We start from the raw sequence: 69,554 nt of genomic DNA, 5'->3' as shown, positions 1-69,554 counted from the left end.
GCAACAAATGCAGAATAAACAAGGGATCACAAATAATCCACATAAACTTAATTGAAAAAGAAACGCATTTTTTTTCGGGTCAACGGTCAACGGTCGTCGGTCAACGGTCAACGGTCGTCAACGGTCAACGGTCGTCGGACTGGACAGACCGGTCGGACCGGTCGGGCCGGTCGGGCCGGAGGGGGCCCGGCTCGAGCGAACCGACGGCACGTGCCGCGCGCGTGCGCGGGCTGACGTCACGCAGACGTCAGCTGGCACGCGCCGCGCACGTGCTGGGTCTCCGCGATCGGGTCGGGTCGCGGTCGCAGTCGGGTCGCCGGCCGGTGGCCACCCCGGCGGCGTCGTCGTGCTGGCGTCATCGATGACGTCACCCTAGCGATTATTAACCGTTGGGTGACGTCATGATGACGTCAGCACGACGACATTCGCGGACCGGGCGCGTGCTGGTTATTTGGCGGCGTGCGCGCACGCGCCGGTTCGCTAACCGGCGCGTGTGCCGCACGCGCTGGGTGAGCCAGCGCTTTCGGGCGCGTGCGGCGTCGCTCGGCAGCGCACAACGTGTCTCCAGACTCGTCTCGACGTTGCCTTTCTCCCCATGTGTTAAGAAATTGATTTCAACTTACGAAAACTCAGAAAAATGGCCGAAGAACGCTCGGGTGTCGGGATTTCTCGCCCCGATCCGTACGGCCGAATTGCTTTTGTGAAAAATCAATCAAAAACATCAAAACAGATCGGGAAAATGTGAACTAGGGCTCTGATACCAATGTTGGGAATAACGGATCCCCGAAAACCGGATTCAATACTAAATCGAACCCCTAAATCAATGCGGAAGACGAAGCCCGGGATAAACACGTATCACCGATCGTAAAGCATACCACGGATTCGAGCGTACCTTGTTAACCACAGATTAGACACCGACGCCGATAAGAGGAAGAGATTTGGCCCTATTCGATCCGATTAAGCCTTGATGGGAAGAAAAACGCGCCGTATGCTTTTTGTTTTTCTTTGGAGAGGGAGAGCGCGCGGGAGAGGAGAAGACGTACATGAATTCTGATTTCCAACAGTTGTCTTCTCTCTCTCTCTCCTCCCTTTTATACCTTCCCCCATCCACGGGCCATATTCCCGTGGGCCGGGCCTTTTGGGCCCAGCATGGGCGGACGGGCCTTAAGCCCATCACCAATTAAAGCCTTCAACAGGTAATGAAGCAAGGACTGGACAGAAACTATAACGAGTTCGGCTAGTTAGCTAAGAGACATTTAGGGAAACATAAAACAGTGAATTGATTGCTGCTCCTATTCCATACGTCCTTCCATCTAGTCACTGCAAGCGAGTTCCAAATAGAAGGGACAAATGTTTGTTGAGTTGGAACCATGTAATGAAGGTAGGGACAAATTTAGAGCAACGCAAACAGTTGAGTTGACCTAACCATTCGAACCATTTCATTTATGAAACTTGATTTTCTTTTTGTAACATGCTAAGGGAATCTAGCCCCAACCGAATAAAAGTTTTTAAGTGCTCTTTCAAAGCTCTTGGTGACATGATTCCGACAGTGGATGTGGTTCCAAGTTCTTGACAAGGCAGGTTTGGACTATGTTACTCCACTAAAAGTACCTTCTAAGTAATTTTAAGAAAGTGTTATGGCCCTCCAAGGCCTACAAATAGAAGCTTCTTTAAGCTCTTTTTGGCACAGGGGTCTTGGAAATCTAAAAGAAATTGAGTAAATATGGACAATGCGAACAAACCTCACGAAATTGAGCAAAAAATAGGTTAGCTGAAAAACAAGAAATGTGAGCAAAGGCTCAATCTCTTCTGGGAACGTATGCCGCCGATCAATCCAAACCTTATACGAGATTATATGCTCTCTATATAGGGAGAAATAAGCTCCCGCAAATAGGAAGACGGCCATCCTCATGAACAAAAAGAGCTCCTTGGTAAGGCTGCCATGTTTGATGACCGAGCTCACTAGAAAAGAGGAGTCCGTCCACTCTTTCTAAATAATTAAAATAAGTGCCTTTTACATGCAAAATAGTCTGTTTTAATTTGTGGTGCTTTTTGTCTTTTCAAGAAGGGATACACTTTGATACCAACAGGAGATAGATTTCATGCAAAATAGTCTGTTTTAATTTGTGGTGATTTTTGTCTTTTCAAGAAGGGATACACTTTGATACCAACAGAAGATAGATTTCAATCTTTGCTAATTATATTTGTTTGGTTATGTTTGTTACTTTACGTGTATGGGAAAAATCTAGCGTAAAATGTTTACTGCTAATGCTAATATAATTGTTATATTACACTACATGAAGAAAAACCATCAGAATGTTTGGATATCAGGAATAAAACCATCAGAATGCGGATGGAAGCTCCCTTCATTCTTTTTTATATCATTTGGCCAATTGAAATGAGGCGAAATGAAAATAGAAATGGAGAATGAAAATTGTTGAAGACATTGTTGCCCCACATAATTGATCCTAATTTGGATATTAATTCTAATTGATGCTGATTAGTTCATTAATTGGGAATTATTCATTAATTGGGAATTAGAATATCATGTATTAGGGAATTGATTTTTTCTGTATATTCTTTTCCTTAATTAGTTGCTCCTATGTATTATAAGTAGGACACTAATTGTGCAATATTAAAGTGTGAAAGTAATATACAATTTCCCCTATTCCCAATCGCTTTCTACCATCCAATTCTCTGACAAAAATTACCGCATTCTTGCATTTCCATTACCATGAGGGGAGGTGGAAATGAGTTAGGATAAAAGGGAAGGAGTAGATAAAACATAGAAAGCACTCAAGTGGATTGTTATTTTTTAAAATTGGGTTTTAGTAAATTTTTCTGTCTACAAACTTTTTCAGGGTAAAGTACACTTTACCTTACCAACAAAAAAAAAGTGCACTTTACCTTACTTGCTACTACAGACAACTGGTCAAACAATAAAATACAAACCATGAAAAGTAAATTCCAATTTTGATGTGTCGCCAAGTATAATGAATTTTTATTTAATTTTTATTCCAACTTCTTATAAATTCATTTTGGATCCTTTTTTCTTATTCCAATTGTCTCATTTTCTATATACCAAATGGGGCCTAAAATTAACGTGATTCATTCAACAATTGATTCATTCAACAATTATATATATATATATATATATATATATCTTTGCTTATCTATACCTTCCCACTAGCTCTGATACCATAAAGGGGTTTGGATCGGAGTACTATATGAGAGAACAAGGAAGTATAGAGATTAACAGATCTATATGAAAGTAGAGAAATGTATCTAAAAGGAGAATGATGTATAAGAATCTGTATTTTCTAGGACTGGTTCAGGCTGATTTTGTTGATAAATTGGCCTGGAAATTCTTGATCTATTATCTAAACCACTAATTTCTGGTTCAGGAGGTGTCTCTTGATTACTTCTACTGGTGGAAGGAGGTAAAGGTGTTGTATCGTGTGTGAGAGTATCTCTATGTATACTAGGAGGAGGAGTGTTTCTGTGCGTACTAGGAGGAATGGTGATTATAGGAGGAAGATTAGGATTAAGATCTATGGACCTCGTATAAGAATTATGAAAAGAAGGACTAGATCTTGAATCGAAAGATCTTCTGGGAAATCTAATGGTCACTCTTCCTTCTGGATGTTGGATGACATTAGTCGGATCTGTATTTTGAACAACTTGTTGGGGAATTTGGTTTTCTAATTCTCATTGTTCTGGTAAAGTAACTTGGTTCCAATTAATAGACCTAGGAATTGTTGTATTAGCTCTAGAAATGTCAGTTTGGAAAAGAAGTGTTTCTCCCCGTGGACTATGTTTGAAAGCATTTTCTCCAAAAGCGGAGGACATGGCTTTGTAATGGATTCTATAGACAAGGGCTAAAGGAATAGATCCATCTGCCACTTTGTAATTATGAGTTTTAATCTGGAGTGTGAGGGCTCTAAGAATATTTTTATCTTTGAGAGAAACAGAGAAATTATGATAACAGTCAAAATGTATGGGCCCTTTACAGAGACTTGTCTCTACTGTACCTAGTATGGACTCATCATAGTTTAAGAGACGTGAATCTCGTAAAACTAAAAGAATAGAGGTATTAAGACCTTCTTTTGTAAGAGGTTTGACTCCTACTTGGACTAGTCCTATATGAATGTAATTGTATTTTTGTTTATGTTTTTGGATGGACTCTTTGTTTAAAAGATGTATTTTCTCATAAGAATTAGAAAGAGGAACATCTCTTTCTTCGGTGGATATGACATAGTCTGATTTTTTGAAAAAATTCAATTTTGATTGTTTGTATATTTCCTTAAGCTATATTTTAGGAATTTCCCAATTTTCTATAGATTTGTTGAAATCTTCTATCCTTACTTCTTCTATATGTATAGGACTTGGATCTGAGTCTATTTGTGATAGAGAACTAGAGGAAGATGTAGATCTTCTATGTAAACTCATACTTAAGATCGAAACTATTCCTTCTTCAGAACCGTTACAGAGCTAAACCAACGGTCTAACAGCCACTCAGGGACTTACGGCCTGGACCACTCTGTAGAAACAAGAAGGACGCCAACGAATGGCTCTCGATCTGAGAGTATGTTCTTACAAAGACTATCTATACCTTCCCACTGGCTCAGATACCATAAAGGGGTTTTTCTGGAGAAGCGTCTTCATATTCGGAATCAGAAGAGGATTCTATCTCATTAATCTGAAGACCATCTTCCTCAAGAAGTTCATCAGAAGAAGTATCATCATTTTCTATGAAGATGTTATTTAACTGATTAAGAGTATTGTCATCTAAGGAAAGTTCATTCAGTTTTTTATTAATCCTACAATATTTTGAAATATGACCTTTTCTACCACAAGAATAACATTTAATGTCTTTAAGATTTTTTCTATCGGAATGGGGTCTATTTTGATTATTCTGGTGTCTTTGTTTATTCCTACGAAAAGAAGGTTTGTTGTGATGTTTCTTCGTTTCTTTCTCAGGAGGACAAGTTCCCTTACATTTTGGTTTTGTTTTGTCATTATAAGAGGGGTCGTATTGAGCACAAAAATCTCCTAGACTCCTATTGGTAAGGGATTGTTCCTCCTTGAGTTGTCTTTGTAATTTGATTGTATTACACATTTGTGTTCCTTGTCTATAAACATAAGAGACTATTTCTCCATAAGAAATGAGATCATAAGGAATTTGACCGCTATAATCTTCTCTAATTTTATCTCTAACTTGGTCACCTATGACCTGTGGTAAACCGACTAGGAATTTTTCTTTCCAAAAGGGTTGATTGCAGTCAGGTCTAATAAGAACCCTTTGAAAGAAAAGCTCTTTGTATTCTATAAATCTTCCTAATGATTTGCAACGCATATTGGAAAGGAGATCTTGATTTCTATCCCTAATATGTGAAGAATCTCCTACAAAGTGTTGTGAAATGGAATAGATAAGGGTATTGACCGAATCTTGGATGAGATGTCCTTGATCATCATCCATGCGTTGACCAAAATCATCCATCTTATAAGCCATTAGAATTTGTGTTTTTTGTTCATCTGTCAGGTAGTTATCCCACCAACCTTTTAGTTGTCCAGTAAATCCGGCTACTAAAAGATTAGCAACAGCATGGTCAGAAACATCTTGCTGTGTTTTGTAAGCATTAAGCATTACCATGTTGTTAAGGATGTTCATAATATTGGTTTCCGCAACACCATCAATGTTCCATTCATAGATGGCGTCAGGAGAGTATTTATTCTGTATTTTTTGTGAAGATTCTTCTTGGGCAATGTCTGGTGGGGTTGCTCTACTATAATAAAGCTTACGAGGTTGTCTCCAATTGAGTCTATTAATGTCATTGACTGACTCATTGTCAGGATTACCAGAAGGTTTGGTTAGGGTATTAATAGTGGGTTGATCTGGAGTGTCTCTAATGATAAGATTCTGGAATTTATGGGTGTCTAGTATAGGATCAGGTTCTAACTTTGATTTTCCTAGGATTTTTTTCTTTTGTTCTATAGCTTTGGCAAATTCTGGGCTAAGACTCTTTGGAAATTCAAAAGCTTTAAAAATGGGTTTTTTGAGTGTGTCAACTTGAGGTGTAATAGGTTGAGTAGGATTCTGGATGGTGGATTCTATCCCATTCAACTGTTTTCCCATGGTCACTAAATGTTGATTAGTAAAAAAAATTTGTTCAATAACTTTGTGGGTGTAGATAGAGTCTCCTTTGTCTGGAAGTCTAAAAGGAGTGGTTGTAACCTCGCTATCTCCATGCTGTATTTTTATTCTTCTAAGGGGTGGATGATTGGATTCTATGGTTTCACCATTATCAAGTTTCCACTTATAATGATGATCTAAAACAAATATTTATTTTGGTTCGAGGAATTGTTCTTCTAACCAATCAAAGAAAAATATATGGACTTCATATTCATATATGTAGTCGTAATATTTTTGTTTGATGTCTTTTGCTTTATCAGCAAAGGTTTTGAAGAACCATTCTCTGATTTGTTTGTTGTTTTCAGAATTAAATTCTTTATTAAGAAAAGTTTTGTTTGGCTCAAAACGTTTTTCTAAAACATTAAGCTCGGCATCTATCATTTGCGAATAAGTAGGAAGTATTAGGCTTGGAAATAATATTCATAGAAGAGTGTAGTCTATCTAAGTATTTTTTTTTTGGCTTCAGGGTCAAGAATTTTGTCAGCAGTGCTGAGAAGGAATTCTTCTTCTTTTGTTAAGACGTTTACTTCAAGAGTGGGTTTTTCTGTATTGTTTTTATCAGCAAAGTGAGTGAACCTTGCCGAATCTGTTTCTACTAAGGTTTGCTCATAATAGGTAAGGGTTTTGTTTGTATTGTGAGGTTTGAAAAGCCAATTTTTTGGAAATATGTTTTTTGCAAATTTGATTGGATCTTCATCGAAGAATCCGTCTTCCACAGTCAATATTTTTTGAAAAGATGTTTTGGGGAAAAATTTTGATCTTTGAGAAGGAGGGGTTGCCTGAGGCCTAATAACCACCTCACTCGAAATTCTTTTGTATTCCGCTTGTTTTTGTGTAGCAAGCGGGGAAGGATTGTTACTTACCTCTATGGCACTGGATGGCTCTTTCTTTACATTTTGTAAAGACTAGGCAAGTAACAATATTGTTTCTTTTAGTAGTATGTTGGCTAACTGATTAAAGGCTTGCATGGGTTCAGATGATATGGGTTATGTTGTCAAAGGTGTTTGCCGTAAGAATGTCTGGTTGTTTTCTGCCATTTGGAGCCATGTCTTGACAGATGTTAAGCCTTTTGGCTTTGGTGGTGTATTGGAAGGTTCGGCAGTGGCTTTGCCTTTGCCTTTATCTTTGTCTTTTTTGGATCTTGGCATATTGGTATCCCCTGTAAAAATTCTCTTGTGAGAAAATCAGGTAATGAATTTGAAGAATCATTTATAAATTCAATGTCAAAATCAAATACTGAAAGTATGGCTTGCCATCTGGCAAAAATCTGTTTTGATGCAATGTTTAAAACGTCTTTTTGTAAAATGTCTTTGGCTGATTTGCAATCAATTCGTGAGAGAAATTTTTTATTTAATAAATCTCCTTGGAATTTTGATATAGATAAAACAATAGTAAGTATTTCTTTTTTAATTGTCGAATAATTTTGTTGAGTGGAATTCCAATGTTTTAATATAAACTGAACAACTTGTTCTTTGTTGTTTTTGACTTGTTTGAGAACGCCACCATATCCTAATTCTGAAGCATTTGTTTCAATTATTTTGAAAACAGAAGGGTCATCAAGGTGTAAGCATGGATATATATATATCGAGCTCAACTTCACAATATGTAGCGCTAAGCAAAGCCATGCTATATTTCTACATAAGTATGCTCTAGAAATTAATAGTAGCCTTATTGTATTAATAGTATAAATATTCCACTTAAAAGTGGTTGAAAACATATGTCGTGAAATTTGAGGAAGGGAAGCTAGTGGTAGCTAGGGTTTCAAGAATGCATACAAACCAGAAAGATGATAGACAAACACAAATCCAAGGGCGCACGATGGCAAGATCCCTCCTTATTCAGTCCACATCCGACGGCCACAATCTCTTTCCCCGGCGACCGCGCGTGCGCAACTCACACGTTCAAACCAACCTTCCCAACTGAACGGCTCGCAGCGAGAGCCATCATCATAGAGGGGTTGACCACGCTGTAGCCGCCATCCACCACCATGTTGAGCCCGCTCACGTAGTCCGCCTCGTCGCTGGCCAGGTACAGCGCCGCCCTCGCCACGCTCTCCGGCGCCAGCACCCGCCCCTTCAGGTTGCCTATCACCCTCATCCCGTCGTCCACCCTCGCCAACTCGTCCTCACTCAGCTTCCCCAGCCCTGACATCCCGGTCCTCGATACCGCGTGAGGCGACACGCAGTTCACCCTTATCCCGTGCTCCCCAAGCTCTGCCGCCAGCCCCCGGGCCAGCCCCACCACCGCTTGCTTCGACGCGGCGTACGTGTGCGTCGCCACCCCCGCAATCGCCGTGCAGTTGCTCCCCGTGAACAGGATGCAGCCCCGGCGCTGCGGTACCATGACCCGCGCCGCGTGCTTCGCCCCATGGAAAGCCCCATAGAGGTTGACGCGGAGGACGCGGTCGAGGTCGGTGAGGGACGTGTCGATGATGCCCCCGAAGTTGCGGTCGAGGACCCCCGCATTGTTGTACATGACGTCAAGCCAGCCATGCTTGGCCACGGTGGCGTCCACGAGGTCGCGCACGTCTGCCTCGATGGAAACGTCGCAGCGGGCATAGGATGCCCGCTGGCCCAGCTTCGCGGCCAGGGCCTGGCCCGGCTCGTCCTGGATGTCGGCGATTACGACCCACGCGCCGTGCTGGTGGAAGAGGCTCGCTGCGCTCGCACCTATCCCGCTCGCGCCGCCAGTGATGATCGCGACCTTGCCTTCTAACCTGGAAGGGAAACCACAGATTCTCGATCTCTATCACAGCACCAAAAACCCTAACTAGATATCGCTAAAATCTACGTTCCCATTCCATGCATGAAATGATCGAGACTATATAGCAAATGCCAGTAAACATGAAAGGACGAACAGCATGGATGGTCACGTTCCAGCAAATGCCACGTTAAATACCTTTTGCACGAATTTTCCACCATAGCCAAAAAGCTTCAGAAATATATGCGGCGACAGGACAATTAGAAGCAGGAAGATGGGAGCATGTATACATAGGGAGAATGCCAAGTGATATACGCCCACCTCAACTAAAGAAAAATAATATTTGCGAGACCAAACTTCATTTATCATCACTACTAGTATTAGGATGGGGCCACGCCTTTTTGTGTGTTATTTTTTTTTCGGATCAAAAGAAAAACTCTCTATCTCTACCTGGACATTGTATGATACGACATTATGTGTAAAAAAGATGCAAAACATACAGAATCATATAGCATTTTTAGAATGATGGATCCATCGTAAGACAAGTAATAATTCTTGATATGACTCGCTCGCACGACACAGCAAGTTTAAGCAGGCTAATGTTTGGGAAAACCCGTTTATGACGTGATTAAAAATATCATGTCTTATGAGCTTGATCCATTCAATTTGTCTAGAAATTTTTAAACATGTTTAATACATATTTGAGACTTAATTATCTTCAAAAGATTATGAAGAATAACACCCGGATCAAGAAGTATAAATGATAATATAAAACTTTTATAGGGATGCAAAAGTGATAAAACATAGAGAAAAAATAATTAGTCGACAATACAGTTTAGATCAATGGGTTGATAAATCACTTATGTTGTTTGGGAACACATTGAAAGTATTAAGATAGGTTATCATATATAAATGTGTTTTATGTGTGTATCATATTTGCGAGTTAACATATATTTGTAAATAAGTTAATGCATCGTATCGTGCCGACACCTGACATCATAATATGTCTATTCAATAACCGTATTAATTGTGTTATATCTTGTGACCTACTTTATTAGGATACTCGTGTCAAGATAGTTCGACGAGTTTATTTAACTACATCGTGCGTGAATCAAATACATTCATGCCATGCCCTTGTTTCACGTGACATGATTAACACGACTGGACACAAATTTTGCTTAGCTCATTCATCTCTCTTTCTCTCTCTCCTCCTAAAGGAAGAAGGGAAAAACATGAAAAGGGAAAATCATTTTCGAATTCAATTTCAATTTTAAAAAAGGGGACTAAAGTCGTCAATTGGAAAAGTCAAATCTTGAAGATCCAACCTTCCATAAATGGCGCCGACGTCAATCCGGGTGGTTATACGTACTCTAGTAAAATCTTCATTTATTTTTTATAGGTTTGAAGATTCTATGTATCGAAAATGGCCCCTACATTGCAAACGAGTCAAATCAAGATCTGACTTTTACAATAATAAATAATTAAAAAAGGCTCCGACATCTCGATTGCCTCATGAAATGACGGTGATTACTCAGGTCAACTCGTGAACAAAATGTCCCCCCACAGCAGAGAAGAACTGAACATGGATGGTATCGGGTTTGATTATTTCAAAAAAAAGAAGAAGATTGGGTGTTAATTTTCAACCCATTATGAAAGTAATAATTTAACGTAAATCATAAAAATTAAATAATAAATAATTATAAAATATTATAAATCTATTCATTCGAGAATTTGTAACTTACGATAAATCACGATTCTCATAATAACCCAAAAACTATTATGATGTAATCTTTTTATTTTTTATCCATCGATAATATTTAGGGTATCGAACATCCTACAAGTCATTTGGCAGTCATTTGGCATGCGGGTGATTTTGATTCAAAGCAGTTTGCACACGATCGGCGAGATTTGAAATGATGACCTTCAAATTTGATTCGAAAACCCTTAAATATTCTTGTCTAATCAACGGGATTAAGAGGATAAGCTTCCAATAAACTTACAAAGTGACTAGTTACAATATTCACTTACCAATTCTATCTATCGCCATAAACACATGATGTATGTTCACGTTGTCGATATAAGAAATATTTTGTATTTTGTTGACTCTTTTCTTCATAGGCCATTTTCATCACTCTCAAATGAGTAGTTATATTTCTAGAAATTTAGCAAATATCCAAATCAATGGTGAATAGTATGGTTAGTGGAAAAGATAAAAAGATATTACACAAACGAGTTAAAAATTCTCTTGCAAGTTCAACGACTTTTTGAGATGATATTGTGATTTCTTTTTACTAAATTTAATTAATGATATCATTTTTGGGATAGATGAGAGCCGCCATATAAAATATAGGTTCCGTGCTATATAATGATATCAATTTCCTGAAGTCGTATTAACAATCATGAAAAATGATACAAAATGGTGGTTATGGCACTTGTGCTTTACCTAGGTAGACGGTGATTAATTGCTCTACCTTTCTTTGGGAGGCAAAAGGGACAGAGTTTGGTTGAATAAAGGTAGGATGAGAATGACATCATTCATATGGCATTTTTGTCAAAATTTGTCTGGAGGCTAAAGGACAAGGGTTGGTATCCCGCATAAAAATAGGATGAGAATTGGAAGTAAGTAAGTCCTTAAAAAAATTCCATCTTGGTTCTCGTCCAAATCTAAAGATCACTGGAGTGTAAAATAATAAGAGGGTATTCCCCTCTCGTGGGGCAAGTAAAGATACAAAGGGAATTAGGAGTACAAGGCCCGCAAAAACATTATTCGTATGGCAATGTATCCAATGACCCAATTATTGTCCTGGATTTTCACAATTGGATTATGGATTATCATTTAAACTTGTGTTTTGGTAACTTATTTTCCTTCTATATACTATCATTTGAACAATAAAATACAAAATATGAAAAGTCAATTCCAATTCTGATGCGTTATCAAATGTGATAAATTTTTTTATTAATTTTCATTCCAACTTCTTATAATTTCATTCCAAATCCTTTTTTTTTCTTTTTCCTACTGTCCCATTTTCTATATACCAAATGGGGCCAAAATTAATGTAATTCATTCAACAGTCACATCTACCTAAAGGATACAACTCATTTACGTATCATCAAGCATATTCATGGTATATTTCGACAAAAGTATATCCCAGAGCTTAATAGTAGCCTTATTATATCTAAATATATAGATATTCCAAAAAAAATTGGTTGAAAACATATGTGGTGCAATTTGAGGAAGAGAAGCTAATAGTAGCTAGGGTTTCAAGAGTGCATACATAATAGAAAGATGATAGAAATAGGATTGTTTTTCTTTGTTTAAGTTTTGCTTTTGGGTGAAAGGGGAAAGTTGAAGAGAAAGAGAGTTCTTCTTTGTTTAAGTTTTTTCTTCTGGGTAAAAGGGGAAAGATGTGGAGAGAGAGAATGAAAAAGTAATAGAAGAAGCGCAATCGTAAGAGGGTTAACAGCGGGTGGGCTGAAAGTCAAAATGAATCGATTGTGGACTTTCACCTTACACACTCGAAAGCCATTCATCAAGGTTGGATTGACTTAAAAATTCCCTTTGATCGATCTGAAGCCACCAACCACTCCACCATCAGATTTAGCCCATTCAACTTGTTTAAGAAATACTTGAATATGTAATATTTTTTTATAATCCAGATATACAAGCGCAAAGATCCAATTATCTAGAGGGCTATGGAACATTTTGTAAGTCTCAAAAACTGGTTAAGTATATAAACCTTTGACTTATGTAGATGGCCATGGTTGAAGTAATTCCAATGTAGTTGGCGAGATTTAAGCAAATGTCTCCAGTTTCTATAGTGGGAATCCCCCTATGCCCAACTTTACTTTTGCTACATCTAAGGTTGCTCTTTTCAATAGGTCACAAACCACTAATTTCATAAGTTTGGTGTTTAGAGGAGAAGAGTGCATAGGATAAATCCTGTTAACAAGTAATACGAGACAACTACCCCTCTTCTCCATGAAATGTGGATGAGCAATTGCACGGAGTTAAAAGAAAATACAATTAAGATCTCACATAAAAATGAAAAATTTCAGCTTTACCATGGCCTTATGAGAAGTTTAGAATAAGACAAACAAACGATTGACACGCAATCATAAAATAGTATAGGGAAGATAAAGAAGAATCCGACTCCACCACCATATAAATGGTTATCGATTTTAAAGTTTAAGCTGTTATAGGAAAGAGGGTATCATCATGTATCCAATATTACGATGAGCTCGCTACACAGTAAGTGTAATTGGGATAAATTGAACATTGTGATAGGTCGAAGTGATGATGATTTAGAGAGCAAATTTTAAGGGGCCAATAAATACCGTCATTTAGAGTTTTACATCATTCATTTTGGGAGGTTAGTACATTCTTAGTAGAGCAACACACTTATTATGATTAATTTGCAAAATTGGTTAACTAAATGACATGACAAACTGTAAGAAAGTATTTTAAAAAGTGGGCCATTTTTAGCATGATGATCTGCCACGTCACTTTAGTACACTAATCTTTTAAGCTGATTTAGTAAACTTAATTAGCTCTTCTCTTTTTGGTATGCCAACATGCAAAGGAAAATCGATCTCCCTTTATATATTATCGAGTAATCTCGTGATTCAAAGGTTTTACATTATTAAGTGATCAAGGAAACATATATACATTGGATATATCAATTACACAGGTAGAAGATGTGATTTCTCTTTTACTAGCTACATATGCTTATAGGAAGATCTGGTCTACGATCAAAATTTTACAAAGGAGACGAGTAAAACATGCAATTTGTACATGTCCATGGATGAATGTCAAGATATAACTATGCACGATCACATAAATATACATGTCCACAAACACACATTGAAAAACATCAGTATGCGATACCTTTTAAATGGAGTTTCCGCCGGAGCCATGTCTCGATCGCGAGAGAGAGAGAGAGAAAGAGAGAGAGAGAGAGAGAGAGAGAGAGAGAGAGAGAGAGAGTATAAATATAAGGATGGCTTTTGGTGCTCCTCGAGGCCTCTTTTTATATAGAAGATGAAGGTGATTTAGCTTAATCTCTTACGAGTTGCTTAATTGCATGTGTAATAGTTTGACAGAGGGGATATTTGTCAGCAAGAAGTCCCGCTGAACAAGAAAGAAAAAAAGGAATCAAGGAAATCGTGCTCTGAAGGGAAAGGCTGCACTTGCGAAGTAGACGTAAAATGGCGCTTCTTCCCTACACGTATGCAACTCTAGTCCTTAATTATTGCTCTTCAGGACGACTTTCTGTTCGTGCATCATCACGAGATTAGCGTGGTTTACATCGTAATAATCGTTGCTTACGTTCTAAGACACGGGGGCAACATGGGGAAGTGGCAGTTGTGCAGCGATGCATGTAGCTTGGCCTGATGGTCATGTGCGCGCATATGGAACTTTATTTCCAAGAGAGATTGTATTCCATCAGTTGAGGCCGGCACGTTTGGTAGCATGTGGCGTTATGTCGGATAAGAAGCGTGGGGAGCATCAAATGAAATCTTTTTGAAGATTTGATATCTAGCTTAGGATTTAGTTTGGTATCTGTCAGTTATCCATATCAACATCATTGACTTTTGGCACAAATCCGGATATTTTATTGCCTCGTTAGACCCGTGAGAAAAAAATATTCCCCATGAGATCAATTTCATTGGGAGAGAAGTACAGTTGGAAAAAGATTCGTTCTGTGTGTAATATATATAATATGGATTCTATTCACTGACTCTCATGTCGATATTATTCAAATGAGTTATATATGTCTTCGGGAAAATTTGTCTACCACGTAAGAGGATAGCAAAGTAGGGATTTCAATTTTTGGTGTGAATTTACGAGGATTTGAGAATGTACATGTGACATGTGTTTTTGTTATTGTGCAACCACAATTTATACGGGAGAATTACCAAAAAAGTTCTAAACATATTGTAATTGTGTCAATTCAATTTTAAACTTTTTTTTTTTTTGCCAATTTAATCTTAAACTTTTTACAATGTGTCAATTCAGTCCATCCGGCTAAAATTGGCCGGCCGGCGCGACGTGGACACCGGCCGAGGACAGGTTGGCCGACAAATGATGATGTGGCAATTTTATAATTTTTTTAAATTTTTTTAATTTTTTTAATTTTTTATTTTATTTACTTTTTTCCCCCAACCTTTTCCTTCCTCGGGTCGGCCGGCGTCGGCCAAAGGCGAGAGCCAACAAGGTCAACCTTGCCAGCCATTGGTGAGGCTCACCGCCCGCCACTAGTGAGGCTCGCCTTCGCTAGTGGCTAGCGGGGTGAGCCTCACCGGTGGCCAGCGAGCGATCTCACCGACCAGCCGACCAGAGGAAGGAAAAGGTTGGGAAAAAAAATAAAAAATTTGAAAAAAAAAAAAAAAAATCGAAAAAAATAATATATATATTAAAAAATTGCCTTTGTTGACCTGGGCTAATTTTGACTGAATAGACTGAATTGACATAATTACAATAAATTTAAAACTTTTTCGATAATTCTTCCCAATTTATAACTACTACGTTTTTCGATTGCGCATCGTGAATATAATGTCCAACCTGGTTGATCTGTTGATGTGTCGTGCAGCATAGGATTTTGAAGACATAAACTTGTACAAGAAATTTATTAGAAGTTTGCATTCATTTCACATTTGACAGAGAATCCTTTTCGCTCTACCTGACTCTATTTACTATCCAAGTGTCAAGGAGTAAAACAAGTGAAAATCCCAAATGTATTTATGTGCGCAACACAAGAATGTCATGTCCAAGTGTCAAGGAGTAAAACAAGTGAAAATCCCAAATGTATTTATGTGCGCAACACAAGAATGTCATGTCCAAGTGTCAAGGAGTAAAACAAGTGAAAATCCCAAATGTATTTATGTGCACAACACGTGAACGTCATGTGACGATACGATAAAATGTCATACTAAAATTTTTCCAAATAACATGTCATACCAAAATTTTTCCAAGTTACAATAAACATGCCTCACATCGCTGAATTTCAAGAATAAACATTAACAACACACTGCATTTTATGCCAGACCAACGGCATCTGTGATCGAAAAGCAATTGCAAGATTGTTTTCAAGGTTGAGATGCAAGCTGAATCTCTCAACAAATAGTATACTCTTGCTTCAAAGATCAAATATACTTTATTAGAAGCTCCCAATGAAACCAAACAACACGACACAAGTCGAACCGAAGCATCATGTACACCCTCCCTCCCTGCAACAATCCAGCAAAACGCAAAAACATTGTACAAATGAACTAAGGGGCACTTATAGAACACGAGTGCTGATGCTTCTGTTTCTCTCTCCTGGCGAAGGACTGAAGACAACTCCGTAATGATAAAGCCCGAGAAAATGAAGCCTCCAGAGTAAATAAGGATCCATCAAATGTCGATTATTCATGTTAATTCTTAACCTAAGGATTCAATCAACAGTGCGCCATACAGATATATCAAGAGAGACCCCAAAAGTGAAGTCAATTCAGGAGGAAGTGTTGTGCTGCAGGACTGGTTTAGGAGACAACCCTCCCTACTGTTTTGGAGGAGAACCCATTGTCTGCACTGGCGGAGCCGTGACCACTGCTAATGTCAGATCACGAGGGTTTGCATCACCAGATCGGTCACGGATCTCCCTATATTCTTGACAAATTGCACAGAGATGGCAGAAAAAATGAGTGACAAAGTCCCCACAAGGCGCTTCCTGCATGAGATATGTGATTGATCAAATGAGCCAATTGACGACTAAAGCGCAAAACTACTTATTTGTTCACAGGAATCTTGAAACAGTTCTAGTAGTTTCAGGATCAATCTAGACTGACTTTTACTGTTTATTTTTTGCCTAATCAAAATCTTGCGGTTTCAAAACACTTACAATTTTTGCAAAATGTATATGTTGACACCTAGATCCATATATGTAACTTCTTTATTTGACATTTGAATAATATTTTAAATTTTAATAGGAAAGCAAGAAAGTTATGAAAAAGGATTGAAGATTCCGACCCTCGAATGTTCTTATTTCAATCTACTATTTATTCCAATCACGAGGACTTGTGTAACTCTTGACTCAAACTTCACCTATTAGAGAAGAGGGCTGGAACTGCTAGATGCTGAAGGCGGTTAAGGGATATAAGGTGCATTAGGTTAGAAAAATCCTTCGAGAAAATGTAAAGAACTTAATCATAATATGAAAGTCCACTGCAAATTGCCTTTGAGTAAAATAGTGTTTGGAGAGATTATATTTATAAAAGACTTTTGTGATTAAAAAAAAAAAGAGTAAATTTGTAAAAAGAAAAAAGTTGGCCGGCGAGGACAAGCGGCCACTGATGATCGAAATTTGTCACCAGCAAGACATACGAGGTTACAAGACCTCAAGAGGCCCTCAAAGACCACCTACGAGGGCCGCCTAGGGTTGCGCGACCCCCAGTGAGGGTGCAACCAGGTGGCCACGACCTTCCTGCGACCCAAATCTGGGTTGCACCTGGCAAGGTCATGCAACCTCCAGCGACCCAAATCTAGGACGCAGCAAGGTCACATTGGGTCGTCAGACATCATGTCACCTCGCCATGACCCAAATCTGGGTCGCCGGAGGTGGGTTGCTGAAAGTTGTGTGACCTCAGCGAGGGCCGCGTGCTCGCACAACCTCAAGTGGCCCTTCAAGAAGGTCGCACAACAGATCTGGGTTGCGGCGACCTTTGCTTGTGGGTTGCCTGACCACTTGCCCTTCATCAGCGACTACCTGCCCTTTGCCAGCAACCACTCCCAGCCATGCTGGTCTTGTTCAACGGAGAAGAAGAAGATGAACAGTAGCTCAGCATGCTCAGAAGGCAAAAGCTCAAGGCACCCCTAAGCCGCCTTGCGCTTTCAGCCTTTGGAAGGCTTGCATTTGGGAAATGAGGTTAAAAATTTTTTTGCCAAACACACATTATTGGGCTTAAAGGGCTTTGGACGCCCAAGGAGCTTTGGCAAAGCCTCTCCAAATGCACCTATGGATCCAGGAGTGGAGGGGCTTGCTTTAACTAAAGGAGATTTATAAATGAGTAGGTCGAACAAGCTCAATCAAGTTATCAACCACTATGACGAACAGCTTAAACGAGACCTAGTAGATGGAACGTACATACAATTTTTGTGGGATAGAAATGACAGAGTTCATAGGTAATGAGGCAAGGACTGGACAGAAACTATAATGAGTTCGGCTAGTTAGCTAAGAGACATTTAGGGAAACAGACAACAGTGAATTGATTGCTGCTCCTATTCCATACATCCTTCCATCTAGTCACTGCAAGTGAGTTCCAAATAGAAGGGACAAATGTTTGTTGAGTTGGAACCATGCAATGAAGGTAGGGACAAATTTAGAGCAACGCAAACAGTTGAGTTGACCTAACCATTCGAACCACTTCATTTATGAAACTTGATTTTCTTTTTGTAACATGCTAAGGGAGTCTAGCCCCAACCAAATAAAAGTTTTTAAGTGCTCTTTCAAAGCTCTTGGTGACATGATTCCAACAGTGGATGTGGTTCCAAGTTCTTGACAAGCCAGATTTGGACTATGTTACTCCTTTAAAAGTACCTTCTAAGTAATTTTAAGAAAGTGTTATGGCCCTCCAAGGCCTACAAATAGAAGCTTCTTTAAGCTCTTTTTGGCACAGGGGTCTTGGAAATCTAAAAGAAATTGAGTAAATATGGACAATGTGAACAAACCTCACGAAATTGAGCAAAAAATAGGTTAGCTGAAAAACAAGAAATGTGAGCAAAGGCTCAATATCTTCTGGGAACGTATGCTCTCTATATAGGAGAAATAAGCTCCCGCAAAAATAGGAAGACAGCCATCCTCATGAACAAAAAGAGCTCCTTGGGAAGGCTGCCATGTTCAATGACCGAGCTCACTAGAAAAGAGGAGTCCATCCACTCTTTCTAAAATATTAAAATAAGTGCCAATTACAAGCAAAATAGTCTGTTTTAATTTGTGGTGCTTTTTGTCTTTTCAAGAAGGGATACACTTTGATACCAACAGGAGATAGATTTCAATCTTTGCTAAGTATATTTGTTTGGTTATGTTTGTTACATTTACGTGTATGGGAAAAATCTAGCATAAAATGTTTACTGCTAATGCTAATATAATTGTTATATTACACTACGTGAAGAAAAACATCTTCAATGCCTTTTTTAGCATGGTGAATGATTTTTCATTAATTTGATTATTTTGGTTAGATCCTAATCCATTAGACTACTGTAGATCATTGCATAGAAGCAATCTCATAACATTAAACACTTTTTATCCTACTCATCGTAGGTTGTCTATAAACCCACAATCTCAGCTGGCCCATTCTAAGTAGCCCAGATTGACAGACACATACCATCCTTTCTTTTCCTGCTGCTTTTCATATTCATTTCCGTCATTGTGCTGTAGATCCTAATCCATTAGACTACTATAGATCATTGCATAGAAGCAATCTCATAACATTAACACTTTTTATCCTACTCATCGTAGGTTGTCTATAAACCCACAATCTCAGCTGGCCCATTCTAAGTAGCCCAGATTGACAGACACATACCATCCTTTCTTTTCCTGCTGCTTTTCATATTCATTTCTGTCATTCTAGAGTGATCCTTACCTCCATCCACGGTTCTAATTCAATAAATTTCTATACCTCCATACGAAACTTTGCTCTAATCTACTACTTGAAAGGATGTAAAGAAAAGAAATAGAAAGCCGAATCCGCTATAGTGTCGTACTCTAGTGGCGTTTAAGCTAACAAGCCTAACTCACTGTAATCTCTGTCCCGCCTCTGCCTCATTACTTACCTACTTTGTCGTTCTTTTCCCATAAGTCTCATACCTTCATTTTGTCTACTAGGCTTCATCTACGCCCTTCATTCTAGTGGTGAATGACTTGCTCAACTTGAACTTTTGTAACTCTCCACTTTTGTTAAAGCAAGCCAATCCAATGCTCTTTATTACCCTTTTCTTGCCTTCAACTTCAAGCAATAACTTGCCCGTTGCTCTTACGGGTGGTGTTTGAGCCAAGGGTCAAGCTTAGGGGTGAACAAGAATTCCAGTTCAACCCGGTAACCTGCCCAATCAATTTGGTTTCAAGCCAATTCCCAGTCCCAGGAGAATCAATTCAATTCTCAGTTCGGGGATCCTACAACTGGTCTATGACTCCGGGTACAGCTCTTAGAACCAACAGTTCTACCTGAAATCGATCCAAGCAGACAGTGCCTTTGTCCCACTGAACAGGAGAGCCGCGTGGATGCAAAATCATAAGCATGAACTAGTCAGTAATACATGTATTCTTCATATTATCAACCGAACTGATACAGTAATAACAGATCAGCTAAGTTAATAGGAGCCATATATGGATGGCGAGAGAGATCAATCAAAACAGAGTGTGAGAATGCTAAAAGGAAACTGTGGCTGTTATCATTATTCTTGACAAAATAAATAAATCATACCTCCAAATTGTACTTTGATCTTAAAGCCCTTCGATAGCCACAAGCATAACATGTGACGAAGCATCCAGGTAGCCCCAATAAAATGCCATCCGTCAACAAACAACATACAGTATTGACAAGAGCCCACAGCAAGAAATGGGTTGCGCATGATCCCATTAAAGTTCCAGAACCAAGAAACTGTGCGTTCTTTCCAAACAGATAGCAAGGACAGAAAAGACCTATACAACCTATGCAACAATAACAAGCAATTATTTTTATTTCCAAGATAATGAAATAACACACCAAGTTTTAGGTGCAAACTATCAAAAAATAGAAAACTATCATCTTGTACAATTTTAATTGAAATTATACTCATTTCCACCAATATCAAACAATTTGTAGTTTGATTGGACCTTTCATATATCCAAGTCGAAATATTAACATCAAAAGCCACTGGCTGGAATGGAATATGTTAACTTGCAAGGACTTCAAATTTCCGATACAGCATGCGGTTTCTCAGATTATTTGAATCTATGTTTACAAACTTACATACATGTTTTTCATAGGACCAATAAAAAGGGCAAAGACATTAAATACAGACCTTTTACCATGTTAACCAGAGTAAAAACCCAAGATTTCAGGTTCTATCATGAAACTCATGATTTTGAATAATCAAATTCTGCGGACATTAATTAAAATCGAATGCATGAAAGCAAAATGAACTTCTTGTAGCACTAAATGGCTGCAGAGGTAGAACAAACAGCCAACAAAAAATTTTGTAATTCCTGAACAAAAGAATAGAATCCTACTTGCAACCATATAAAGTATGCATAGAAACTTTTATCACACGACAATTATTGAACTGACAAGAGCAGAGAAAAGTAAATGATAATTTATAAGAATTTGTCTCTCTGCGCACAAATAGACTTCTACTAGATTATGGATACATAAAACAGCATACAAAATATCATGCTTCATTATTTGCCATTTGCTTCTCCAAATATTACTCCAGCGATTACATATCCAATTTAACTTACAGACGAACATGCCAGCACATGTTTCGTGCTCACTGAAGTAATAGCAATGAGATTTTATGATATCATGCTAAGAATAGCTAGAAGTCTTGTAAGCAAAACTGAACAGTTATGCAAAGATGACTGAAAGCCTCTGATCAACTAATAAAAAACTGGTCCTCTTAAAGCCATTTATACTAAATCCATTTAAAAGCACAGGAAGCATTTTATCTTTTCAATATATTTCAAAGTCTCAAGCAACTCCACATAATTATACTTCAATAGAAAACACAATCGAATCTTCTTAACTCAAAATGCACCTTCATAACTTTTCCTCCAGATAAATCAAGGTCTCAGGACAGAAAGTAGCATACAGCTCTGCATGTCATCGAAGCAAGCACAGATTCCAGAAGACCAGTGTGTTGGCCCAGCACTTATGGGCTGACAAATAGCTGGGTCACCACTGCTTGGAAGAGTCTCTACTTCTGGTTCAGACTGGTGTAATGGAATATAAGGAGGTGGCATGTAACTGCTTTGGCTTTTCATTCTCTCTTCTGCTCGACACCTATAGGTAAACTATAAAACAGAATCAATTAACATGAGTACACAAAGCATTCAGGCAACAACACGAAGCATGAGAACCAAGAGCTAAGTTGCCATGCTCATACACCAATCAAGAAAAAATGACAAGATCAATTTGGTAAACATGAATTTAGAAGACGGTGGTAGACAGAATCAGAATAAAATTATAAACATAGCATCTAGAGGAAAGAACGACGATACATGGTTGATATAACAAATTCAATCCCTAGAAAAAAGGGCATCCTCAAGAAATCAGCCATATACTGGAGGTTAGCAATAACACACTCCTCCTCCACAGGAAAAGTCACATTTCAGTGACTTCAAAGAGACATGAAAGCAACTCGACAAGTTCAAACTCTGCCACAGGCTTCCCTGACCCCAAAACTGCATACAGAAATAGAGTAGAATGATTCTCCCAGAAACGTTCATGGGTTGCTGATTTTGCACTTAATAAGCTAATAAAACCCCTTCTCTTCATAAAATACTTAGGAGCATATACCATCATATATACTTTTTCTGTAACAAACTAAATTCCAGAAACGGTCTATGTATTTACTGGAGCATATACCGTCACATAGATACTTGATCTCTAACATCCCAAACAAGTGCATGGGCTGCCAATTTCACGCTTAATAAGTTTTTAAAGCACTTTTCATGCACCCGGTACGATATAGGTGAGCATAAACTCTACACACAGTGATACACTAGTTCTTCAACATCTTAAAATACGGTAAGAAGGTAATCTATCCCCCATTCCGCAAATGCACATTCTGCTCACATAAAGAAAAGAAAAAAGAAATTGTTCAGACATTATTATAAATTTACGGCCTTCCATGAAGGAAAATCTCTTCAACCAGCATCAAATCACCCCCATTACAATGTTACGCAGGTTTTCGTTTTTTTTCTCCTCTCTTAAGCCAAACGGAGATCTAGCATCAACAGATCGAAGTCGCGGGAACCAAGAACCGGCGAAATCCATAAGGGAGAGCTCCCCAAGCGACCGATGGCTGTGAAATCTCTCTCGAGAATTCGTTTCAGCAGCAAATCCACGACGGTTTCGCGCAGACGCAATCGAACCCGCAAGCGCGCGGAGAAATCGACATCACTCGCTCCAACAATGACAGTGACGAGAACGAACAGAGAGATCGGAACGGAAACGAGTAGAACCCGTACCTCCTCCCGTTGTTGCCGGAAATCGCAGCTCTTTCTTCCCCCCGCGGTGATCGGAAGAGGAACCAGAACAAGAACGAGGCAACGACTGAAACTGAAAAGTGAAGAACGAAAAATTGGGGAAGGCGAAACCCAAGGAGATGAGCACGAGAGATCCGAGACCCGAATCCATGCGCGGTTTCGGGTTCAACGTTCGGAATCCGGAGAGATTTCGGGCCTGGGCCTGGGCCTAGGCCTGAGTCCAAAGTGAGTAATACTTATTTTTATTTGGAAAAAAAAAAAAGAAAAAAAAGGAAAGCCAAGTTGGCCTGTGATTTTCCATTTGAATCCCTCGTGTTATGATTCTTTTTATGAGATTAATATAATTACGAGAAGTGTTATGTTTCGCAGTTTATTTAGACATGATAATAGACAGAAGGGCAGAAAAGATGTAGTATTTAAATAATCACAGATGCTTTAGAAAATGTTTTCTGAAAATTAACTACTTGTATCACTTGAAATAATTAGTTAATTAAAAGATATGATATTTAAATAATCAAAGAAAATAGATGTTTCGGAAAATATTTTCCTAAAATTAATTATTTGTATCTACTGAAATAATTAGTCGATAAAAATGTTTTCATTATTAACAATAATTTTAAGTCTAAATATATTTATGGACGATAAAAGTATTACTCGTTTATTAACTTTTGTGCGCGAAACAAGAGATCAATTTTTAAAGATATTTTCCGAATCATTTATTTTCTACAAAATAAATGAATATTTTTTACTTCTATAATCAATTAAAAGTGCGAAATAAGGAACACAATTTCCCCTCTCCGATAAGAGTGTAGAAACACAGATTGGGGGTGCATCCTCTCAAGTATTTGATTTGATTCGAGTCATCAAGATCATTAAACATTGAGATGAAAAGGGAGAAAAGCAAAAAAACATTTTCTATGCCCTCAAAGGAGCACAAAAAACTTACCTCACAAGTCAGTCTCTAATCGAGAGGAGAGGATAATGTCAACATCTTACTTGGATTGCAATAACTTTCTCGCCAATCTTGAATTTTAAGATTGTTGTGGTGGGGAGCAATTATGGTTCAATATGAACATTCCATAATATGTGTACTATTCTTTGGTATCGACCAAAGAGAAATGTGACGTACTCACCAAGTTATGAATATCAATGCTCTTGTGGTACCCAAAGGCTACGAATATCACTATAAATAGATAAATGCTTGATGTGCATGTGAACTCAAGGTGTTAAAAACTTAATAAAAATGATGAAGTAGGTCTATTTTCCCCATTTAATTAATATTGGGAGAACATCCAATTTCTTGATTTGTTGCTCGGATTCCTTCTCTCTAGTCTATATTACAGGCGAAAAAAGTTTTAGGAGAAAATACCAAAAACATATATTGCTTTTGACCCATTGATTATTTACGTATCTCTATCTCTACAAATACTATACACATACCTCAAGAAAAAATCACTCTCCTTGCAAAGTTGTTTGATCACTTTTCCTAGAGTATGGTGATTTGCTTTTTAATTGGTTTCGAGTGTTTTGGGTAAATGTAAGAGTTTAAGATTCGAGGATAGGCATTTTGAAGAAGAAAATTGCATTTTCATAAATAGATATCTGAGAATAATCCATGCGAAGTTCAAATGATCTCAAACGTGAAAACTAACGTATGCATTTTTAATATTTTTAAAGGCGGAGACATATGAGCAATAATTGGGTAAAAGGTGAGCTACCTTTTTTTTCCTATTTTTTCCTAAATACACGTTCCTTGTATACACGTGTGTCTATCAACACGTGCATCCAATATGGCACAATGCGTTTGCGGTGATACCACTCCCATAAGTTATCAATGGACCAAAGGGGAGGGTATCAATTCTATACCACATTGCAACTTAAAGGAAGATCAGATTTGGAGAGATGTGCTTCAGCTTATGAGAGCAAGCAATCGACTTATGAAAGGCTACACTTGACAAGGGCATATGCCAAAGAGGTGGGCTGGATGATAGCTACAGACATTCTCGCTGTGTGCGAGAAGCCACTACACCAACATGTGCTTCATAAGAATTATGGGCAAGGGTTGCTTTCTATCCCTTTATACTATTCCTCTATTGAAAGAAGCCCCTGCCATCAACTTGAACGACCAGGACAAAAAGTAGAGGGAATAAAGGAACATATAGAGTTGGGATGGAGTAGATAAGCATAGAAAAATGCACTTATTTACTTGTGAAATAAAAAAGGTACGGACTTGAATAAAATGTCTTTTCCTACTTCCGAAAAATAGACCATGCAAGACTGCCAATAGATTCGAGCAGTAAAATGAAAGACAACCGGTGGAATATATTGCATATAATGATTATTGGTGACGAAAATGAGATACACTGTAGTTGATCTATTTAAAAATGATACACTAAATGACGAGATAGATTGTATACAAATTTAAATATGTAACGCATATTCAATATATGATTGATAATTTATCGTGTTCTTTAAAGTTCGTTTGGAGGGAAGGGGGGAGGCAAATGTATGGTGATGGGTTGATCTTTGTCACACAAAATTCAAACTTTCCACCCCTACTGCTCGTTTTCTCCCCTTCCCTTTTCTCTCAAACCAACACCTTATTACACCAATTTTGTAAATCAATCTTAACATACGTAACATTTGTCAATATAGCAAAAAGAATTAAGATAATGCTATTTAGAATCAAATTTTGACTTTGCCACCTAGCATTTCCCCTTTGAGAAGTTCTTTTTATGTACCATGTACATCATGCATATTGCATGTCAATATACGATGTTACACGCCAAATAACTTTCTTATTTTCGTAACCCTTTAGAGAATCACAATGAAGGAGGGCACAGAATGGATGTCATCACATCAACAGGTTAAATGGTGAATGCATTACATAGCAATAGAGAACTCTCCTTTTCCTCACAACGACCAAGGGAGAAAAACCCGATGCTTGACAACCCGGCGGAATGGATACAAGCTCAGACATGCAGACGTAGAATCGAAGTGTAGCACCACCGTCAATGTTTGCTAATCGAAAAGACAGAAGTTTAGCTAACGTAAAACGAGGTTCGCTTGTCTCCGGGACGCCGCGTATGAGCTATTCCAAGCTAATTTCCCTCTTGCGTACAAGTCTGCAGAAACCCTAAGAACACACCAACGAGCTGTAAACTACGTACGTCGATCAGACAATTCCACAGTCCACAAACATCATTCTTAATGTCATCATTCTATTACCATTAACCAATGCTTGACGTCTGCTCTCTCTTTTTTTTCCTTATTCTGTGCGTGTTTCCGGTGAATAAGGCCACTATCTTACTTTCTAAGGAACTTGCTTTTCCATTATTCTCTGTCTATATGATCTCGACAAAGCAGGACAAAGATTCTGGCATATTATTGACAAGCGCAACGGCAATGAATTCACATTGGTCATTCCACATTCTCTCACATTCTCTTGGACAAAATTCCGCAGCATGAATCTCTCGATCCCCACTTGGAAATTCCAAAGGCGGGAGAGCGTTGGCAAATTGGGTCAGGTGCATTTGGAGCCGGCGAGTTTGATCAAATGCGTTCTGTCATCATCTTGAAGAAGGGAACGCACGAGCTCCATCTCCAGATCACCCTCCCATCTTGATCTTCTTGGAAAACAGAAAGAGAAGAGCCGAACCCGTCTTAAACGGCGCATTTCAGGGGGCAGTCGTCATCCTCGGAACTGGCAAGGGAAGAACATATCGGGTCGGACTCATGCTTGGTTGGGGCTCTAGTAAGAAAAAAATATCAAATGCTTTGTCCGTAAGTGCACTCTCTTGACATATCTTGACTCTTTGAAACTGCTCGTGATTAACTTTCTCCAACGTTTTGCAAGGATTAAGTCTTGCTTGCATACAAATCATGTTAATCATCATTTTCATTGATTTTCCTTCGCAATATTGTAGTCACGTTATGTGTTTTTGCAATCGTCATTTTAATTGCTGTTGGGGTTTAACAGATCGTGGAACTTCTGGTGCACATGGACTGCGAAGGGTGCGAGAAGAAGGTGCGAAGGGCAGTGTCGAAAATAGACGGCAAGATTCTGCTCCTGAAAAAACCATCTGAAACAGCATATTATGATGCATTGAAGGGATGGCTTTTCATCTTCTTCATCATTCGCGTGATTTTACATGCATATATACCGTCCAACCATGCTGCAAATAAAACATTTTTTATGCACGTTTCAGCATAAAGTTCCTTGTCAACAAGCATGCAATCTCGCAAATTATTTACTTCCTGATTAAAAAAAAAAATGAACTTCTTTCTACCCAGTTCGAGGGATCTAATTGATCGTTTTTGCTTTCCGGAAGTAATCCATGAATCTAAAAGTTAATCTGATTAGGGTGTTTTCAAGGTAGCCCTGTCTCTACGCCCGCACTTCAATTATAAAAAGTATCTATGGTTTATTAAGGGAATGATGTCCACAAACACATTTCCTTTGTTAATTTATAGTTCTCTTGATCATCATGATGACATTCTCCTTCTTTATGTGGATAGCAGGAAAAACATCCTACAAGTTTAGGACAATCATCTACTCACATGGAAAAACAACGTCATTGATTATTGAACAGTGCGTGTAGAAGGCCTCAGGGTGGACATATAAGATAACATGTTGAACACACACATATGTACATTTCCTCAACGTGAAAAAGAATAAAGGATCATGTTAATAAGTGTCTTTGGGACATGAGTTTAAAGTAAACGTGAAAATAACACTTTTCAAGACATTTTGAAATATGAAAAAAACAAATTACCCATTTTGATAAAGTTGCTAACTTTGAATTATAAACTTTGAATTTTCAAAATACATTTAAATAAGACTTATCAAGTGACTTTAACATTTTCCAGAGAAGTGATAATCGTTATGGTCCGCATGTACAAGTAACTCTGCCTCTTTCTCTCTACTTGTGTGATGCACTTGGTGTAGGAGTCGATAGTGTGGAGGTCGACATGGACTCACAGAAGGTGACGGTGACGGGGTACGTCGACCAGAGGAAGGTGCTGAAGGTGGTGCGGCGGACGGGGCGGAAGGCCGAGTTCTGGCCCTACCCATACGACAGCGAGTACTACCCTTATGCCGCCCAGTACCTAGACGAGTCCACCTTCTCCACCACCTACAACTACTACCGCCATGGCTTCAACGAGAACATCCACGGCTACTTCCCTGACCAGGCGTACTCCACCGTCGATGACAACACCGTCTTCATGTTCAGCGACGACAACGTTCACGCGTGCACCATCATGTGAAAATGGTCATTGGTACGACGATAGGATGTGATGGAACTGATGAGATAGATATATGCACTTGGGATTGTATACGGAGAATGACCGGTTACTAATTAACCTTGGAAAATACACACGTTATTATTACTTGAATCGGACATGTGCACATGTCCTATAGATGTTGATAATTGGTATTTGTTGATGTCTTGACTCTTGCATAAAGCAAAACCACGAGATGCATTCGATATAGGAAGCATCACAAGCATAAAAATGGCAAACCATCATGAATAATTATCATATAGAGAATGATTTTTTCGTGACATTTATATCTAGACTCTATTTGAACCGATCCCTACGGATGTTCGTATCAAAATAATTTATATCATATTGTTTGCATAGTAATCGTGCGCTATGTAAGGCACATATTTTGATCTTGCTTCCTCGTGCCATGAGAGACTTCATGGTACTTAAAGGTTGCAAGATATTAAGAGAAATGAATTGGATATTATACATACGAAAGGAGCACCGCTACTGGTATGACATCTTTAAATTAACTTATTCGAGATATTGTTTACTTTGATACGTCTTACACCAAGCATCACAATTTTATCATTTGGTGTATAGATTTGCACTTTCCTTAAAGATCACTCATTTTAATAGTGCTCTAACCTAAGTTTGCTTAACTTCAAAATTTAATATTATGTTAAAAGACATCTTTGTGAGTTAATTCTAATTTTCACACATATATTCAAGAATCGCTCTCCCCCTATCTGGTGTATAATTCAATTCATTCTTGCTTTATTTAACATCCTAGAAACTTGCTAGGAGTTGCTCCTTGTCCAGGTCCTATGGCCCCGACAATCACTCCCCGCTCTCATCGGATCAAATCATTACAATTGGTGCTACAAACACCCCCCCCTTCTCTCATCGGCTTTGAGCTCATCATAGGCGGGATCGTTTTTGGAGACGGCGGGCGGTCGCAAGGATGGATGGTTGGCAATGATACGAAGGGAGTTGAGAAGAGGAAAAGAGTGATCGGAAGTGATCTACAGCTTTCGCTTTTACATTAGGAGAAGAACACAGGCATAGTGCAAATTAATGCTAAGGAGATATGGTACATAGTGTGATCTTTTTTATAGCTAATCAAGAATAACCGCTCTTTAACACCTTTTGAGGTTAATTTTTATCCTATAATCTTTTTCATCTTCATGATTTGTAACTCTTTGAATTCGAGGTTGAAATCCAAATCTTGCCATTCGAAACTTGTAATTTCAGTGATACACCGTCAGTACTTATGTCTAGGAAAAGCAATTTCACATATATGTCTTTACATTACAAAAAAAAAAAAAAAGACCAAACTTATCTTAGAAAAATAGTTCTTTTTGGTCATGCACATACTTTGAAACCCCAAAATTAGGTCTATAATTAAAATCAACATCTTATTTAAAGAAAAATTTGAATGTATTAAGCGTATTTATTTCTCGAAAAATGAATAATTTGAAAAATATTTATGTAAAAATAATTATTTATATCTCTTTTAAAAATAAACAAATAAAAAAATTATCATCCAGGTAAATATTTATATATCATTATCGATAATGAAATAAAATTTATTTATTAGTTATTTCAAATATTAGAAATAATTATTCTTAAAAAATATTTTTCAAATTCTTCAATTTGGACGAAATAAATAAATTATTAAAAATATTTGCCTCACACTTTCTTTCTTTTTTCTCATTTGCCTCCTGCGACCTGAAGTAGGTGAGCCGGAGTCGTCGTGGTAGGTAGATCTTGCGGGATGGACGTCGACGAGCCGATGATTAATCCCAATTTCCATGCTTCGGCTCCCGAGATCATCTCGAAATGGGGCTTCACGCGGCGGCGATGGAGGCGGTCACGGCGTACACGGGGCTCTCGCCGGCGGCGTTCTTCACGATCCTCGCCCTGATGGTCGCGGTCTACAAGGCGGTGTGCGGCATGTTCGTCGACCCCGACGACGATCTCCACGAGAAGGCCGTGGCGAACGCCGTGGCGAGCGCCGCGGCGAGCGCCCCGCCGGCACCCCCCGCCGAGCCGGTCCAGCTCGGAGACGTGACGGCGGAGCAGCTGCGAGCCTACGACGGCTCCGACCCGAGGAAGCCGCTGCTCATGGCGATCAAGGGCCAGATCTACGATGTCTCTGGCTCTAGGTGAGCGTTCGTTGCCTTGTTCCTTGTGCGTGATGATGTCCGTGCGTGCTGAGTGCGTAGCCGCTTGTTGGATTTTTGGTTTGAGTTTTAGTTAATGCGATGATTCGGCTTTCTGATTGGCGATCCCATGTGTATGCTGAATGCTCTGTTCGACTGTAGATGACCAGATAAGCTCTATGGATGGTTAATTACATGCGATGAAGTGATAGGGTTGTGATTAGGGGTGTAACCTGGGTAAGCATTCTCGAAGGAAGTTCGATTATGATGAGGATCGGATTTTTCGGCGCTAGGGATTCGGGGTTGGGCTTTGAAACCCTCTAAGATGGTGTGTGTGGATTGGACAGGGAAGTGAGATTGAATTTCCTTTGTCTGACTGATGATGGCATCAACTATTCTCTACAGTAGTCGAATTCCATAATTTGGTGTGGCTTGAATTTCATTTGCCTGTTTGATTCTGCATATGAATGCTTACTCTGTAATAATCTTGCCGAGAAGAACGCCGCTGAGGGGTCATAAAACTGTAAGGGCAAGTACAAGCAGTGTTAAAATTCCCAGCTGAACTGAAATAGAGGGTTTACGTTGATTCCATTTGGACTCCGCATTCATTGGCATATTACTGAAAAGACACTAAGATTAGAGTTGGAGTCTCCCACTCCCAATCTATAGCCGAGGATATGGATATGAGACGGACCCTAAAGTGGTTGGCATATGATTTATCGGGAGATTAAATAGTTGCACTAGATGAAGTTGTGCAACATGGAAGTGTTTGTTCAATTTATTAGCAGTGGGAATCTGATTCTCTCTCTCTCTCTCTGATAATTCTTTGCAGGATGTTTTATGGTCCGGGGGGGCCATATGCCTTGTTTGCAGGAAGAGATGCGAGCAGGGCCTTAGCTTTATTGTCGTTCGATGCGAGAGATCTGACAGGGAATATTGAAGGGCTGGGTGAACCTGAGCTTGAAGTTTTGCAGGATTGGGAATACAAGTTCATGGAGAAGTACGTGAAAGTTGGGCAAATTGTTCCGTCAGGAGCAAGTACTGATGTCAAGGACAAAAGTCAGTGAGAGCTAGGAAAAACAAAAGAATGGAAACCGGGAAGTAGAATGGATAGTGAATCCCTCGCTGTAGATGTGAATTGGCTTCATTTTCACGTTTTTTCCCAGTATGAGATGAGATGATGTTGAGGTATTCGTTGATGAGCTTGAGCTGAATATGCACTGTATGTAATTGTTGCCGCAATGATGTAGCTTGAAAGTAATATATGTCAAGTGAGGCGTACTTCATATTGATTGGACAAAATGCCTTTGGTCTCCAAGGGATTGTAGCTGCTTCTATTAGCTTTATACGGAGAGCTCGATGAAAGCTACCTCCTGGCTGCGATCAATTGCGATATGATCTCTGATATTCCTTCTTTCGCTAATGAATGCCTATTATCTAGCTCAATGATAGGCATAGCAGAAGGAGAATAAGAAAGAGGCTATTCAAACCAAGGGTGTCGCGCAAACTAAAGTTTGTCCAACCTAATGTTTCATCCCAGAGGTTGGAGAAAACCATTAAACTGGTGTTTCTTGTGGAATGTTGTTAAGAAGGTAAATAGGCCGTCTCCGAAATGTGCAGATGGTTCTTTGCTACTCAAAAAAGACCCATAGATCCATTTTGCCTTTGGCATGGCTTTGGCCAAAAAGGACACTTGGCTTGAAAAGGCGTACCACTTTCTTTTAAATTTCGGGAAAGGCACTGATTGACCCAATTAGGGGCTGTGGCGGAGTAGCCTTCTATGTAGCATCAATACTCTCAGGAAGTTTTCATGTTACATCCAACACTTTGACACGTGTCTAATACGCGGTTGTAGCGACCAATTTTTCGGGGTTTGGACCACCTGAGATTTCACCTAATGGATTGTTAGCTGAAGACTTAACTCGCCTTTCTCATACCATCTGGGGCGACTTAGGTTTGAATTGTTAACACGCAATGAATTTTAACTAGGAGTCGCCACTAATCTATTTTTGGTGGGTCGATTAGAAACCCTAGTAAAGTAACAGAGATTTACTTTACTCCTACGAACTGCAGGCTAAAGGTACGGGGATGATTTACGTTAGATTTCTCTAACGCCCTTTCGGTACCTTTCTTTTTATTTTGAAAAAATATTTGGCAAGTAATTTGGATTGATTTTAAATTTATTTCCCTAACATGTGAGGTGTTAAATGCAGTATGCAAACCACCAATTTAACACCCAATAAAGAATTAAATAATGCAGGACTTAAAGATCTCGCAATGTTAAATTAAAATCCATATCAACAACCCTAGATATGGTTTCTAATTAACAAGCAATTACTCAATTTTTATTTCCTCTTTTTCAATGAAAATATAGTCCATATGCAATGCAATGCTTCTAATCTAATATGAAATGATATGGCATGACAATATGTCATAAACTATATGAATAAATAAGAATTTTTGTGATTTCCTAATGAACATGCAATAATTAAATATGCAATCTACCTTAACCAAAATGACTTAATTCTAATGACATGCAATACGATGCGATGACATACAAAATTATTTAAACTAAGATGACATGCAGCATATAATTTAATACGCGAGCTATATGTCACGCGACATTTATTAAATGACCTAATCTAATGACGGACAATTTCTAATTAGAAATGAACCTAACAATAATCACTAAAATGACATGCATTTCATGAACCTAATTCTATATGACATGCAAATGACATTTTTATTTTAAAAATGCAATCTATCCTTGAAATTGCAACTAATTTATCCTAAGACAAATTTTATGAAATTTGAAATGATCTAGCTAGATTAAGATTCTATCTAATTTAAACTAGGGATTAAGTCATATTAAATCCTAATTTAAACTAAGACATTATCTAAATCTAAAATGCAATTTATTTGAAAAAGATGATCTAAATTTAAAATGAAACATGCAATTCTAATCTAATATGCACAATGATTTTTTTTTGTTTTTCTTTAAGAAATTCGAAATTAAAACTAACACGCAATTAAACATGCAATTCAAATAAAAAAACTAACAACCTAAATGATTGCACTTTCTTTTTGGATTTTTTATTTAAAAATTCGAAATAAGGTTGCAATTCTAAACATGCAAGATAACCCTAAGACGAGAATATTCTAAAACGAACCTAATCCTAATTCAATTTTTTTCTTTTACGAAAATAAAATTGACTCAAAACAGCAAATCAAGCAAGATAAGATTGATATCTAAAAGATTGGCGAACCATATCTCGCGCATGAGATCGGGTTGACCAATTTTAAAATTAAATCGCGAATCGAATCTCGGGCGTGAGACGGATTGTCGATTTTTGCAAAGAGGTGCGAATCGGATTTCGGGCACGAAAATCGGACTGACAATCCCTAATTTGAGAGCTCCTCGAGTTGCGAATATCACGCTAGGGATTTCAATCATGTGCATCAACGAATATATCAAATAAGGAAACGGAATTTTTGGAAATCAAAATAGACAAAATTTTTACCTATTCTGAATATTGGCTCCCAAATTCCGATCCTCAAACGGCTACGGTTACTCGCGACGTGATATGGTAATGCTCGGCGAGGCTCACAGCTCGGACTTGGATGTCGGGACTGGATTTTGGTGGTGTTGAGGCTCACTGAATTGGACTTGAATTGCCCCAACAAACTGCCGAGGAAAGCCAGGACACTCAGCGAAGTGGTGGACTCGTGCCGGGTGATGTCTGTGATCACACTTCGTCAAAGGACAGCGGCAAGCCTCGTGGTGGTTCAACAAAGTGCCCCTGGGTAGCAACCAATAGACAGATCAACAAAGTCACCACAAATCAGGGGCGGCTCAACGTCGGGGTGGCACGTCTCGGGCAGCAGCGGCGTCACGAAGGACTCGAGCGAGGCAATGGAACTATGTCGGCAAGGGTGGCATCCGATTTGCGGGACTCGTGGGGGTCTTGGACGCGCTGTTGCGGCGGTCACGTGAAGACGATGCAACGAAGATGGAGTCAAGGTTTTGCGGGCAGCGTCGTGAGAGAGAAGATTTCGTTCTCTCTCTAGTGCGTGTCGATCTTCTCGCAGGTTCTCTCCTTCAAGGCTTCTTCAACGTGTAGATGTCCAACTTGCAGAAGAGGGATTCTCCCCTTTTTGCCTTTTCTGACGGTGGTGGACAATTTTTCAGAGTTGAAGGATCCGGCTCCTTCTTGCACGAACAACCTCTCTATTGCCCTTCTTTTCTCTCACGTGTTCCCTCTCACGTCTTCTGAAGCTCCCCTTGGCTGAATATGTGCATTGAAGTCACGGCCATGCTTTCTATATGATAAAGCTTTGCCTTGTGGCCATGAATCTCTCTCTCTTTTCACGTGCGTGTTCTATGCGTTGTTAGGTTTTTCGCCGTGATGATCTGATTGCCCCCCTCGTGTCGCCGTATGTATCAATATGTGTGGCCTTTTATAGGGGAAGAAATTGGATTTTTAAATTCTTCCTCAAATCAACATCCGCAATATTTTTCACAAAATCCATCCCATACTGATAAGGATTCGAGATTAAAATGAAATTTTTTCTAAATCCAAATCTTTCAAAAATCAAATCGCAATATTCTTTTTACCCATCTGCCCTATCCAAAAAGATTCATATCTCGGAAAAATTTTAAAATATTATATTCCACGAGATAGTTTTTAATTATTAAAAAACACGGGCTTGCCAGCCAACCCGGCTCGCTCGTGAGCCTAATCCATCTAATTCGAACCCATCCGCACCGGTCCAATAAATAAAATGCCAATTAAAATAAAATGCACCTAAATCTATATGCTATGTAATTAATAAAATTAAGCCCTAATTTCCTAATAAATAAATAAACTAAATCGTTAAAATTTAGGTGTCAACAAATAATGAGTATCGAAAAATTCAATACATGATCAACTCTTTCCAATACGCTCCAACATGCAAGTCTAAAATTTTGACGCTTGATTTTGACACGCATGAATCATTTTTTAAAATTTTCAATATTTAAGGGGTCAAAACATAAATAGAACAAAAAAATTAAAAAAAGGTAGGGCCGGTGGCTAGGCGTGGCTACCATTGCCACCATCGGAGGGGGCTGACGATAGGCGGCAAAGGGGAGGGCCGGTGAGGCTCGCCCAAATCTAAGTGATGCCTTAGTTGAGGCCCGGGCAAAGCTCCCCCAGATCTGGGCAATGCCACGCCTTCACTCGGGCCCAATGAGGGTCGCCAACCCTCGCTAGCCTAGGCAAGGGCCGGGGTCGCCCATATCTAGGCGATCCTCGCTAGCCCTAGCCAACACGTTACTTGAATTTGGGCAAGCCTCACTCGGGCCTCACCTAGGCTGGCAAGGGTCACCCTCCCTTCTCCGCTACCTCATCAGCACCCTTCAACGATGGTTGGGCACGCCACTAAGGGGTAGTGACATGCCTAGCCACGACTGTGCCTCTTTTGTTTTTTTGTAGAATTATTTTAGCTTTTTAAAAAAATACTATGAAAGAATAAAAAAAAAATGCTACATATGATAAATAAATAAATTTAAAAATACAATTTCAGCATTTTCCTTTAAACAATGTTTTTTCTCTCTAAGTTTTATGTATTATTATAATGAAATGTAGTTGAATTTATCAAATTAAAATAATAAATGATATTGACCAATGTTGAATTAATATTTTTAGTGTAAATTAATTCTAGGCTCTTTTATGAATATATTTATATATAAAAATGTATTTAATATATAACGTATCGGAATTCTCTATTTTTCATAAATGACATGTCATCTCGTATCATGTCACGTATTGCATATTCGATTGGTACTACATAGGTAGTCTCTCCTCGAAAGGCCACCACATACTTGGTTGAATGCGCAAATGTAACTCCAGTGCAATTCCTTCCTCTACAATCAGGAGTGTCTCGTCTAATTGGTCATGGTTGAAATACACGACAATACAATACACGTGCTGCATGATTGCCTTAACTGAGTCCGTGTATATTTAATTTGCTTAACCAATCAGTCCATTTTCATAAATTTTCTAATGAACTTCCTCCAGCATCAAATTTGATTAAGTGTGACTTACACGGCCCGTCGATGTCAAAGTGCGATGTGGATAAATCATGCAGATGTCCATGTAGACATGTGTGCACTAATTTAGGCGATGGAGACTGAAAGAAAGTATTCACGTTACGTTGCGACATCATCTGACAGACACGTTAATTAAATTAAGCCGATTTGGTTACACGGAAAGGGTAATTTTTCCCTTCGAGATGGGGACCCCGCAAAACTCGATGCCTGTGCAAGTCGCGGTCCATTAGCCATTGTGAGGCCAAGCCGGCGGCTAAGTCTAGCTACTAGCTAGCTAGGTGGCGCTTGTCTATTGGTGTTTTTTTTCATTGTGTACACGTGGACCCAACCCCACACCATCTCCATTTTCTCGTGGTGCGGCAATAAAACAAGAAACCAAGGTCTCAGCCAAGGAAGTGGAAACGGAGTCCTTAGTAAAATAAGGAAAATCTTGAACAACTAGCTGGGGGTCGTTTTCACGAAAGAGCCTATTCCATGCATTCTAGAAAGTCGTCCGGATCATTTTCACACGGGTAAAAGCTGCTTAAAATTTCAAATTATTCATCATGTGATATATTTATTTCATACTTTTTTTTTTTTTTGTGACCGAAGATATGTCAAAGCCGCCCTTATCGGCTTATGCCGATTTGGGATCTCATGAGCCTCCGCAGTAGAAGCCCGACAGTGACTATATATCGGGAGAAATTGACCCAGCAATCCACCATTGGGGGTCCCGCCTTAATCGCTAACAACGTATTTATTTCATACTTTTTAATGATATTAAAAAGCTCAAATTTTTAATCATGTCACATATTTAATTCAAATTTATACTCTTATGATACATTTATCATAAATTTCTCTACGACACAAAAATCTAAATTTATATCCATAAAAAACATTTATTTCAAATTTATTTTTTATGACATAAAAAATTATAAACTATTCTTCATCAAGATTTTTTTTCCCTTTTTCTTTTTTCCCTTCCTCCTCAATCTACTACCACCGATTTACCATAGCCATTGTCACAATAATTGCACCATTTGCTTTTCATTGTCCATTTGGGATTTTCAAGGGCTTTTGTTAATAAAATTTTGATAAAGAGTAAATATTTCATACAGCTATAAATCTATGATACATATATATAATGAGTATAAGTTTGAGGGTAGATATGACATACATATATAATATCATAGTAGACTTTATTTGAGATTTTTTTTTTTGGGTGACCTTTTCCCTTTTCACGAAGGAGACTTGGTGAATGTATTCTAGAAAGTTGTCCTCGGCAAATAATCGAACAGGCCAATGACGTCACGATCGAGATCATCTCAGGGACGTGCCCACCTTCAATCTCGTCCGTTCAACCGATTTCCAAATACGTGAACGGATTTCATTGGTTCGTGGCCACCCACCCCACACTTCGGTCAAGAAAAGTTCGAATCAATCTCCTTCCTCGTTCTTACAGGAAAAAAAAAAAAAAAAAAAAAAATCTCCTTCCTCGTTCTTTGTCCCCTCATCCATCCATCCATCCATCTATCCTGCGTCCATGGGCCCCGGGGGTCCCACCGTATAGAAAGGGGTGGATTTGAACGGTTTTCACGAAATTGACCATTTCTGGCCCCGCGGTAGCTGCTCGAAATTCCGCATTCTCCTTGACTTCTACGTTTCATTTCGTGCGGCTGTTTTCTTTCTCATGTTTTACAAGTCATTTCAATCCAACCCTCCGTTTCAATTCCATCCAAAATTTATGATTGCGCTTCCCACGTGTCTTCCCCGATGCAACAAGCACGTGCTCACTGGATCCGACATGGATTGGTCATCATGTAGAGCAGTTTCATCGAGCAAATTCAAGGGCAAGAAATGATGTTGGACGAAATTGCAGCTTGCCAAGCCGTCGGTAATAGTGTACGGCGGTTCTTCGAGCGCCATTGTTCGCAAGTTTGGCCGTCGAGCATGAGTTTGCCACATTGGGTGATTAGTAAGACACTTCGTGGTAAAATTGGACAAATTTGTAATGGAAGGTAAAATTGAGACCGCAGAGTATAAATTTAGAGGTTTTTATGGGTTGAAGTAAATTTGAGATAGTTGCATGTAAGTGGTACCGATTTTGAATTTTGCATGATATCGTATTAACCGTCATCAAATTAATTTTGTGAAAACCGACGCATATAAGTATCATTAATGCTCGAATGATGTGGAGATAGAATTATGAACTTGTTGATGCATCAAATATCAGTACCATTAATGCTCACCTAACTTTATATATCCATTTACGTGTATCGAATAAGATTTCATCCGATGGCGGTGTGACCAATAATCGCCTAAATTAATATTTATCAAATTAATTTTGCAAGAACCACTAAATATGCTATCAATTTTTTTTTTCTCATAGATGATGTGGAAATGAAATAATGAACTTGTTGATATATCAAATTTAGTTTCATTAATGCTCACCCAACTCCCCATTCCATTAATGTTTTATCAAATAAGATTTTATTTGATAGTAAGTCATTCTGTAAATTCATTATTTTATTTTCACTTTTCAGCTTTGTTTATCTCATGAAAATAAATAATTTAAAAATATGTTATTCTAAAATAATTAGTCACGTCATTTGAAATAATTAATTAATTAAAAATGTTTCATGACTAATATAAACTATGGTTTTTCTGAAAAAATGTTTTCTGAACATAGCCAGCATCAATGGCCGGCATTTCCTTTGGGTCGTGATTGCATGTACAAGGTTCCAAAGCTGGGGGATAGGCAGCAGATCAGTGGTGGATCACCCCAGTTTCCTCTCTCTCTCCCTTCCTTCCTTCCTTCGTCTTCGTCCTCGATATAGCCCGCAAGCAAAGCGACCCATCATGAGCTGCTCCCAAGAATAGCGGGACGATTCCATGCAGATTCCCGGTTCCCACCAGCTCACATCCGACAGGCGCCTCCCTCCTCCTCCTCCTTGTTCTTCACGACATCTCTGTTGTAAGACCTTGCGTGTCCTCCTCGCCCTTCTGTTATGTTCTGTCCTGTTTTTGTTTTTTCATGTTGGATTGCTTGTGTTGGGCATCTTGTTCACGCGGGCGCATGTGCATTCGCATGTTCGTGGAGGGTTCGTGATATTCGGATCGCTTGTTCATCTCCGGCTTTGAGGAAACGGGAGATGGGTCGCTGTCTTCTTGCTTCTTGAGCGGCCTCGTCCGGGGCTTTTCGGATTGTTGGGTTTGAATGAAATCATTGTGTTCTGGGGTATTTGATCCTATCTTCCGAAAGGAGCTCGGCTTCGTTCAGATTATTGACCGGCGGGTCGGGTCGTTCGTCTTCGTCGTCATTGTGCCGACTCATTAGCTTATGCTTGCGGTACCAAGCTATCTCCTTTGAGCAATTCCGATTACGTGCGTGAGACGTGCAATTCTGGGCTTTCGATGGTTTGTTGGTCGAACATCGATTGCATTTTAGGTGATGTCGTGAGTATGTTTACATGTATTTGTGACAGAGCTCTGTTTTGTCAGCCCATGAGGAAATAATGGTGCTTTATGTCATTTCTATTTGTTGGATTGCTTGGTCTGTATGCTGTATTGTCTCAATTTTTTGCCCTGCTAGAGATAATGGGGAGCTGGAGAAAGAAGTTTGTGCTGTTCTTTTTGGTGTGATTCGGTTGGGTGATGATGGTCATTCTGGGATAATGTTTAGGGAAGTTTAGTAACTTGCTCTTTACTAGTTATGTCAAGTAATCAGAAATTGCATTTCTGAAATTTAATTTCATTAGAGGAAACCTTAAGCAATCTTGGTTTGCAGTTGAAAGAGAAATTAGCATGAAGATACATTGATCATCTAGGGAAAGCAAGGAATCGCTACAGGTGTTGTACCTTTTCAAATTGAGCTTTCACATGGTGGCATCACTCTCTGGCAATCTATTGGCAATCAGAAAACAGATGGAAGGGAGAGGGTTTGCCACACTAGAGGAGTGGAGGGCAGTTTTTTCTTTAACCGTGAGACAACTGGAGATGTAGAATCTTGATAGGGAGAGTAACCTGTGCTAATTGCAGTTACTGAGTTCATTAATGTCAAACTGGAAGTCATATGCTCACTCTTGGATACAAATAAAATCTTTCTTCAGGCATCTACAACCATTTTCATGAGTAACCAATGCTTCTGGAGTCTGCAGTATTAGTGAAAAGAACCTAGAAGTGCATGTCTCACTGTTGCCTCTTTCTTTTTTTCCTCATTTTCCTTCAAGGTTCAGAGCTTCTGGGCCTTAAGCATATCTGAACTCAAGATAAGAATAATACTAGTGAAATACTTGGGTAGGAATCTCGATTATCTCCTCAACTAAAGTGAATATTCTCACTACCAAGTGGGAAGATGGCTGTTATCATCCTTTCCAGTTGCTGGCATTTGCCTAATCTAGAGCCTGGGCAACAATGGAAACTTAAATAAAAGGCCACCTCCTCCCCCTCCTCTCCATTGGTACTTTGTTCCTAGCTATATCCAGAAGACAGACCCTTTTTTGATGTCCTCTGTTGGGAGGAATGGCGGCATCTCCTGTCTTCCCTGCTTCATCTGAATATATACTGGAGAAATTTAAGATGGATGTTGTGCAGGGAAATTGATTGCTCAGGAAATACATTTTTGGCCTAAGAATAGAAGACAAATTTGCTAGAGGTATTCTACAGGCCAAATACTAGACTGGTGTAGCTTTCAAGCGTTTATGGTGAAATAGTTTTGAGCCTCAAGCAGATAAAAGTGAGAGTTTTGGCTATGGATAGATGTACTGAATCTTTACTGAGTCATTGAGGGGGATTAAACCAGTGTCAACCTTGACCTTGAACTTCGGGGAAACTGCCTAATTCTGAATGCTTAATAGGGTGTGATTTTGTGTTCTTCATTACTATTGTAGTGGATTAGTTAGTTTCTATAGTTTTGATATGCCACAATTTGATATATCAGTTCTCTTCCATCATTTAGAGCTGACATGAAGATAATGTCTTCATTATTATTGTCCTCTTTAGACTATTTTTGAAGTACCTTCGTCTGTGGAGTAGATATGTCTCTTTATTTGCCTCCTAAAGAACTGACAGAAAAATCCGCAGCTGGAAATCTTAGTTATTTGGGGAAAATATGGTTTTTTATCTTACCTTCCCTACGTATCTTAGACTTGGAGGCAACAGGTTGTTGAGTTGGAATTTTTCAGAAATTTGCCATGTTAGCATATATGTGTGTAAAGTGTACAAACCCTGTACTTTCTCAATAATACTCACCTTAAGCTTGTAACTGTTGATTTAAATATGATCTACTTTTAAGTGAGGCTCTAAGTATTTTCAAGTGGGTTGCCTCTCTTCCATCATGTCCTGAAGCTGACAAACAATCTTTATAATTTGTGGAGGTCTCTTGCTAACAAATTCTTTAGTTGGAGATCAAAATGGATATGTGTTCATCTACAATTTTCAGTGTCATGCTTTTCAATCTGAAGAATAATGAATTGAATGCCTGAAGGTCTTGTACGTGTAATATAAGCATGTGCACACGTTTTCACCTTTTTAACTTGCTCTTCTTTCTTTTCTCCAGTTTTTACTCATACTTGCTCTACTTCATGATGCAGTTTTTTCTGTTTTCTTCTGAGTTTCAACTTGCTCCAGAATTTGAAGCATGTCTTTCAAAAAGTTACGGGCAAGTGGAGCAGAGAAAAGTCTGTCCTTCGAAGAGCAACAGACCAAGGTGTAGAGCTGAAACATCTCTATGTATATGCAGTGCATCTGTAAGAAATTTACTATTCTTGATATGGAAAGCCTAATTCCCTTAAAAAGCCCAAACTTGAGCTTGGGTTAAATTTCCAGCCCAAACTTTTCTTTTGCCTCATAAAAGAGCACCAACTTCAGCTCGGATTCCAATTCTAGCCTAAACTTTTTTTTTGCCTTATGAAAAAGCACAAACTTCTAGTCGGTACCCAAATCTAACCTTCATCAAGTTTCTGTCCAATGAGTTGTTGAATATACGTTGAATCTTTAATGGCATCATTAGCCAGAAACTGGATGGAGGCCAGATTTGAGTACTGACTGAAAGTTGGTGCTTTTTTATGAGAAAAAAAAGAGTTGCCTGGGCCAAAATAGAGATCCAAACTAACATTGGTGCTTTTTAAGGGAATTGGGCCTATATGAATTAGAAGACTAGTGCTAATATTATTGATTGAACTTTTGTCTGTCTTGCTGAAATGCTTCGCTCCAGTGTATGCCATCTCTTGTTTTACCACATTTCTGTCTGTTACTTGTCTTTCCTCTCAAAAGTAATTAAGCTATAGTCCATCTCTGATCTATGTGGGGCTCTGGTGATTGTTATATACCGTATGCTCAACTGAAAATAACTACACTAGTGAAGACGCAAATTCTTTTGTTTCTGTCAGTGAGATATCACTCAGAGTTATGTTCTCTTCACATGAGGAATCATTTATGTGTTCTTTCGCATGGTTAAATAGATTCACGTATTGGACTGTGTTCTGCAAAATGTGTTATGCTGCCAAGTTTACAGCCTGAATGCTATCTTTGGTGATTTTTTGTAACGAAATTTGGGCACACTGCGGTGATCTTTCCTCACAAACTTTCTGTAGTTATCAACATAGAAGCATCTTGCTGTGTTTGTCCATCACTCCAGCTGTCATTTACTTGACTAGTGATGATTTTTCTATCACCATGTCTGACGATTTGCCAACTTTTCAAAAGTGACTTCAAAGCATAGAGAAGCTCTTGCAATGAGTTTCAAACTGTATAAATCCATAGCATGATATCACCCCTTGGGTAGATACTGACACAATCCTTTTTATGTGCCAACCATACATAAGCATTGTGCTAATTTGGAGTGTCTGGTGCAATGCTGAAAACATCTGAGAGGTGTAGCTACCTTTTCAACACTTCACTCTAGTTCCCATTGCTACCCATTTTCCATAAGCACTTCACAGGATTCTTAGTTGTTTGTAGCGCTTGAGAAGCTCTGCTATATTTTCACTTCTGTGATACTACTCTTTCATTTTCCTCTAGAATGGTAGATAGTTTTGACAAACTAGATTCCTGCTACAAGTGTGAATGGGAAAAAACAGCGCACACCTTATGTGGTTGGCAAATATTTAGAATTGTGAATTGTCGACTCTTTATTTGAATAATCAGCTGTCTCCTTTCCATCAGGTCAATGAAGTCCGAAAGATTTTGGGGCCTCTCGCTGATAAGCTTCCAACACTTTGTTTGGATGCATCAATCGTAAGGTACCTCAAGGCGAGAAATTGGAACACAAAGAAGGCAGCCAAGATGCTGAAAGAAACATTGAAATGGAGACTGGTTTACAAGCCAGAAAAAATTAGATGGGTAAATTCTCTGTCGTAAATACTAGTATTTTGCATCTTGTTTGCACGTCCTAGTCCTTGGTGTTGGTGTGAAATACCCTGCAAGTTGATCTAGAGCAGCTATTAAAACAGCTGACGAGTTAACATCGTTAATGCTTTATGATCCTTTGGAAAACTTTGGTCTGACTCATTCTGACAACCATGGCATGATGAAAAACAAGCACCTTGCTTAGACCCTGATGTGATTGTCTTTCTATGGGTTTTCAGAGTGAGCACCCATGATTGCAGCAAGTTCAAACCAAATTGTTCATTTTGCATGAGATTGAACTGGCAATAATTTTAAGGGATAAGTGCATTAGAAGTCTTAAAATTTATTATGAAAATGCATTTTTTTTTTTTTTGTAAGGTATTATGAAAATGCAATTGAGTCCTAAAATTTTCAAAAAATGCAATTAAGTCCTAAAACTTGTTACGAAAGTTCAATCAAGTCCTAAAACTTTTAAAAGGTTCAATAAAGTCTTAAAACTTGTTTCGAAAGTTGTCTCGAAAGTGCAATCGAATCCTAAAATTTTCAAAAAATGCACTCAATGGAAGGACTTAGATTGAACCACTTTGATTAGTTTTAGAACTTGATTGCACTTTTTGAAAGTTTTAGAACTTAATTGCGCTTTGTGACAAGTTTTAGAACTTAATTGCATTTTTTAAAATTTTTACGACTTAATTGCATTTTTATGACAAATTTTAGGACTTCCAATGCACTTATCCCTAATTTTAACTTTCATACTTCACTGGTAGAATTTATGAGGATCACTTCTTTATTGACCTTAGAAATGCTTCACTTACTTGGTTATTGCCTTGAGCATCTTGGCTTTTGTTGATATGTGACAAAGCTTCTGTGTTTGTGATGCTTCTAGGAGGACATTGCTGGTGAAGCTGAGACAGGTAAACTCTACAGAGCCAATTACTTTGACAAGCATGGAAGGACTGTTCTTGTCATGAGACCGGGTTTTCAGGTAAAGACATACAATTTGAGAATAGGAATATGTGGTAGTCTTTCTCTCTCTTCTTGTACTATAGAACGCTCTGCTCTCAGAAATTGAAATTCTTTCTATCTGTTTTTTCTGAAACAGAATACAACCGCAACAGAAGGGCAGATTAAGTATTTGGTTTATTGTATGGAAAATGCAATTGCGAATTCAAATCCAGGTCAGGAACAAATGGTGTGGCTAATTGATTTTCAAGGATGGAACATGTCAAGCATATCAGTGAAGGTGACTCGGGAGACGGCCCATATATTGCAGGATTATTATCCTGAGAGACTAGGCATCGGAATCCTCTATAATCCACCCAAAATATTTGAGTCCTTTTGGAAGGTAATATTTTGTGTTCTTTTCAGTTTTCTGTACCTTTCACTGACAACATTATGCATTGAACAGCGAAAACTAATGCTTGTTCTGAATGATTCATTTCTGGATTTCTCACATATTAGAATTGACACAACCGTGTAAAGATCAGTTTCTCTTTGCCTAACCTGTGTTTCAAGTTCTAATCTGGAAATGTGTCCACATGTAGAATCCTAGATGGATAGGAGTGACATACAGGATGAGTGATTTTTGTTTCTAGAGAGAAAAAAGTTGCTATCTGAGTTCATTTGTACAATTAATCTCAGCATTAATACAGTGTTCAATTTTGCTGATTGGTGCTTGAGAAGTAATTCTAGGCTAGTATATTAGATGCTGCTCTCTCCATGAATGCTCGTGAGTTTGATGAAGGCATATTGATTTAATGGAGTTGGAAGTGGAACAGTTGCTAACAAATTTTTTAGTGTGCCTACCCAAACGTGTGTTGCTCTGATGGGAAGGTGCTTGAACCGAGTTGACTGAGGATAGTGTGTAGATGCTTGATTTAGAAGATATTTAGTACCAGCGTATTATAACAAGTAGTTAGTGGGTTTGTTTATTCGATAGCTATTAAAATGATGATTGGTAAGTGACTTGTCTAGTTTCTAAAAGACATGATAAATGCCTCGAACTGAATTTCCTGTACTGGTTAATTTACTAGTTCTTGTAAAGGATACATTAAGTTGGAACTTTCAACTGTCCGCACTGATTCTTATGATAGATACAGTTGATCCTACCCAAGCACATCGGTTTTCCTGCTGCATTATTTTGCTAAGGAAAACCTTGTCTTACACTGATGGCTTCTTAATGGAGTTCCACACAACCATGTTTTAATTGATAAAATTTAAAAAACAAGAAAACAAAATCAGGGACCTGAGATTTGTGTCAAATTAATTTTCCTTTCCTTGCTTTTGAGAACTTCTGGGAATATCAAGTTTTCGCTTTGTCTATTGGAATGATAACATGTAGTTGTAGGAGGTTGGAAATCATCATATTGATGAATCTTTCCTAATAGCAGATGGTGAAACCATTCCTTGAGACCAAGACATTCAAGAAGGTCAAGTTTGTCTACTCAGACGATCCCCAAAGCCAAAAGACAATGGAAGAGCTATTTGATATGGATAAGCTGGACTCTGCATTTGGGGGCAAAAACCTTGCTGCTTTCAGCTATGAGACCTATGCGCAACTGATGAGAGAGGATGACAACAAGAAAATGTCTGATTCCCTCTCTGATTGTTCTCTACCAACCTATCTATCCCCAGCTGAGCCTGAAATACCCCAGGAAGATGCATCCACTTCAGACCCTGATTCTGAGGCCTTTGAAGAAGGAGGCTTTACACCAAGTCATGAGATGGCTTCTCTAATTTTAGAGGAAGGTGCGAACAAATCAGCAGTCTTGCCACCTGTCGGTAATGAACCAGGACACAGTCAATCAGAAGCGGCCAAAGAGGTATACCTGAAGGATCCAGCATGAGTATCTGTGATTGTTTTACTCAATTATTTTGTTGTATTAGGCCTTTATCACGCAGTAAGCCTTTATCACCCATCATTGTACTACATCCACGTAGTTGTGGAAAGAAAACAGTATAGGTCTCAGAACGGTGACAAACACCACAATCAGTGGAAAAATGGATAGTCATGTCCGACAGAGAACCATATTCTGAAATATCTCATTTACATTTGGCGTTGGAAAACTTTATAACCTGTTCATTTTCCAAATTAGGAGATGCTGGGACTGTAGTGTGCCGCTCGCATTCTCTCTGACACCCAAACGAGCCAGGTTTTGGAGAAGCATGATACTGAACTCCCCTGCATTTGGAAGATGTTGAAGATTAGAAACCACCTCCTTTTGACAAGCACATACCTTTTTCCTTGGCCTGGAAGTAACCCTAAATAAGAAATGATGCTGACTATGTGATTCTGCTGTGCCTGTTTTTTTCAAGATTGTGATATAGACAGTCAGCTCGTTCGTTGGTAAAATATCTGCCATAACTTGGTCAGGGAAAAGAATTTAGATGGAAAAGTTCAGCTTAGCTCAAGTTTATAGAGATCGGGGACCTCGACACTTCTCACCAAAAAAATTGATTGATTTGCTGCACTTGTTTTGTTATGATTCCTAGTTGAGCCTTGGAAAAGAATCTCAGAAAGGTTTCGTCTACCTTCTCGCTAGAGTCGATTTTGCACGTTTCTCTCTCTTTTATTGTGCAAGTCATCTAATATGGTGAGCCAACTTTTGCACCGTAAGGAAATTCATCCCTCCCCACTTGGTTAGAAAGCAGGTGACCCATCCAAATTAAGTTTCTACGTTAAGAGTACTGTAATGTTTTAAAGGTCTCCTTTAGTCCATAGTATATACCCTGTGGATAACTTATAAGGATCCGTGGCTTTAACATAATCAACAGTTAAAAACTTCCATGGCATTTTGAATCTCCGAAAGGATTTATATTGGCACGAGGTCAATTTCATTCGTTTTCAACAAAAGAAACATGATTTGGATCCATACTAGTGGCAAAATAACTGACAAAAATTGCAGCAATCGGATTGCTCCAATGCGGATGCGAAACTCCAGAAAGAAAAAGAAAATCTTCTGAATCCCAGACGGCCGCTTCTCTCTTCATTATGTCAGGGAGGATGAATTCAAGCATGACTCGAACTCTCATCGGCAGGTCCATCTGGTAATTCCAAAAGCCACTGATCGAGACGTTTAGATGCTTCATTGACCTACACAATGGCTTATGCAGGTTGGTTAGCCTTTAAGTGCTAAGAAGCTTTGAGTGACATCAGAAGGCTAAATGAAGCAAAGGAATGAGGGTGAAATAGTTATTTTTGTCTTTTGGGTAACTTCAGGTCTTCCCTTCCTTTTTAACACATTACCTGTTCTTCCCAGTTGGTTCTCCACATGAGGAACAAAAGCGCCAATGTCTGCACTAGTATTCCAAATTGCAATCCGACCCACAGGCCCTGTAAAACAGAACAAAGTTCTAGCGAACGAGTACTTTTGTTTGTTCCTTCAAAAGGTTGATCATGGATGGACGTACTACTAATTTTTCAACTCATCTCATTGTTCACGAGAAGCAAGAAAAGATGATGGTGATCTGAGCATACATCAGAATTGGCAAGTCAGCAAAAATGAACTGTATCCATGCTGCTGCTCAGTGCTCTCACCAAATTCTCGGACAAAAATCCAGTCATTTGAACATTCAATAAATTTTGCTATGTTCACTGTTACCTTAATTTCCAGATGAGCCACATATCCGAGTAATGCTCCTATTGGTACTCCAACCAAATAATAGCAGCAGATGTTTATGATAGCAGCCACACGTTGTAAACCGGCACCGATGGCGACACCTGGAACCGGAAACTTGTAGGTTGAAACCGGCTTTGGAGCAGAACAAACAAATGATGTCTGTACTCACCTATAAGTACTGGTTGTACACCATTGAGCAAGAATGAGAACGCAAGTAGAACGGTAAGGCCAGACATGGCTTCCGCAACTGCTTCGTCACTAGAAACCAGATGCGCAATCTCATGTCCAAAGGCTAGAAATAGTACCCAGAACAGCACTCCTATTGACAACGAATAGGAGACGATGACTTTAACAGAGAACACTGCAGCTCTGGCATTTCCTCTCCCTAGTTCATTTGATACACGCACACTGAACACACAGCAAAATGAACATAATAGATGAACCTTTAATTATCATTATAGAAATGAGCTGTACCATTGTCACAGAGAGAGAGAGAGAGAGAGAGCTGGCAATTGCAAGTGCAGTACATCGACTAAGATCAGAAACTCATACCATGCTGCAGTAAAAAAGCCAAGGCACATCATAGATTCCCAAGTATTGATGCTGATGCTGTGGCAAGAAAAATTTTGCGTTACATGGGGCTACAGCCAGTACTGATGGAAGAATGATCTTCCATGAAAGTAGACTCCTTCCAGATTCTCCCTTTCAGGTCACCTGTCTCCAAAAGCTTTTGCTCCATATTTTCATCCATAATCTCTCTATCTAGAGGATTACAGAATGAAATGAGTCATAAGTAACAAAAGCAGTATCTGAATTCTGAAGCAAGAGTAAATTTCTTATGCAGGCTCGCTTTGTGGCCTCTGAAATCCCTGTCGAAGGGGATGAACATCACGAAGTGAAAGAATAGTGAGTTTCACTTAAAATGAATGTAGGTTAGTCTGGCTTACTTCAGAAAGATGTGCTTTTCGCTGATTACTTCAAAATTATGCAGAGTGGAGTGAGTTAAACTGTAGGCACCCTTACTACTTATACTGAACCAAAATTGAGCCAGGCCATTCAATTACATGACTCTAAATTAGCACCTTCTACTCTGAGAAAAAAAAATTGTGAATTTGTACACAATAATGACTTTGAGAAAGGAAAAATCATCTAGAAAGGTAGAAATTTGACGATCATAAGCGGACTTGCTCTACATCATTTTTGCTTTTTAGGTTGCTTTGACATACAGGCTCGATACACATTGTAAGCACGTTTCCCAACAACAACTTAAGCCATTGGAAGAAATAAGGTTTATAAAGAATGATCGTGGTATTTGATGGATGCAGGTGAAAGGTTCAAATCTTTACACTCCCTTAGCAATTGTCATTGTGTCTATTGTCTTCCGGTTATGGTTTGATATGATAACAGCAACATCCTGAATGTCGCTGAGAATGTCCATTTTACACAGGAGTGTTAAGATAAATTCTCGATATAGATCTTGGACATATTTCCACACAACATAAGCTAATAGTTGCCTAACAATTGGTGTACACGTGACCCACTAATGAAATCTTGCTTATTATTCTTACAAAGCAGCTAAATCTAGGCAAGGAGCAGGAACATTTGGACAAGCACAAACCAAGGGGCATGTCAATCTTAAACTGAACGGATAAAGTACGCAAGTACATTGAAGAAACTAAGCAAGGCAAGAAGAGGACAAGAAGGGACCAGATCTTACTCAAGATATTGAAATCCACAAAACTTCACAGTTCACAACAATGGCCACTTAAGAGGAGCTAAAAGCATGTATTTTTTTTCCTATCCCCTTTCTCCTGCATTGAAACAAAAAAATTGTTCGGGCAAAGAAGGATATATTCGAAACCTGCCTGACCTTTTGACGCAAAGGTCCCTGGTGAAAGCAAGCAAGAAAGTGGTGGGTCTGCAAGCAAAGAGTCATTTGCATCTATTTATACAAGCTAACAATCTTCTCCTTTAGACTAATACAAGCTAGTACAAGAGGGTGTTGGAAAAATAGGAATTATATATATGGTAGTTAGGTAGCAGCAAAAAGCGATGGGAACTAGAAGAAAAGGCCTATGCAGGAGTAGCGTGGCCGAGATACACTCTTTCTTCTGAATTTGAAGAAGTCGAGCTCCTAAAGTGCAAGTTCTCTAGACGTTTCATCAAAAATCAATTTAAAGACTATGATAAAGGTGGGAATTAAACTTCCGGGCTACGAATCAGTCCTACATCAAAACTAACTTCTACTTCTACTGGAGGTCGACGGAATGGAACGAGTTGGTGCTCCAGAGAAAAAAGGTAAAGGTATACAACATGAATTTACATGTTTTCCCTTTGATATGAGTAGTTTTTTTTTTTGGGTCAAATCTTCCGTAGAGTGGCTGGCTAAGTAGTAAGTGTCCATAACTCATGATGCCAAATCTCGTTCATTTCGTGTCAGACCAACTTTAGAGATATTATATTCTTTAGAGGAGTAATGTGCCTGGAGAAAAGTAGTTTTGAGCTGTCTACCTATGATAAATGTAACTACCACCCTACATCAATTGATTTCGCATCACTTTGTAAATAGACTTTAAGTACTTCGTGAACCGATTTTCACACCCTACATTGGCTTATCGAAGTATCTTGGCAGCAATACTGGCCACGGAAAGAGGATGGACTTGATCCCGCTTCTTTTAAGTTCTTTTTCTCCGGTTCTGCTGATATTTATAACTTCAAGCCTCCAACAACTGGTCAAAGCTAAGAAACGATGAATTGAGAGCAAAAGGCCTAGGCCAATGACACAGCATTTGTTTCCAACAGCAGCTGTGGGTTATATGAACAGGCTTTCAATTAAAAAATGACCGTGTTACCATATGCTCAAAACGAATTTCTAAGGGACAATACCACTATTAAAGTCAAATGATGCTTATACCATCGTACAGGGGGCAAATTATAACATCCGAGGATCACAATTATTCATGAATAACTTAATTACCACCAGCATTCAGCATAGTACACTAGCTCACGTGTTGCACCCAAATGGCGAGTCAAGGAGTAATCTGTAGAAATCTAATCTGTTCATGGTCAGGAGATCCAAGAGGAAACCCAAAGTTTGAGTTCTATTGACTTTTCGGGTCAAGTGAATATATTGGTCCCTCCTTTTCACTCCAACTCATTGTGGATACTCCTTTCACACGTGCACATAACAAGCAATATGTGAATATGAGTTACGCAGCGCAAGGAGTACACTAGGCTATTGCCATAATTGATATTATAATTTACCTCTTCACGGTATTGATTTGATAAGATGAGATGGAATGTTTCTTAATTAATATAATATGAGATTGGTTAGTGTGGGCCTAATTGAGCCCTATTCATAATGAGAGAGCCTAGTCTCTCCTCTAATCCTAACGCACATAATTATCCTTGTGTAAGGAGCATTTATTAAAACGATAAAGGCGATAGGCAATCTAATTGAACTAGTGATACATGAGGCAATAGAGGAGAAATTTTTGAGATTGGATCATCACTATTCTGTATCAAGAACGATGGTCCAAATTAGGTATGTAAATATCTTTTACTTGATTACATATGTGTTCTTGATTTTAGTTATGGAGATCTTGGATTGTGCTTTCATGTCTTACATGTGGTATTAGAGCTTTCCATAGTCTCAAACTCGAATGTGTAGATGTTACTCTTTTTTTGTGATTTTTTGTGTAGCAAAAATAAATGTTGATCACATGAATGGAACAAGTTCGTCAAGATGAGTAAAACCATGGTTGGTGTGTCATCGGGGGAGGTTGCATGCACCCCAACGGGCTACCACGCACTACTGGGCATTGGCATGCGTCAAGCACGTGCCCCCACACACGGGGCGCTGCCAACGCGTGCAACGCACGCGTGAGGCTAATGTCAACGAATGTGGATGTAGTTCTTCAATTGACCCGACCTGAAATGTTGACTCGACCTTATTGATCGTTGACCAACTCGTTGACCACAACCCAACCCGAGTCCAACCCATTGACCAACCCTTCGGAATCAAATTCTGTTACTTCTTCTGGTGAGGTTTCTCTTTCTAATCTTCCTATTGTACTTCGAAAGGTTACTATGACTTGTGCTTAACACCCTATATCTCATGTCGTCTTATATGACTCTTTGTCTAATTCTTATTGTACTTTTGCGTCTTCTCTTTCTTCTATCTCTTTCCACGGAATTGGCAAGAAGCTTTTGTAAATGAAAAGTGGAAGGCGACAATGGTGAAGGAGATGTATGCTTTGAAGAAAAATGGCATGTGGAATCTTGTTTTTCTTCCTCTTGGGAAACAACCGGTGGGATCTAAATGGGTGTTCGTAGTCAAACAGAAGATGGATGGTATTGTGGACATATATAAAGTACAGTTGATGGCAAATGGATTTACTTATGGGATTGATTATCAAGAAACCCTTGCTCTTATCGCTAAGTTGAATACTGTTCGAGTTCTACTTTCCTTTGTTGTTAACTAGGGATGGAATCTTCAGCAATTAGATGTAAAGAATGCATTTCTTTAAGCAGAGTTAAAAGAAGAAATGTATATGAAAATTTCTCTAGGTTTTTCTTGTGACAAAACTCAAGGTAAAGTGTATAAGTTGAAATGTGCACTTTATGATTTAAAGCAATCACCTCGAGTATGGTTAGGTAGGTTTCAAAAAGCTATGGTTGGTTGGGTATAAACAAAGCTATGTTAATCATACTTTGTTTGTGAAGAGATCGGATGCTAAAGTCACTATCCTCATTGTCTATGTAGATGATATTGTTGTCATAAGGAATGATAATGATGAGATTAACTGGTTGAAAAAAGTTTCTCGGACAAGAGTTTGAGATAAAAGATTTCGGAAAGCTTCAGTACTTTCTTGGGATTGAAGTTGCAAAATCTTCAAAAGGTATCTTTCTATCCCAAAGGAAGTATGTCCTTGATCTTTTGACAGAAGTTGGGTTATTCGGATGTTGTCCCTCGGATATACCTGTTGAGGTCAATACTTGTCTTCGAGAAAAGGATGGTGATCCGGTGGATTGACGGTTAGTGGGCAAGTTGATTTATTAATCTCATACCCGACTTGATATTGCTTTTGTCATGAGCTTAGTGAGTCAACTTATGCGTAATCCATACTCTACTGATATGGATGCCATTCTTCGATCCTTCAGTATTTGAAGCCTGCTCTTGGGAAAGTGGTTCTTTTGTCTCTTCATGATGGATTGAAAGTTGAAGCATATACAGATGTTGATTAGGCTAGATCTCTTGATCGAAAGTCTATTTCCGGGTATTGTACTTTCTTAGGTGGGAATCTAGAGACTTGATGCAGTAAAAAGCATAATGTAATTGCTCGATCTGGTACTGAAGCATAGTTTTGTGCGAAAGCACAAGGAGTTTGTGAGTTGATATGGCTTAAAGGATTACTTAAAGATCTGGGTGTATGTGTTCATGTTCCTATGATTCTATATTGTGATAATAAGGCTGCTATTAGTATTTGCTCACAATCCAATGCGGCATGATCATATGAAATATGTGGAGATTGACAGGCACTTTATCAAGGAGAAGTTAGAGAGTGGTTTAATTTCTATGCCCTTTGTTCAATCTAGTTATCAACACAAAAGGACAAAGGGTTAAATCGTTTCATCCTATTTTAGTCAAGTTGGGCATGTGTGATATTTATGCTCCAATTTGAGGGAGAGTGTTGAGAGTATTTTGTCGATAGGGATATATTTATCCATTTACTTTATTATTTTATATATGGGGGCAATGAGGATGATATTGTAATTTTTGGCCTTTTGGCTTTATTATAAATAGATGACATGGGGTCAAATCGGCCTAACCGAGGATTCAGTTTAATTTTTGTCTTTCAACAGTGAATCTACCCAAAATCGGAATAAAGGAAAAGGAAAAGGAAAAGGAAAGAAGATGCTTCTAAAGTAGTCGTCTGCCCCTCTCTGCATCATGTCACGGAGATGATTTCAAGCAAGACCAGTACTCTCAGTAGGTTCCTCTGGTTCCAAAAGCCACTGATCAAGATGTTTAGATGCCCGATTGACCTACATAATGGAACGGACATGCTCTTCAGCCTTTAGAAATTGGAGATTTAAATGAAATGATATTGAGTATTTCAGCTATAATCATTTGCATGAAATACAAAATCAGCCACTGATCATAGATGTTTTCATGAAAATTTGAGCACTTCAGATGTTTACGCTCTTTCTAGCAGTACCTGTTCTTCCCAATTTGTTCGCCAAGTGAGGAAAGAAAGCACCAATGTCTGCGCTAGTATTCCACACAGCAATCCAATCCACAGGCCCTATCCAAAAGGAGAAAGAAAAGAAATAAGTAGATGAATGTTCATATCGATCATCATCATCACCACGTATATGTCAAGTTCATCTCTACAAAGATTTGATCAGGAACCAATCTACTAGGTTTTAATTTGCCTCAACCACATACTGGTTGCGGGCATACATTAGAAATCGATAGGTCCATTAAAGAGCACTTTGACCATATTTTTGGTCACAGGATTTTCTAGAAAGAACTATACGTTGGAACTTTTGAATATGCATCTGTAAAATTGGCCATGTTCAAAGTCACCTTAATTCCCAGATCAGCCACATATCCAAGTAGTACTCCGATGGGTATGCCAATTATATAATAGCAGCAGACGTTTACAATCGCAACCACACCCTGTAAACCAGCACCGATGGCAACACCTGAAACCAAAAAATTCTGTAGGTTGGCACTAGCGATGGAATAATATGCGTGTTCTTTTAATATATAAAAGACAGTCAGAGATATCCCAAAATGGTCGATGCAATGTCTAACCGACTGTACAATATGCACTAGTATGAGCAAGACAATTAGCAGCTACCTATCAGTACTGGCTGTATGCTGTTGAGCAAGAAGGAGAACGCAAGGAAAATGGAGAGACCGGACACAGCTTCTGCAACTTCTTCATTACTTGTAAAAAGCCGTGAAATCTTGTCTCCGAAAGCTAAAAAGAGTGCCCAGAACAATATTCCAATAGCTAAAGAATTGGAGACGATGACCTTGAAAGAGAAAATTGCTGCTTTGGCATTTCCTCTCCCTAGTTCATTGGATACACGCACGCTGTACGCACAGCAAGATGAGAAGAATTGATAAACCTACTATAATCATGATCGATAAACATTACTAGTGTCTGAGAGTGAGGGGGGAGAGAGAGAGAGAGAGATTGCAAGCATTTAAAAAATACATCCATTGAGGTCAGAGAATCATACCATGCCCCTGTAAGAAAGCCGAGGCTTATCATGAACTCCCAAGCATTGATGCTGACGCTGCAGGATAAAAAATAATTAATGTCACGCGCGGCCTGGGAAAATGAGGTCACAAAACCCGAGGAGTTCCTTACCAGAGCGAGAATGCAGCTATTGCCACGGTGGCATTTTGCATATATCCTGCTAATAAGACGAGGATGGCACTGTACCACAGCTCCAAGCTATCAAAGAAGAAACATACAAATGAGCATGTCTTGCATTTTAAACTATATTTTGGAAATGGATGCATGAGAATGTTCAAGCAGATTGAGCAACCCATAGAGAGTCTTATTTCCAGAAATGACTCAGAAAGTAGAATGCCAAAAGAGTTTGGAGCTCTGGATCAATCGGCATTCCAAAGAAGGACACCATGGATTTAGCTGCATATTGTGCTATATCTGGCTTTCTTTGGATCTTTATTTGTTGATGTCCTCAATTTCCATTTATCTCCAATTTACTTAACATAAGCAAGTTTAGAAGATTTATAATTACCAGAGCATCACGCCAGAAGAAATTGACAGCTTTATAACGGGAATGAGGTCAACAAAGGCAGCTTTGGTGAATCCTGTCCATGTCTGAGGACACCACCCTCCGAAAACGTAGATGAATCCTCCAATTACTATAGACCAAATAGATATGTTCAATGCAATCATGGCACCAGGAACCCCCAACTCGAGTACGCTAACCATGATCCAGGAAAGTAACAAATGAAGGACAAAAGAGCCACAACACAGCCATCCAATTATCAAGTTTTTCATTTGTGCTTGTAAATACATTTGGATGGTCAGCGAGAAAACAGTGGAGTAGATGTAAGGGATGAACCAAAGAGAGATCTCTCCGGCTGCAACTGCCACATCTTCGTCCTCACCAAGCAACTGGAAGAGCGGAGTTACAAATATAAACAAAGGAAGGAATATTGTTGCTGTCACAAAATCGATGATCCACGATCTTTGCAAATAAATACCCATCATGTGGTATTGGCCAGCTCCAAATGCTTGCCCACATAATGTTTCAGTGGCACTTGACATTCCCAGCTTCGAAACAGCAAAAACGGATTTGTAAGTAAGTCTGTGCTAGAGTGAGTTCAAGACAAAACCGATAAGACAAGTAAGATGATTCAGTTCATTTGGCACAACCGTCTGAAATACTTTGGAAGGGGAAAAAGCCTATCCTTTGACTTGGTCCTTGGATCAATGTCGAAGTGTATTATATAGATAGAGGAATCTAAACTTGGATAAAATGTTTGCAGCATCTCATCTCATTAATGATTTGGACATGAAATTTCAGGCATGAGAACTCACTAGCACGCACACCTAACCACTGTGCAATTTTAAACCCTGTATACTAGCACAGCTAACTGATTTGTCCTCGATATAACAGAAGCTTTTGAGCCATATCCAGCCGTGGGAAGGCACCTTCAGCTGAAGTCTAAGACAGGAATGTTCTATCAATGCTTGTTGGAGTTAACTTTGTCATGCTAAGAAACCAGACATCTAAATAGTAAATGATACTGTTTATTGGCCTCACTTCCCAGTGATAAACTGGTTACGAAATACTTATGCAAAGCTGAGTGTGTATTCAGATTTTTTCTCTCCTCAGTGATGGGGTGCCATTTCCTGATGACTAATTCTGTTCAGGCTTCATTCATGGCCAAATGCTAAACTAGCACACGAATAAAGTGAGATGAGCTTACCAGAACTCCATTCACAAACAACAAGAGAACACTCTGTATCAATCCATAAGCAGCAAGATCTAGTTCGCTAATGTGTCCAATGTATATCTGAGTCACCACTGGAATTCCATACATGGATACTCTAGCCAAGATAGACGGAAGAATGATTTTCCACACAAGCCTGGTCTCATTCCAAATTCTCCACTTCAGATTGCTTGTTTCCGAAAGTTTCTGCTCCATACCATCATCCATGATGCTCTAGAGAAAAAGTGAATCGAAGATTAGAATTGAAATGAGTAAAACTCCCTGCACATAGACCTGAAACAAAGTAAACTACTAATGCCAGTCCCGGTTGCAACCTCTGACTTCCTATATGAAATAGTTAATGCTGAAAATGCTTGCTATAATCTCTCAAATGAGCAACAAGACTCACTGCCCTTTACCACACTTAACTACAGACTTTCTGTTTGAGAGAGAAGGGCCCAAGGGGAGGTGGGGATAGATTGATGAATCTCTGCTAACTCGTTACTTTGACCAGAATCAACCACAAAAAGATTAATGTGCTCTGCACTGATTGCTTGTGAAGTTTGCAGAGTGCAGCGAAATATAAATAAACTAAGCTGACAGATTTGGCTTAGTGGCTAAAGAAAGAACTTGCCCCCGTGAATGCGTTCAGCACAGATTTTATTCCTACCAACATCAAGTATAAACAATAGGATGCGTGTGCCAACCATCCAAGTCTCAAGAACCCAAGTTTGCGCTAGCACCTAACCCGTCCATGAGGTTAGCCGCATATTTCATGGGATTTTGTTGTCATTAAGAGAGAGGAAATTGAACGTTAGGCATTGAACGTTAGGCATCCTTGCTATAGAAACTAAATTAAAGAGAGCAAGGTACTCCGATTAATTGACTATGCAGTAGCACCTACTAACCTCCAGACCAGGAAAAGAAGTGGGATTGTTGAAGTTGTACACCAAAAATGAAGAGCCAAATAGTTTAGAAGGGCAAAATCATCGTCTGTGTAAGGAGCTGAAGCTTCTCTACACACTCATCAAAGGCAAGGAGTACACGAATCTTAAACTGAATCAGACGAAGTAAAACAACTCAAGGAACTACAAAGTCAAGAGCAAGAGGAGGCTAAGAAAAGCACACGAAGCTTACTCAAAGACTTTGGCGTCAACGAATTAGTCCACAAGTTGTGGCCACTTAAGGGGAGCTGAAAAAGCCCAATAAAATGATACGCTTGCTGCGCTTTTCTCTTTTTGATTGAAGAAGACAATTCTGCTTGGAAAGAGACTCTCCCATCAGTAACCGATGAATATGAGAGCAAGCAAGGAAGTGATAGGTAAGCCAAGCCCCTTCCAGCTAGCAAAAATCGTCATAATAGTCAGCTCCTAGTCCTCTGGCTAGCCTGAAAATGATCGCCAAAAGCGAGCAGTGTACCAATAAATACTTTCTTGTCTCATAAATTACTTGGTGAGAAACAACTCCATGTCATCGTTCTCTCTCCAATATTTCGTGGGAAAGGACTCATTCGTTCTTTTGTTTTTCAGTTCTAAGCTGATACGCACCGATTACATAATACTAAAAATATGAAGTTGAACTACAGGGTGATGCGATAAGTTGCTACTGAGTATGCAGTCCATTTATTTTACCTACTTAATCGAGCTTCATTTTCATCTATCAATTCATCTCCGCAAACACTTCCAGGTCATCGCGTCCTCATGCGTAGGGACTAGCTTCGCCTACGGACGTGGCCAGCAATTGGCCTAGGAAGCATACAAGCACATCTTGACCAGACGTGCGAGCATGTAGAGAGCAGAAGCAAAAGTCCTAGGTCATTGTAGAAACGGCCAATGGTTTATGCATGCACTTTACTAGAAGGGTATTATTTTTTGTTGGGCACTTTCCATTCTAAGACCGGAAAGATTGCAGAGCCGAGGTTGAAGTAGTTGGGGTTTGCGGCAACTTTGGGGGCCACGGAGGCTCGTCTTCCCTCTCGTGAAAAGATCACGCTGCAACCACCGGTCAGACCAGACGCTCACAGCTGCGGAACAACTCGCAGCATCATCTACCGATGAAAGCCGCAGAAGCAGAATGCATGGGGCCGACCACCACGCTTTTATGTCCCTTGGACGCATAATTATTCATCTTAAAGCAGCTGAATCTTGACTTGAATGCTGGTTTGTCTAGTCGACCCATTTTCGAGTAATTTTAATTTTGTCGTCTGATATGACGAATCCCAACTCATTAGGCGAACGGCACCACTCCCCTAGGTGCAACTCGTACGCGTCGCAAGATGCACGCAAAACGTGCACTTGCATCGCCCAATGCCTGGTCGTCTCCACGGGCGACACCTTCCCTGCGTCTGTTTTTTTCCGATGACGTTCGTCGGTACCTAACTTTTCACATCTCCAATAGCCTCAAATAGCCATGTGAACATCTTTGCGGAGACATTCGATCAAATTGGATATAGCCGTGGGAGTAATATGCTTGTTGTCGGTATATATTATTATTGAGATCAAAAGAAGTATTTATAGACTTAGGTTAAATCTTGTGCAACTACAAGGAACAATATGTTTGTTGTTGTGAAAATGTCTGCTAGCTTCTTCTTGGAATGCGTGTCCACCAACCACATATCACCACAATTCACATTTTCCCCAAACGAAATGATAATCTACCTCAATATGTTTCGTTCGCTCTTAGCCAACAACATACAAACACATTGAAATTCACCCTCGGCCTCTACACTAGATCAAGAAACAACATTTTTTTTCTTATTTTTCCATAAGATTACTACCAAGGAAGATACAATATCCCGAAGTTGATAAGTGATCCACAAGGCAACCGACCCAACTGCATCCAAATATCCTGTCACCTCCAAAGACTCAGGATCATAATAACCAACTATATAAAAGATGACCTTGATTATGGAACCACAAGCTCTTGACCTGGAGCTCCCTTCAAATAGCAAATAATCTCTAGGATGGCTTGTGAGTGAGTAGTATGGGGAGAGCTCATGAATTGACATCACTGCACTAACAACAAAGGAAATATTTGGACAAGTAATAGTGAGATAATTTTATTTGCCTGGATCATGAAAAAGCTCTCCATGTTCATTATTAAGACTTACCCCAGGGTCCATATATGTGTCACCAGGCCTAGCCTCATTCAAGTCTATCTACCTAAGAATGTCAAGAGTATACTTTTGAAAAAGCGTTTCTTTTGGAAAAGTTTTTAGGAAAATTCCATGTTCCAAAATGCAAACTGTGTTTGGTAAATTGTAATTTAAAAGCTCTTTGTGAAGTATTATTGGGGGACAAAGGACTTTTTATGATAAAAAAAATTACCAAAAGAAAAATAAAAAATTTGACTATGTGGGTCATAAATACAGACATTATGTACTTAAAATTTTAGTTAAATTCACATCAAAATAGTTTATAACTTATAACCTAAAATAAAATCCAAGTTTAGACTCTTTTTAATGAAATTCCAAAAAATCAAAGTCTTCTTTGGTCATTCGAGTCTATCTACCTAAGAATGTCAAGAGTATACTTTTGCTAAGAGAGAGCGATACTAACTACTTCTATGCCAAGAAAATATCGAAGATGACCCCAGTCTTTAGTGTTAAACTCCTTCTATAGGAAATTGGCTTGAACCATTGCATACCTTCAACATCACTTCTAGTCGGGAAGAACGGGTGGGTGAAGATGAACGGTATTCTCGAAAGGGCAAAAGACGGCAAAACAAAAAGTTGTAAGGATAATCGGAAAAAAATATCATTAACATAGACAAGGTTGGCATTTGGAGAAAGGTGCAAAATTTTTTGCCAAACCTCATAGAAGTGGAAGACTAACTACTATGCCAAGAAAACACTTTAGTGTTAAACTCCTTCTATAGAAATTGCTTGAACCATTGTGTAACAATAATATCATTAACATGAATAACAAACCTGCCAAAAGACATACTAAGTGATTCACGTGTTGATGCATGCCAAAAAGTAATAGCATCACAAACGAAGCACAAGGAGATGGCTTAAATCCATAAAAAGCTTTTTGTAGGCACAAAGACGGATGCAAGGGAGGACACAAAGGTAAACATCTAAAGGGCTAAGTTATGGCAAGACACAAAATAAGAAAGAGGATATCAGGACCGAGCATGGTGAGCAATAGGAGAATCAACAAGAGCTTATGGAAGAGGATCAAAAGTCGAGGCTGGAGGAGATGGGGGACATCCACTAGCGAAGAGGCACAACCTAAACAAGGCAAGGACCATGTGTATAAATCTGAAGATGAGTCGATTTAGTTGATATTAGAATGGGCGGTGTTTCAATAGAAGGAACAAGAGGCTCCAACTAAGAGGCAGCGAGAGGTATGGTCGGAGTCAATGGCAATAATTGAGAGGTATGGATACCTAGAGTGCCAAAACTTTGAAAATGTACACTTAAGTGCCAAAATCGAAGTAAAATGGATCACCTAAATGCTACTCTGGCCAAGATCCGGCTAAATTATTGACGTGGCGATTTTCCGACAAGATAAATACAAAACTGTATCGTTTTGCACGTTAACGTGGCAATAAAATGCAAAAATGACGTCGTTTTATCTCGATGTGTAAATAATTAATATAAAAATTAATTAAATTAAAATTTAAACTAAATTTATTTAAAATATTCTTAAAAATTAAAAATTAAAAACTTAAAATTTATTTAAAAGGGGGGGCGAACGGAGGCGGCTAAGGGCTAAGCCCTCGTCGTCACCGCCCGTCACCGCGGGAATGGTCAATGACGAAGGGGAGGGGCCGGGTCACGCCTCGGCCCTGGGCCGACCGTCGGCGAGGGCCGTGAGCCCCGCCGGATCTAGGCGAGGGCTCGTGGGCCCTCGTCACCTCCCGCCGTCGCCGAGAAGGGCCGACGACGGTGGGGGAGCATCGGCTAAGGTTGTCGGCCCTTCCCAACGACGGCGGGGAGGTGGCGAGGGCCCACAAGCCTCGCCCAAACCGGTGAGGGCCGCCGACAACCCCGACCAACCTCCCCTCCATCGCCGACCCTTCCCGGCGACGGCGGGAAGGTGGCAGTGGCGAGGGCTCAGCCCTCAATCACCTCCCTTCGCCCCCTCCCCTCCTCCCTTTTTTTTAATTTTAAGTTTTTTTAAGAATATTTTTAAAAAATTTAGTTTTAAATTTAATTTAATTAATTTTTATATTAATTATTTACACATCAAAGATAAAACAACGTCATTTTTCGCCACGTTAGCATGCAAAACGACACCATTTTGCACTCACATCGCTGGAAAATTGCCATGTCAGCAACTTGGCCGGATTTTGATCGGAGTGGCACTTAAGTGATCAATTTTACTTCGATTTTCGCATTTAAGTGTACATTTCCAAAGTTTTGACACTTTGTCATTGGCAAAAGAACGCTTCAAGTGCCATAACTTTGCCCCAAAGGACACTTAAGTGCCATAACTTACTTAAAGGTACACTTAAGTGCCACATTTTAAGAAAAGTGGGACACTGAGTGCCATCTCCGAAGCTGGCCGGAAATCATACGTGGCATTAAAATATTAATATCTCTCGCCGATGTGTCTCGCCGGAGAGCTGAGTCACCAAATTAACCCCAAACGACGTCGTTCCGGGTGTTCGCCCAAAATAGACCCTTAAATCAGCGAAAACGCCGTCGTCTTCCCCATTTGCCCTAAATCTAAAACCCTAAATCGGGTAAAATGCTATTGAAGCGCGGGAGCCCTAATCCCGCATCCTAATTCGATTTGCCCCAAATTCTACCACCGAATATTGGAAATGGAGAGCAAGACTTTCAGCAGCGGCTCAAATTTCTCTCGAAGCGAAGGAGAAGGCGAGCATTTATGTTTCGTGGTTTCAAGTCCAAGAAGAACATCGTGGACTCGAACGAATCCCGGAGAAGATTCTATGGATGTGCCCGATACGAGAAGGCTCAAGTGCAAATACTTCAAATGGGTCGATGCGAAATTCTCTCACCGAGCCACAGAGGTGATATTGGACCTACTTGATGGATGTCATCAACCTCCATCTACGCTTGTGGACGACTTGGACGATGTTGACTCAATGCAAGCTCAAGCTCAAGCATCTTCGTTAACCATTTGAAGAACGAAGTTGCAAAATGAAAATTGAACGGAAGTGTTACCAAGCGTTTATTGTGTTATTGTTTCTTTGGCTATCCTACTTTATGATGAAATGTAATGGACTCGGAAGATGAACAGAAGTTTCTCCAACCGCCATAGTTGTAAATGTGTGGGGAAATGTACTTGTTTTGAATGAATGAATGAATGATTTCGAGAGTTTTTGCTTATTCTCAAATATAAATCAATGATGATGGAATGTATATTATGTTGATGTGTTGTGGTGACTATTTTACTTGAATTGAATGTAAACCAAAGCAAATGTAAACCAAAGCAGCTTCTCTATTTTGTCTGCAAACCACCATATACATAGAATAAACACGAGTGATTATTCGAGTACTATAAGTTGTATCTAGTGATCACTTAAGTGCCACCGTGATAGACAAAGAGTCATTTAAGTGTCAAGTTATTATTAAAGGATCACTTAAGTGCCACTTGTTATTAAAAGTGAACACTTAAGTGCTAGGTTTTTTTAGAATGTGACGGTTAAGTGGCATTTTTTTGTACACATCGGCTACTACCAGCCCACCACCACCGCCCACCACCGGCCACCATCTCCAGCCATCATCACCACTGCATCCCAAGCATCCACTTGAGCCACCACCACCACCACTATGCTAATGGTATGTTGCCGCATAAGTTGTTCTTACACTAGCTTGCATCAAGACTACACTGGTGCAAGCAGGCATATTGCACATACATCTTGCACCAGTGCAGCAAAAACCTCCAACCCAACCCACTACCACCAGGCTTTCACCAAAGAACCACCACCAGCCACACGAGCACCCCAGCCACCGTCATATATCCACCACCGTATAGCAATAAGTAAAAAAGAAAAACAAAAAAGAAAAAGAAAAAAAGAAACAGCATGCCAAAAATGATAAGCAACAACGGTTGTTCCATTGATTTTGAACATCTGCCTCACAAAGTCAATGACAAATGAGTACTCACAAACTCAACTAACTCAATGACAAAGTATTATAAAAAAAAAAAACATCCCTAAGATGTTTACAACTCGACTCACGCCCCCACAAACCATATCACATCCCATTTCATCAATCATCAATATGCACAATGCCTCCCGTTCATGCTCGTTTTGATGGACTTCGCACTTGATTCATAATCCTTGCACTTTTTCTAACCGGACGTGAGACTTCTTCTTCAGCCGTCTTGGGATGCGTTGAGTCCGATGGAGCTGCAATTGTCCTAGGCCGAACCGATTCGAAGGAGCTGCAACCGTTGTAGGCCGAACCGATTCGGATGGACCGCAACCGGGTTCTTCTTACTCTTCTTTTCTTGTTGGCGCAAGCAATGTCTTCTTCTTTGTTGGTGCAGCCGTTGATTCTGAGTTCGGCCTTGAGAGATAAGAATCTCCGAACTTCTCCTGTGCTTCAAAAGAAAACTCAATTATCAACAAAAGTTTGCACTATAAATTAAATTAAATGCAGCCTATAAAACTTACATTAAGAATAATAGTTCCAGAATCGGCCATCTATATAAAGGCCATAACCATATTGTTTAAGCCTCTTCCCAAGAGCCCCTCTTGTTCAAGGGGAGCATCACTTTGAGGTACTTGTGATTGGTTGCCTCTTCTTCGCATGTGATTTTTTCGGCTCTTGTGGCTGTTCGCCCACAGAAGGGGCTTCTTGCCAATTCTTCAGCTAGGCGTCTTGTAGATGGCCTTCTTGCTGGTGGCTCTTGATTTGGCTTTGGCTTTCTTCTGGTTGTTTTTCTAGTTACACCTTCGGTAGGCTTTGGTGGTGGCCTCGTGATGACCCTTCTAGCGGCCTTTGTGATGATCTTGGTGATGGATCTTGTGGTGGCCCTTGATTGGGCCTCATTAGAAGGGCTGAGCTCTAGCTTGTTTTCTTCGAACCCGAGAAAAAAGGCAAAGGACATCATAAATATTAGAACGTAAAATGAAAAGTAAACTCAAATCATTTAACCGACCGGTATTTTTCTCTCGTTGCTGCTGAAGAACCGACTTAACCGGCCCTCTAGTTGTTTTAGCCAATCCTGCAGCTGTCTGTCTTTCACCTTCGGTTCTTTGAACATGCCATTCATTTTCAGGTATAATAGGGGCTTTGGCCAATTCTTCACGTGTCACCGTGACCTGACAAAGACAAAAACATTACATATATGTCACTTATATCTATGTACATATTCATAACAAACCATAAACCAACATAAACACAATTGTCATGACTAACTGGGTTTATTGTCGTCGATTGAAGAACAACAGTCACTTCGCCTTTCTGTTTCTCCTTCTCCAACTGTCCCTTCACTAGGCCCTTCGGTTGGCCCCAATTGTTCCCTGCTGCTTTAATTGACAACCCTTAATATTATGCCCTGCTATGTGGCGAAAGAGCACTTTACCTAAGACACCCGTCCTATTCATCCTATGGTGACATGAGTCCTCTCCCTCCGTCATTTTCCTTTTTTTCTTTGGTCTTCCCATTCTCTTCTTTAGTGGCAAAGTTGAGGTGCTTCGCGTTCTGTTGGCTCCAGTAACTTGCTACTTCTAATTGGTCGCAACATAAATTGGTACGGAGCAAGATATTTCAGTTTCTTGTACCAATCATCAATGTAGTCCTATGTGTTGTAGCCCTTCAATTGAATGGCACATATGGCATGTGCACAAGGAATTCCACTTAGTTGCCATGCTCTACATGAACACTTCATCGTACCTAAATGGACAACATACTTATCGGAACCCTTTATTATCTCATATCCTTTATCTCATTTCAAATGGGATGACAATACCTACTTGCAGTCAAGTTCTCATCCAATTTCTTAGCAATCCTAGGACCATATTGCTTAGTCCACTTTGCGTTGTCATCTCTTTGTCCGTGCAGCCGAGTCACTTGACCAAAACGTGTATGTCTTCAAGCATCGAGATAATTGGTTTACATCTAGCATGTATTATCCTCCCATTGAATGCTTCGCAGATGTTGTTATCAATGTTATCACACTTGAATTCCTCGTCGAAGAACGCCCTACACCAATGCTTCGGGTCCGTTTTGGAACAGTGCATCATAACCATCCTTTGTTAATTGAAGCATATTTTCTTTGGCCACCCTAAAGTCAGCCATATTCGTGCTCTTTGCTAGCTGCCAAAATTGCGACTGCAACTTGTCCCCTTTATAGATCTTTGCCCAATTTGCGTATATGTGTCGCGCACACATTCGATGTTCAAAGATAAGGCACAGCTCAGCTATTGTGGGAACAAGTCCCGCAATAATTGAAAATATAAAAAAAAAAGTAAACAAATGACATGTTGATATCAAAAAGCAAACATTACCTTAAAAGTTTATAAAAAGCAAACATTACCTTTTGTTGGTCGCTCATGAACGCCCACCCTGCCCCATTTGTTATCTCCAAATCAGTCATCAAATTTTTTTAGAACCAGGACCAATTGTCCTTGTTCTCTACCTTCACAACAACCCAAGCTGGGGAAACATTTGGTTGTTTGCATCTCTTCCATTGCAGCCACCCTCCCTTGCATAAGCCCTTCAAAAACACCCATCCAATCCTATAATCCGTCTACAACCAGATAAAAACCTCGTTTGCATGCATCGAAACAAACATAGAGTTTATCAAACTTCGTCCCAACATCGAAGTGGTCTCTCCACGACCTCGAGATACACTCTACTTCCAGGATTTTGCAGCCACACTCCCAAGCATAGTCCCACAACTCGTCCATATTCACCGCTGTATCGACAATGAGTATCTTCATCACCTTTGCTTCGATCTTTTACATTGATTCCTAGATATATTGATGCCTACCGCTCCTTCACCAGCATCCCGAACGAGTACTATTCATCCGAGGCATCGCCTAATCAATTCAAAGAAGTGCTTCGATAACCATGCACTTGTTACTCTTTTATTCTCAAAATTAATGGAACAAGTATGTTCCTCTTCGTAGGCTCTAACTGAAAGATCCGCTTTTCCTAACAAATGCGCCATAGATCTTCCATGGACAATTTTGCTGCGAACACCTAGCTCTTACAAAGGTCTTAGTGTTTCTAATGAAGTCAATGTTCCTTTGTGCAAAGAATGGAGATCTTCGTATAGCTTCCTAAATTGTTTAGCATCATGAAATTTCATGCCTACCGACAAAGTGGGAGAGGCAACAGATGGATCATAAAAAGGAAACTTACTTTTCCTTTTCCTTCTATGCATAGGTCCTTCATCTTCTTCAAGCTCATCCTGGGAAGTAGCATTCTCGACGCTTTCTTCATAGTCGGTCTCCGCCAAAGAAGACAAGATCTGTATGGCCTTCGGGTCTGCTTGGAACGTCTCGGCTACTTGCAAAGCTGCAAACTTAGTCAAAAATCCCTTCGCTGTATTCTTGACTGTACAAGCTCCTCGTCGTCGTCATCACTTATAAAATTTTCAGCAGCAACCTTCCATCATCATCATCAGTTGATTCAGCTACTTCCCAATCTAATCCAGAGATTGTGACATCACCTATGTCATCATCACTTTGGTGAACCGCATCCGCACTTCTCTCATGTTCATCATATCTTTCCCGCCCTCCTTCGTCCCTAACGTCGCATTACCAATACCATCTCCTTCTTGTCCTACTTCGGCACTCTCTCCATCATCATCTTCATCCTCACTTTCACTATTGTACTCAACAAATATTTTTACCTTCTTCACCATGAAGATAATGGTATAGAACATCCCTAAGACCATTATCATCTTCTAAGCATCTCAAACCTTCGGCCAAGTCTTTCCTGTGAATACAATACAGCAGCTTCTGAACTTTACAAGGCAAATAAGTGTTTATATCCCTAAGAAATCCTATATAAGATGCTTTCTTTATATCCACAAAGATGGTGCCCTCATTTCCACCCTCATACTCCCACTCATCCTCCCCAATCACAAATTCCCCATCAGAAGCAAACTATAACAATGTGACATAATCCTGTCATGCGCCATTACCGCACTAAGAACAAGAAAAGAATCATTAGTTTTGGGACCACTAGACAATTGCACATGCGAGTCCTCCACTCTCGTGGACTTTAGTAAATAGAGGCCCACACCGAAAATATCTTTACATGACAGCCAAAAAGCCAAAAAAGAGGTTGGCACTTTAATTATTTGCCTTCCTTTTCCTTAAAATATTAAACAAAACAGAGGTCCCCCACAAAGAATCACGCCCAAGCATGTCCACTGCACTAAACGTGCGATGTGAGAGAATGTACATTAACTTAAGCAAATCAAAGCATATCATACTATAACATCAACTTAATCAAATCACAGCAGGATTATGTTCTTATTCAAGATTTTGGATTGATAAACATGCCCTATACAACAATCACAGCAGGGTTTTCAATTGATAAACATACCCTATACAGCAATCACAAAGAGGGTGGTTTAAAGACATACCTTATACAAATACACAAACAAAAGGGTGGTTCAAGGCGAACCCTATATACTCTCACAAGCAGGGTGGTTCAAGAACTTAGTTTTTTTCTCAAAATGGCATTAGTCACCTGCTTTACTAAGATGCTCTTAAGGAGATGATAGATCCTTTGCCTAACAATCACATACTCGACATTAGCTTGAAAGACAAATTCACCAAAATAATGAGAAATCTGGTTTCTTTGTGTAATGTCAGCAAGTTTTAGTTGAAGTGTATTAACACAAATTCCATCGGAGCCGTAATAAAATAATTGAGCCCTAATTAAATAATCGAGCGAACCCAATTAAATAATCGAGCCCTAATTTCATCATAGGGAGGGGGAGAATGAGCCAACCCGGGACGATCGACAATGGCGCACTCCACCCACGGCAACCGATGATGGTGAGCGATGAGCGGCGACGGCGACCAACAATGGCGAC

At 39.4% G+C, this 69,554-nt stretch overlaps 7 protein-coding genes across 25 annotated transcripts; 3 read left to right on the top strand and 4 right to left on the bottom strand.

Annotated features, from left to right (window-relative positions):
* Positions 1–7,849: 7,849 nt before the first annotated feature.
* LOC104425321 (tropinone reductase-like 1) lies at positions 7,850–14,046 on the bottom strand. 2 transcript variants are annotated; one of them, XM_010037997.3, is made up of 2 exons: positions 13,779–14,046; positions 7,850–8,909 (listed from the first exon to the last, which is right to left on the bottom strand). In XM_010037997.3, exons 1-2 carry the CDS (start codon positions 13,805–13,807, stop codon positions 8,087–8,089), a joined length of 852 nt encoding a protein of 283 aa, XP_010036299.2. In that variant the 5' UTR covers positions 13,808–14,046; the 3' UTR covers positions 7,850–8,086. The 2 variants fall into 2 exon arrangements, with proteins under 2 accessions (XP_010036299.2, XP_010036300.2); XM_010037998.2 differs by lacking the exon at positions 13,779–14,046 and adding an exon at positions 9,092–9,171.
* A 1,858-nt stretch (positions 14,047–15,904) lies between these two features.
* Positions 15,905–23,251, bottom strand: LOC104425322 (protein PLANT CADMIUM RESISTANCE 10). Of its 2 annotated transcripts, none has more exons than XM_010037999.3 (4): positions 23,101–23,251; positions 21,720–21,921; positions 20,354–20,580; positions 15,905–16,602 (listed from the first exon to the last, which is right to left on the bottom strand). In XM_010037999.3, the coding sequence occupies exons 2-4, from the start codon at positions 21,889–21,891 to the stop codon at positions 16,432–16,434; spliced, it is 570 nt and encodes a 189-aa protein (XP_010036301.1). In that variant the 5' UTR covers positions 21,892–21,921; positions 23,101–23,251; the 3' UTR covers positions 15,905–16,431. The 2 variants fall into 2 exon arrangements, with proteins under 2 accessions (XP_010036301.1, XP_010036302.1); XM_010038000.3 differs by having other exon boundaries at positions 21,720–21,910; positions 23,101–23,250.
* Positions 23,252–26,509: 3,258 nt separating this feature from the next.
* On the top strand, positions 26,510–28,457 carry LOC104427400 (heavy metal-associated isoprenylated plant protein 45). The gene is made up of 3 exons (XM_018864724.2): positions 26,510–26,901; positions 27,098–27,173; positions 28,067–28,457. The coding sequence occupies exons 1-3, from the start codon at positions 26,854–26,856 to the stop codon at positions 28,384–28,386; spliced, it is 444 nt and encodes a 147-aa protein (XP_018720269.2). The 5' UTR covers positions 26,510–26,853; the 3' UTR covers positions 28,387–28,457.
* A 1,679-nt stretch (positions 28,458–30,136) lies between these two features.
* On the top strand, positions 30,137–31,850 carry LOC104425320 (membrane steroid-binding protein 2). The gene is made up of 2 exons (XM_010037996.3): positions 30,137–30,551; positions 31,381–31,850. Exons 1-2 carry the CDS (start codon positions 30,226–30,228, stop codon positions 31,613–31,615), a joined length of 561 nt encoding a protein of 186 aa, XP_010036298.1. The 5' UTR covers positions 30,137–30,225; the 3' UTR covers positions 31,616–31,850.
* A 7,463-nt stretch (positions 31,851–39,313) lies between these two features.
* LOC104425319 (phosphatidylinositol transfer protein 3) lies at positions 39,314–47,435 on the top strand. Of its 8 annotated transcripts, none has more exons than XM_039304758.1 (8): positions 39,314–39,592; positions 39,719–39,967; positions 42,210–42,365; positions 43,783–43,959; positions 44,852–44,950; positions 45,068–45,310; positions 46,356–46,787; positions 47,064–47,435. In XM_039304758.1, the coding sequence occupies exons 2-8, from the start codon at positions 39,959–39,961 to the stop codon at positions 47,076–47,078; spliced, it is 1,131 nt and encodes a 376-aa protein (XP_039160692.1). In that variant the 5' UTR covers positions 39,314–39,592; positions 39,719–39,958; the 3' UTR covers positions 47,079–47,435. The 8 variants fall into 8 exon arrangements, with proteins under 8 accessions (XP_039160692.1, XP_039160691.1, XP_018721107.2 ...); XM_039304757.1 differs by having other exon boundaries at positions 47,061–47,435; XM_018865562.2 differs by lacking the exon at positions 47,064–47,435 and having other exon boundaries at positions 42,210–42,325; positions 46,356–47,034.
* A 539-nt stretch (positions 47,436–47,974) lies between these two features.
* On the bottom strand, positions 47,975–50,022 carry LOC104427399 (protein DETOXIFICATION 23-like). The gene is made up of 5 exons (XM_039305162.1): positions 49,931–50,022; positions 48,754–48,992; positions 48,567–48,685; positions 48,212–48,298; positions 47,975–48,058 (listed from the first exon to the last, which is right to left on the bottom strand). Exons 1-5 carry the CDS (start codon positions 50,020–50,022, stop codon positions 47,975–47,977), a joined length of 621 nt encoding a protein of 206 aa, XP_039161096.1.
* A 4,327-nt stretch (positions 50,023–54,349) lies between these two features.
* Positions 54,350–58,971, bottom strand: LOC104425317 (protein DETOXIFICATION 24). 10 transcript variants are annotated; one of them, XM_018865559.2, is made up of 10 exons: positions 58,711–58,970; positions 58,482–58,596; positions 57,571–57,807; positions 56,370–56,911; positions 55,973–56,059; positions 55,842–55,898; positions 55,454–55,692; positions 55,177–55,295; positions 54,806–54,892; positions 54,350–54,632 (listed from the first exon to the last, which is right to left on the bottom strand). In XM_018865559.2, the coding sequence occupies exons 3-10, from the start codon at positions 57,799–57,801 to the stop codon at positions 54,555–54,557; spliced, it is 1,440 nt and encodes a 479-aa protein (XP_018721104.2). In that variant the 5' UTR covers positions 57,802–57,807; positions 58,482–58,596; positions 58,711–58,970; the 3' UTR covers positions 54,350–54,554. The 10 variants fall into 10 exon arrangements, with proteins under 10 accessions (XP_018721104.2, XP_010036287.2, XP_010036288.2 ...); XM_010037985.3 differs by having other exon boundaries at positions 58,482–58,589; XM_010037986.3 differs by lacking the exon at positions 58,482–58,596 and having other exon boundaries at positions 58,711–58,971.
* Between the last annotated feature and the right edge of the window lie 10,583 nt (positions 58,972–69,554).

Source organism: Eucalyptus grandis, chromosome 11 (assembly GCF_016545825.1).
Source record: "Eucalyptus grandis isolate ANBG69807.140 chromosome 11, ASM1654582v1, whole genome shotgun sequence".
NCBI lineage: Eukaryota > Viridiplantae > Streptophyta > Magnoliopsida > Myrtales > Myrtaceae > Eucalyptus > Eucalyptus grandis.
The sequence above is the reverse complement of the archived record's forward strand: the minus strand, read 5'-3'. Positions and strand labels throughout refer to the sequence as shown.

What these genes read in the sequence shown, in the direction of transcription:
- LOC104425321 (XM_010037997.3), bottom strand. Translation starts at nt 13,807, where the DNA reads ATGGCTCCGGCGGAAACTCCATTTAAAAG. An exon ending in GCGGAAACTCCATTTAAAAG is followed by an intron (nt 8,910 to 13,778) that starts GTATCGCATACT and finishes TTTCCCTTCCAG; the next exon opens with GTTAGAAGGCAAGGTCGCGA.
- LOC104425322 (XM_010037999.3), bottom strand. Translation starts at nt 21,891, where the DNA reads ATGAAAAGCCAAAGCAGTTACATGCCACCTCCTTATATTCCATTACAC. An exon ending in CTTCGATGACATGCAGAGCT is followed by an intron (nt 20,581 to 21,719) that starts GTATGCTACTTT and finishes ATTGTTGCATAG; the next exon opens with GTTGTATAGGTCTTTTCTGT. An exon ending in GATCAAAGTACAATTTGGAG is followed by an intron (nt 16,603 to 20,353) that starts GTATGATTTATT and finishes TATCTCATGCAG; the next exon opens with GAAGCGCCTTGTGGGGACTT.
- LOC104427400 (XM_018864724.2), top strand. Translation starts at nt 26,854, where the DNA reads ATGCTTGGTTGGGGCTCTAGTAAGAAAAAAATATCAAATGCTTTGTCC. An exon ending in AAATATCAAATGCTTTGTCC is followed by an intron (nt 26,902 to 27,097) that starts GTAAGTGCACTC and finishes GGGGTTTAACAG; the next exon opens with ATCGTGGAACTTCTGGTGCA. An exon ending in GGCAGTGTCGAAAATAGACG is followed by an intron (nt 27,174 to 28,066) that starts GCAAGATTCTGC and finishes CACTTGGTGTAG; the next exon opens with GAGTCGATAGTGTGGAGGTC.
- LOC104425320 (XM_010037996.3), top strand. Translation starts at nt 30,226, where the DNA reads ATGGGGCTTCACGCGGCGGCGATGGAGGCGGTCACGGCGTACACGGGG. An exon ending in TACGATGTCTCTGGCTCTAG is followed by an intron (nt 30,552 to 31,380) that starts GTGAGCGTTCGT and finishes AATTCTTTGCAG; the next exon opens with GATGTTTTATGGTCCGGGGG.
- LOC104425319 (XM_010037989.3), top strand. An exon ending in TCATGAGACCGGGTTTTCAG is followed by an intron (nt 44,951 to 45,067) that starts GTAAAGACATAC and finishes TTTCTGAAACAG; the next exon opens with AATACAACCGCAACAGAAGG. An exon ending in TATTTGAGTCCTTTTGGAAG is followed by an intron (nt 45,311 to 46,355) that starts GTAATATTTTGT and finishes TCCTAATAGCAG; the next exon opens with ATGGTGAAACCATTCCTTGA.
- LOC104427399 (XM_039305162.1), bottom strand. Translation starts at nt 50,022, where the DNA reads ATGGACATTCTCAGCGACATTCAGGATGTTGCTGTTATCATATCAAAC. An exon ending in TGGCTCATCTGGAAATTAAG is followed by an intron (nt 48,299 to 48,566) that starts GTAACAGTGAAC and finishes TCTGTTTTACAG; the next exon opens with GGCCTGTGGGTCGGATTGCA. An exon ending in GAACCAACTGGGAAGAACAG is followed by an intron (nt 48,059 to 48,211) that starts GTAATGTGTTAA and finishes GCCATTGTGTAG; the next exon opens with GTCAATGAAGCATCTAAACG.
- LOC104425317 (XM_018865557.2), bottom strand. An exon ending in TGGCTGATCTGGGAATTAAG is followed by an intron (nt 54,893 to 55,176) that starts GTGACTTTGAAC and finishes CCTTTTGGATAG; the next exon opens with GGCCTGTGGATTGGATTGCT. An exon ending in GAACAAATTGGGAAGAACAG is followed by an intron (nt 54,633 to 54,805) that starts GTACTGCTAGAA and finishes TCCATTATGTAG; the next exon opens with GTCAATCGGGCATCTAAACA.